At 39.5% G+C, this 60,948-nt stretch overlaps 1 protein-coding gene, 1 long non-coding RNA gene and 1 pseudogene across 2 annotated transcripts; 1 reads left to right on the top strand and 2 right to left on the bottom strand.

Annotated features, from left to right (window-relative positions):
• Positions 1–396: 396 nt before the first annotated feature.
• LOC5573682 (RNA-binding protein 45) lies at positions 397–19,886 on the bottom strand. The gene is made up of 7 exons (XM_001660954.2): positions 19,727–19,886; positions 19,290–19,654; positions 17,345–17,987; positions 17,112–17,279; positions 6,718–7,007; positions 6,500–6,652; positions 397–2,336 (listed from the first exon to the last, which is right to left on the bottom strand). The coding sequence occupies exons 2-6, from the start codon at positions 19,587–19,589 to the stop codon at positions 6,578–6,580; spliced, it is 1,476 nt and encodes a 491-aa protein (XP_001661004.2). The 5' UTR covers positions 19,590–19,654; positions 19,727–19,886; the 3' UTR covers positions 397–2,336; positions 6,500–6,577.
• Positions 19,887–20,867: 981 nt separating this feature from the next.
• LOC110675330 lies at positions 20,868–21,594 on the bottom strand. The gene is made up of 2 exons (XR_002499377.1): positions 21,343–21,594; positions 20,868–21,278 (listed from the first exon to the last, which is right to left on the bottom strand). It is a non-coding gene; the product is annotated as an uncharacterized LOC110675330 (long non-coding RNA).
• Positions 21,595–22,019: 425 nt separating this feature from the next.
• LOC110676046 lies at positions 22,020–43,635 on the top strand (annotated as a pseudogene).
• The last annotated feature ends 17,313 nt before the right edge of the window (positions 43,636–60,948 follow it).

Here is a 60,948-nt window from a genome sequence, read left to right as displayed (position 1 = left end):
ACGTTTCAGAAATCTAATTGTGAAAGAATCAAATAAATCCGTTGACCCGTTCTCAAGCTATGTCGTGACAACAAACACCAAGGAGAATGTGGCGTCGTGACGGACTTTGGTTTCAGGATGGCCGACGGCGCTGCAGAATCGTTACCCGTTCTGTGGCGTAGTTGGTTAACGTGCCCAGTCTAGCGTATTGGAAGTCGTGGGATCGAAGCCGACCAGAACGATTCCATTATTTTTCACAATTTTACATCTCAATTTGACCAAATTAACTTTTGTATCTACGAACTTCAGGTTTTTTTAATTAAGATTTATCTAAACCTCGATTAAAATAGTATTTGCAGTTCTTTCGACGCGGGAAATGTTCTCTATAATTTCTCTGATGACATCAAAACTCGTTGGTTAAAAACTGTTGGTAATTCCTTTATTTAATCTGAAATGTTGCTGTCATCCGATACACTCATGCGCATACTAAGCGGTAAAAGTAATAATAGTATATGTTATGTGTAGTTATACTGAAATACACCTTTTGCATAGTTCAAAATGATATAAAATACCCAGGAAGAAGTTTATATTATACTGCTATTGATTATTATACAGTAGAGTTTGATGTTCAGCACGGTTCGACAGAGCTGTCGCCCGAAGTCCAAACTGCTCTACATACTCTGTCATATGAATGAAAAAAAAACGATGATTGAATTGGCGGCTGTTGGCCAATCTTACTCCTAAATATGAATATTTGTTTGGTTGAACCTCTAGATTTTGTTTCTTTATGTTTGTATTAATCAATTGGACCACATTTTTTTGGGTACGACTGTGTCGTTTGTCGTGGAAGGAAATGTTTAGTTGGGATAAGTTGCAGAACCAAAAATAAGCTTATATATTGCAACTTTTTGACGTTAGATGCCACGTTCGCAGCTAGCGTATCTTACCCAGTTTGCTCTTGCGTGTTAAAGAATAGCAGTATCGATGGTTAAGAGGATTGTTGAATTGATTGTTTGATTGAGAATAGAGATAGTGAGGAGATGGAATAGAATGATAGTGATACTGTAATGCTTAACAGCTAAAGGATTGTTTAAACTCCGGAGGGGGTTTAGTATTTAAAACTTCTATCAATATCTCTAACCATACCGTAAAAATATGATCTTTAGCAATACAAATGTACAAAAATAAAAGAAATCTTTGTTGTTCCAATCTCGGTATATAAAATCAGTTATCTTTCTTAGCTTGCGAATAAATAAAAACATAGTTTGCAAAGTTAAAATGTACTCTCTGTTTGGTTGCTACATTCTATTATCTGCAGTAAAACAAAAGTCACGAATAATGTGTGTTTGTGGTATATGAAGAATGTGAATGTTACTTTTGATAGTGAGAGCGAACGATAGCGTCGAATAGTGTTGCTGGTAATATACCTACTTTTGTGAGTTTATCCATCGTTCCAGTTCATAAGGTCTTAATATGTCTTCGCCAGAATAATTCAAGAGTTAGTGTATAATCTCATTTTTTTGTGATTCAAAAAGCATTAAAATGTGACTACAATTAATTTACAATTTAAAACAAATTAGTGCATCTTATGAGTAATATTCGAATCGCGTAATTTTGTAAATTATTAATTGAAGTTGAGAAAGTGTTAAATGAATTTTATAATGTGATTTACATTAACATGATTTTTAGAATATTCCGGGACGAAACGAACACAATCAAAAATTAATGAATAAAATAACGTAAATTTTCGGCGAAATCGAGTAAACTGCCGTATGGAGAAAACGTAAAGAAGTAACAGAAAATGCGGCACCTTGTTGCTGAGGGTGCGTACGTTGTATAGCGTAATTCTCTGTGAGTGTTCTGAACGTTCTCAGTTGTGCCAGTCCAGTTGGTCGTCTTTTCACTCCCGAACTTTAGTATGATCAGTTATCTCGTTCATTTGTACCATATCTTCCAGTCTCGTCGGGAAAGTGTCTTCTTTCCCTTGGATTTTTTTTTTGTTACTAACTCGTCCCGGAAAGTGGTGTAACTTGAAAGTCTGGAGGTCATCGGGCGATGTTCATTGCTTCTATTCTTTTGTTTCTTCTACAGTTGTTGAGTGCAGTTTTGAATTTGACGTCCAGACAGGTCCATAGCGTTTTCTTACGTTTCGATCGATGCAGTTTGAAGCAAAGTCTTGATTTTTGGGTTGTTCTTGTGGTTGTACGTTCTTTTGCACAGTCCAAACGGTCTTCATTCTGAAAGTTTTTTCAGAATCGATCTGGTGGGGGCTAGGTACTTGTATTTTATGTAGTAGGAGTACTGTTTGTAGTAGGGTTTGTTCGTTCGTCACTAGCGTTTTAAGTGGTAAAATAGTTCTGCAAAAATAAATTCGTTAAATTGGAGGATTGTTAGGGGGGTAACAAAAGCTTAAAATATTTTAATAATTGGAAAATATATGGTGACAATGATGAAGCTAGCAGATTACTATGCAGCAGTAGATAGTAAAAAACATAAACGAACAATGTTATGATATTGAGTTTTCAACTAGTTGCTAGGAAGTAATGTTCTGAAAATATGGTTTGGTGATCTTGAATGCCTCCGGAGGAAAAGATAAAAGATTTCCCTTGCAGAATTTATAGTTATCGAGGTCATCTGCAAACCACTGGGTCCCATTTTCAAGTTCCTCCAACTGCTATGTCGTGTTCTATCGTTGTGTAACACAGGTAAATGGAACCGTGATTTTATTCAACGCAATTCCGTAGTAGAGTGAAATATCTTAAATTGAACAAACTTACGATCTTCTTGATAGCATTTATAGACAAGATAAGAGGAGGGGCGTAACTTGTTGCCTGGTTCATGTCGGATCTGTGGCCAATTTTATTAGACTACTAGTGGTCCCGGCAAACTTCGTTTCGCCATCAAGTAGGCTGTTGGAAAACGTCAAGAAATTCCCCATACAAATAACACATTAATCTTCTCCCGTTTTCCCGATAAACCCGGCGTATTTTCCAATTTTTTTCTTCGCACGAACACGTCGCATCCCTTGAGGGGTGCAACAGTGAAAATCTTGCGGTAATCCGTTGGACCGTTCTCAAGCCATTTCGTGACATACAAACACCACTCCATTTTTATTTATATAGATAGATTTAACTTGCTAGTCAGATCATTGACGAGTATTTTGTGGATTTTTGTATATGGTGGTTGCAAAATGACCAAGTCAAAACTGGACCCCTTTCTGTGTGTTTTAGAGGTAGATACCCAGTGTAATTCTTGCAAGAACCTATGCATTTCTCATAGATATTCATTGAAATTTAGATTGCTCAAAGTGTCCGGAATATGAAGATGAATTCTTGCCAATATTTCTCTGGAAATCCACTCAGGGATTTATTCTTGAATTTCACCATAGATTAGTTAGCATTTGCAAGATCTTCATATAATTAATCCGCGAATTAGTCCATGGATTGAACCGGAAATCAACCTAAAAAATATTCAACGGATTTCTTGTGAAAATACACTCAAAACGATTTCTACTGAAATTTTCGGAAATTTGTTCCAAAGATTTACCAAGTTAGGGATAGGATCGGGCTCCCTACCTTGGTAAATCTTTGGAACAAATTTCCGAAAATTTCACTTTTTATTCACTTTGGCAGTGGGTTTTTTTGAAAGCTACAGTTCTCATATTTTGCCACAACATGCGTTGTACTGATGTGCTTCTTATTGCAAAGTTTCAGACAAAGAAAAACCCCCCATGTCAAAGTGAATCATAGAAGAATTATTTTTTTGCAAATTTCTGGAATTCACTTGGAAATTTATTTGGATGAAACTCAAGGAATTCCTTAGAAAATCTATCTGAGAACTTTTCCAGATGTTGCTTTAAAAATTTCTTCCGATATTCCTCCGAATATTCGTATAGAGATTCCAGGTATACCTTTGGAAATTCCTCCCAAAAAGTTAACAGATAATCTTCCGACGATTCCTCCACAAATAAATACAGTATTTCCAAAGAAATTATTCACGAAGATACTGTTTTTTTTTTCAGACGTTTGTCCGACAATTTCTCTACAATGGTTTTCCAGAATTTCTCGATTATGTAAGTATCTTGAAAAAATAAGTTCCAGATTCTCCCAAAATTCTTCTATATTATAAACATTCCGCCCGAGATAAGACTTGATTGCCATAAATGGTCGAACAGATGGCGCATTGGAAATTTCAGTTTTTTTTTACCAGACGAATATTAGCTAGGTTTAGATTACTTGTAGTTTATCAAATGCAATTTTTAGCGAAATTCATGTTCATGAGGAATTTATTGGGCAAAAACAATTGAAGTAGAAAACTGTAGAGTAGAAAGAGAGTAGAAAGAGAGTAGAAGTAGAAAAAAGTAGAATTGAATCGACAGAAAATTTTCGATTTTAGAAAACATTGTGGCGGATTTCTTAAAAAAAATTTAATGAATTTTGGATATTTTGAAAATAAAAAAAAACTGGCGAAATAAAAAAATCTAAAACAAGCAAAAATACCTCAGGTTAATTTTTCGGCAGAATTCCTGTAAAATTAAACTCTCTCTTCCACAAAAACAGTAACACCAGAACACACTTAATATTTGACGAACTGGAAACAAACCAAATTATATGTTTTGCGTAAGTAGCCAGAAGATGGTTCTTTAGAAAGATTCCTTCTATAGCCGTAGATTACTGCAGAAAGTTCACTTATAACTTATTCAGCAAGTCTGTTAGGTATTGGGCTTGGTTGCTTGAATGTTCTTCAAAACTTCCGCCAGATTTTTTTACATTTCCCGTTGAACTAAATTCACATGAATTCGTTCAGAAAGTTAGCCAGAAATACCTATCTTTCTTTACACTTTGTAATAACAAATTTCTCTATCTTGCTGTTTGTATTTGAAAAGCTGACCCAGCTCTAAATTTCTTTATAAACAAATCACGAAAATAGAGTCTTTGTGACCATTTCTCTTAAAAGTGACTTTTTTGACTTCAGGTAAAAAAAGTGATTCGCTACCAGCCCTGTAAACCATAAATTGCTCCAAGAGTTTTTCAATGAAGAATCGAGTAATTGCCAAAGGTGGAAAATATTTTTTATCGACAATTGGTCGGCGTTAAGTCAGAGTGGACCAAGTGACATTTTTCATATTTTGAGAAAAACGGGCTCAAAGTCTAACGCTTTGTATTTTTTTTATCTCAGTAAAATTTTGGTTCAATATTTCTACCCATCCTTGTGTTACTTTCAAACAATATAATGTGAAGTGATAAACATGAAAAATCACAATCCGAAACTCTGATAGAACGATTTTTTGATGGACTATGTGCACTTGGTCCACTCTGACTGAACAATTTCAAGAAAAAGAACAATCATTTAATGCTTGCGTGGTCAAACTGGGTGCATATCTTTAAGCTGAACATATTATCAAGACCCTTCGACATCAGTATCGTAAATTCTTCAATAATCCATATCTTCAATCTCAAAATCAGTGGCATTACGATACCTTGGAAATTAAGGTTTTGAAGGGTCAGGGCGTTGAAGACCAGAAATATTCAAATATGCGTTCAGTCAGAGTGGACCAAGTGCACATAGTCCATGAAAATCTTGAGTACCGACCAAAATATACTGGTCCAATAAGCGGGTTCTAGGACAGTCCATACATACACCATAGAACTACCATAAACTTCTATCGAACTCTGAAATCGACTCAAAAAATGCAATAATCAATCAGTTTGTTGCTTTTTGACACTTGGTCCACTCTGTCTGCACAGAAATTGTTGCATTTTCTGATCACCTACTCAAATACGGTAAATGGCCAGATATCAAAATAAGATCCATCGAATTATGACATGTTTATGAGTTTCTATTGATGGATGGGAAGAAGAATCATTCCATGTCAAAAAATCTGGAAAATAACTTGAAATGTCTTGCATTTTCTAGACTTTCTCAGCGCATCGATCGTTTTCGTTGTTATGGTATAAAGCACTTGGTCCACTCTGACTGCATTGTTTTATTGATTTTTATTGATCATCCAGAGTAAATTTGTTACATATCTCTCTCAGTTTTCAACATTCATCAAATCGGATCAAAGTGAAATGGAGATTACGTTATTTTGCATCTAATGTCAGAATAATCCAATTTTCCCAAGTTTTGTACTTGGTCCACTCTGACTTAACGCCGACCAATTCATTTTAGCAAGGATAAGTTTCCCTTCATCGAACCCTTTAAGCCTTTCAACTACTTGGCCGATGTTGATAGATGTTCCAGATGGCGATTTCTTATTACTTTGTACGTAAAAATGTTTAAAAAACATTCTTTCAATAATTCAACTAGAGAAGCAATGAAACCAGTTCGAATATTGCAGGTAAGCCCTAAGAAATCGGCCAGTTTATATCTCAGCATGAAATCCCGTTCACAAGCCATCCAAAAAACAACCTTTTTACCTCACTCGGAGTCCCCTCCAACACTTGAACCAAACCTAAAGTAGAGGGACGAAACAGCAAATGCCTACGTTAGCAAACAGCCGCCAGGCTGCGAAATTTACCTTATCCTTCTGGTAGCATTCCGTTCGGCTCACGTAGTTTCATGCAGATTTAAGCCTCTAGAGTTCCAGTGAACTGGTTTACTCATTGTCCATGCGCTCGTCGTGTCGCATTCGCTTTCGTCGGTCGTTGCTTGGCTCCTCAGCTTCCAAAACCTGCAAACACCAAAAATACTAGAGACATTCGACAAGATAGAAGTTTGCGACAAGTTCCACATTACCTTCAACCGCACGTTCAAGATTTCGGCACCATGCAGCGTTTCCATTGCCTTCTTGGCGCTCTTCTCGCTGGCATATTTGACGTAGCCGCAGTTTTTGTTTGGCAACAGATAAAGATCGATGAGGTCTCCGAACCGACAGAAAGTTTGCTTCAGAACACTGATGGGTAGAGCCTTGGGAATGCACACAATGAAGCACCTCTGGGCGACTTCGGCGTTCGGGTTGGCCATCGGCAATGGGGGTGGTAGGGGCACGCTGCAGAACGATGTGTCTCGGTCGGAGATTTTACCACCTGATGAAGAAACATTATGAGGATTAAATTGATTGTTAAAATTATGAAGAGTCGAACATGGTCAATGACTTTGAAACACACTCAAAAAAAATACAAGAAAAGGATGTTTTGCGTACAAAGACAAACATTTTTGTGACATCCATTACTATTATAGATCGAGTATACCTCTGCATGTTCATGATTATCATAGGAAATATAATAAGCTGTTATTCAGCCACAAATTTACCGTCCCAGGCTTCTGTTAGTGAGGAGCGTTTATAAGTTACATCATATATTGTGTATTTCTTTCTCCATTGGACTGCGAAGTGCGGCTTCATAAACGCAAAAGCACGAATGAAAGTGCTAGATTGCATCGAATCATGTTGGTGTCTGTTCAAAATACATAAAATAACCTACCGTTTATATGTTTTATCTTTTTCTCGTGTAAGGTTTGTTTCTGATTATATCCCATAGATTTCTCCAGGAATTTGTTTTATTACGAACTTCTTTAGGAATCCCTTCAAGAGTTTCATTTTAGAGACCGTCAAGAATTCAACCTGGAATTTTGGAAAATTGGACAAACATAGAAGTTGCCTCATAGATTCTATCATGAATTTCTACAAAGATTCTTTCAGAAACTTTTCAAGACAGTGCTAGTTGTCCAGAATTTTATCCGAAGATTCTACTATCGCTTTTTTAAAAACTCCCACAAAGATTACCGGTTAGGCCATCTTCAAGAATTTAACCAGTGTTTTCTCCTAAGATTTTCTAGAATTTCCTCCAAAATTGTTGTTCAGGATTTTTTTTATGTTTGCGATCATAAATTTATCTAAGAACACTTTCAGGAATTGCTCCAGAAATTATTTTGAAGATTCCTTCAGAAATTATTCGATACCTTCGAGAAATGCCATCACTTAAAAAAATCCAGTTTTCTATGGATGTGTCTAGAAAATTGTCAAGGATTGTTTATTTCAGAGACCATTCGTGATTTTTTTTTAAATCGGGAGGTAGTTCAAAATAAAAACCTTATATAACGTCTGATGAAACTTGAATAAGCTCTTAAGTTACCTTTGATGAATTCCCACAAGGTTCTCTGAACAAACTCTTGGACTCATAATAAAGTAACGGAGGATCACGTAGATAAACTGCATAGATGATTAAAAAAATCAATCGATTCAGAGATAACGTCCGGCAGGAATTCCTTGAAATTTATCGGATGGAATCTCTGAAGAAACATTGTGAGGAATATCTGTGGATTTTGTGGGAAATTCCTGGAAGAGTATTAAATATATTTCCTCGGATAATCCCTGTTGGAATTTTTGGAGTAATTTCTGGGATAAATGTGGATGAAGTTTTGAAGGAATCCATATAAAAATGTTTGGAAGAATAACTACTGAAGTTGGCGTGAAATTACTTGTAGACCTTCCAAGAAAATCCCCAAAACATTTTTTTTCAAAATCTGAGGCATGAGTTTTGTTTTCTTTGAGAACTCTCGTAGGAATTTTTGAAAATTCTACTATTAGTAACAACTGGAGAAATCAGTGGAAGAATTAAGCAATACATATCTAGAGGAATCCCGGAGATAGTCTCTGGGAAAAAAAATCACAGCAATTCAGGGCTGGTAGCAGTCAGACAGTAAAATAATAGTGACCAGTGAATCAAAGTGTCATCTGAACAGTTGAAAAACAAACAACAAAGCAAGCTCGCTCACAACCGTGTATCCCAACTTTTGCGGATAGGGATACAATCAAAAGCAAAATTGTCATGACAATCACAGGTCGCAAGATTGTTGCTACCTTTTCAACTCGTGATTAATCAGTTATTTTAAACGTAAAATCAAATTTGTTTTATGAATACTGTTCGATAATGTGTCAATGTTTACCAACACGGAGAAAGGTCTCGAAAATTGCAATGCGAAGCCCAGAAAATGGCTGCGCACGTGGTAATCGATCATTGTCATATTCTGTTCAAATAGTGATAAACTGATGTTGCGGAATAAAGTTGTGGCAAACAAGAATAGGAGATGACAATGTCTTTGTTGCTGCTTGTTGGGTGACAATGGATTCACTGATGGTGACTTTAGTGACCAAAATTATCAAAAGTGACCAAATAGTAACCAAAGAGTGACTTGAAAACTACAACTACAAAATGTCTAGAAATGAAAATACGTATACACATATGTGCTTATTCAGCGCGGCGTGTGAGGTGACACGAGTCGAATGAGGTGACAATTGTCGACTCGCTTCCATTTGATTAACATTAGTCGTCTCACGTCACTCGCGGTGAGAGCGACTCGTCTCGACTCACACGCCGCGCAGAATAAGCACGATAAAGGGCGAACACGAAATTATTGCGACACCGGAAATGCCATGCCAATTTTCTTATAATGTTTAGAATCAAACCAAATTTCTAGGGTAGTTTTATACATATATTTACTTCAAAAATCAAAAGAAAAGTTAATCGATGGAGCCTTGAGTGTAAAATTGAAGACTTTTTCGCTTGATGCCCTCCATCAAAATCTTTACAGTGGGTACCAGTTTCTCAGTTTTTGTCCTTCTCATCTTTGACTGTCTTCTTGCTCTTCCGAAGTTCCCGCTTTATTATTGCTCAGTACTGCTCCACCGGGCGCAGCTCCAGACAGTTTGGCGGATTCATGTCCTTTGAAACAAAATGGACAGAATTGGCTTCGTACCACTCCAGGACACTTTTAGCACAGACAAACAGACGTAACAGCTAAAGCAATTGTCAATTCAAAACATAGTCACGTGAACATTTACGCCCAATGCTAAAAATACTTCATTTGGCCAACCGTGAACTAGGTGGCGGTAGTGAGCAAACGTCAAACTCGAAAAAAAGTCAGGCGTGCGCCACAAGTGGCTCGTCGGCCAAATACCAAATATTAAAATTGGGCGCTATTCTGCTGTAGGGTAACCAATATATTTTGGACTTCTATATATTTTGGGCCCCCTGGGCCATTTTCCTGCAAATTTCCCAGTTTAAATCAAGAGACCAACTTAATTTGCATGCCATTTGGAAAGATAGGACTATTCCGCTCTTGCATCAACCGTTTGTACATAGAAAATGTGTTTATTTTATCTGAAAATAATTTAATTTAATTGGTGCTTTCATGCAACCGTTTCAACACGTTACACACAGAAATTGAAGCCGTCAGAATTTTTTCAAATGTAAACACAAACTTTTTTCAACTTTCTGAACAAAAAGCGTAGAATTTCTTGGGGTTTCCATTGTCAATCAAATGATTAGTCTATGGGCAAGCATATTATACAACCAGTGTCGTGGACTTTGTCGCCAAACGATAATAAATGCCGAGGGCCCAAAATATATACTTTGAGGGTCCAAAATGTATTAGTGTGTCCAAAATTATGAAAAACAGTGCTTCACAATTTAATTATTTTCGACGTTTTTTGGATCCTACACGACCGTATGGGCATTTGTATCTCGTAGATGAAGTTTTTCTCTACATTTTGGCATGTTCTTTGACTTGGCTACGCTGTGCAATTAATTGATTGGGGCAAACCACTAAAATCACTTCCTTAGGGGGTCCAAAATACGACCGTTACCCTACGATGAAAATAATAAGAGTGCTACGTCTGTTTGTCTGTGATTTTAGAATAGTGGCATGATGCCAAATCTGGCCAAAATAGCGGAGCATCGTCGTGCTACTGCAAGAACGGCAAAAGGCACGTCTCGAGGCACTCAGATTTGTAGATCTCGCCATTTACTGTGCCCTTTGTCACGAAAGGCTCACTCCTCAGTCCGCAAGAGCAGATGGCCTGCCAAATGAGATATTTGGAGGCGAACTTCGGCATTTTCTTCTTCTTAAATTTGTCGTCCACATCGAACTTGCTCTTGCTGGTAAAAAACTCCAACCCCGGAATTTGCTTAAAATCGGCTTTTATATATGTTTCGTCGTCCATCACACAGCAGCCATATTTTGTCTTCTCGTAGAGCTGCCGTGCTCGAGTTTTAGCCGTCGATTGTTGCGCTCATCGCGGTTTGGAAAGTTCTGTACCTTGTATGCATGTAGTCCAGCTCTCTTCTTTGCATTCTGGACGTAGCTCTGCGACATGCCGATCAAAACGAATTATTTGAAGTATTTTCTTAACAATTCTGTGGAATAAATCGAGGCAAAATTTTTGGTTGTGACAAAATTGCTTAGCTTAGCTTAACTTAGACACATTTTCATTTAACCCCTCGAAATTGCAGTAGCGCATTAAATGTACATACTATTGTTGAAAAGGGAAGTAACGACCATTTAATTAATGAGAAAACTGATTTCATCGCAGTAACAATCGGCATGCCAGTGAAAAATAATACCTTTACTATTGATACACTGTTCCTTTAGTTGAGGTAAATTTTTAATTAGATTTCCTATAGTTGCGGTATCCGTTGTTTGCTTATGGGATCCTCCACTACAGGAATATTGTACCGCAACTATTGGTAGAAATGAGAAAAGTTTAAGCAGTTTTGATGGTATTTTATCCATTTTGAAGCTATTTGAACGATTTTTTCGGGTATTTCGTGTATCAATAAGCCAATACGTCGATTGGCGGTGTCGGATTTGCAGCTAATTCAATGAAATCAGTGTAGATGACACTATCGCATCTATAGGAACACCCTCAACTAATGGATCAATTACCCTAGTAGTCTTTATAATAACAAATATCATTTTTTTCTGTTTGTGTTTGAAAAGAACTTAGCCTTCTTTTATCATCAGATCACGTAAAAAGTGACTTTGATTTGGCTTTAAGGCTAAGTAGCCCGTCATTCGTTTTGGCAACAATGATGACTTTTCAGCTTGCATTTCAAAGTGATAAAACTCAGTCTTGATAGTTTATATAGACTTGAAAAAGTATCACTGTCAAGCGTTGATACCGAGCGGTTGTGTTTTTTCTGCGTCTGTCAAGATTTTTTCTCGTAAAATATAGAAAAGATGGATTTCCAACAGAATTTTGAATATTTATAGTGACTAAAAGTAGCCAATATGTGCATCATTCCTGTGACCCGGAGTGGTGCGGATGTGTATATGCGAAACTAGATGTTGTAATCTGGGTCGGTACGGAACAGGAAGCAAGTGAATGCCAAGGATGGAAAGCCACTCGGCAGGATCGCAAAGTTTTTCCCGACAAACAAAACCAACAACGACGGGAACAAGTTCAATGCTGTGAAATTGTCTCACCGGTACAGTGTACTGTCAACGTTCTTCAAGGGAAAATACAGGCAGGATTTGATAGCAGCGGGTTGAGCGATCCGAAGCTTGTGGTTTTGATGGGAAACTACAAAATGGCAACGTCGGTAGGTATTTATGGTGTCGATGGTAAACGGATGTGATGTATCTACCCAGGAGATGCAGAGGTGATCACGGTATCTAGTAACAACGGTAGTCACACTAACATTATTTCTATCATTTTACGGTAAGATACTTTATTAACACTATATATGATATATTACTATATATTGGGTGTTGGGGAGGGGTAGCCTAAGGGAGTTAATTGAACTGTTGACTGGATGAAAGTGCGAGGGGTCGCCAGCCTTTTGTCATGAGAAAACAGCCTTAGTGTTGTCTTCCAAAGGTCTTCAAAGATATTAACTAGCCCTGCTACAACAAACCATCAGGTAGATCATACCATCCCGGTATGATTCTGCAGCCATAGGTAATCCTTGCGCTGATGGTGGCTAAATAATCATCATCATCATCATCATCATCATCACTTGAAAAAGTATCACTGTACGCGCTAACATGCATTGAGTATGCTGATACTTTTTCAGACGTGTCAGAGCAAAACCAAATGATTTTGTTTGATTCGAAATCGTGAGGTGAATTACACAGCTTAACAAAAATGACATTTTTGCGTGTTTCAAGTATCAAATTATGCGTCTCTAGTAGATTTGGGGTGAATCTGATGCCGTTCTCAGAAATGTTCCAACACGTCACAATTTTTAGCTACAGGACGCCAAAGTTGTATAAAACATTGGTTTCATTGATGTTTACATAAAATTGCAGGTGAAGGTCCATTGAGCACGTAAACATAATGTTGCCACCCACTCGAGCCAGTAGGCAGTATTACTTGCACACGTTTCATACAAATGTATTATTGTCGATATGAATTCTTCAACAACTTCCTTAAAGCTCAAAATCACAATTTATTTCATTTGGTAGTGGAAACATGTTATTTGACCAAAATTATAAGCATTTTTCACACCATGCGTGTGTTGTTTACTTTTTTTGGCAGTTTTCTCCTCTCTTCTCTCGCTTCTCACGGATGGAGAAAGTTGCCATCAGTATGCATTTGAATTCAACAGTCAATTGTACTGTATAACATTTAATATTCATTTTTGCTGTTAAATTGCGTCGCACATTGTTTTTCTCATGCTTAAAAATGTTTTGCAACACTTGTGACATTGTACACCTTCTGAGTGTTATGAAATTGTAAATTACGTGGCTGTAGCATGTGTATGAATATCCAAACAATTTTAATTCCAAACATAAAAACTGACATCACTTCCAATCAGTGAGAGCTGCTCATCCGATTCATAAACAATGTTGGCCCAGTCAATTCGTATTCCGGTGTTATTTTTCGAGCACAAATCGGTGAACTTAAGTCGAGAGGGATTCGCGATAAGGGCCTATCTGACAAATCAATAACAATGAGAAAATGATCAATGAAATTCTCATGTGCAATTTCAAATCCCAATTGGATAAAATATACTCAAACTTTAACCTTTTCACTTTAATACACATTTCATAAACCTAGTTTTAAAATCCTCATTAATACCACACACATCTCCTACAATTCCCCTAGCTATTTCGTACTCAAAATATCTTTAAAGGTTTCGCCTAAAACGTACTCGAGAATTCCAGTATCGCCCAATGTTATGAGCCTGTAATCGATATTATTTTCAGTGTCGCCCATTACTTTTGCGCCGTGTTTACCTTCTGGTTCCAAGTAAGCCCACCATGTACGCCTTGTTTATTTTTTGTTTGCAGTGTCGCCGTTTACTCTCGCCGTGTTTTGATTTCGATTTCAGATGCGCCCATCACTTTGTTAAACAAAAACACAGGCGTAATCAATAAAGTGTGTGGTTTGGCATGAGGTGAAGTTTCGTCTTCTACAAATTTGCGTTTTTTGAATAGTTAAATTATCGATAGGGGAAAAGTTCAAGTGCAGTGAATAGACAATCGAGCTACAATTTCAACGCTATATTTTCTTAAATTGTGTACATTTTGTCACTTTCGCCTGATTCGCGAATCTTTCTAGAAGTGTTTTATTGCTCCCAGGAGTACGGCGCGAGAAAACATAACGTGTTACAAGCATCGCATCAGATTTTTGAATTGCCACGGTGTGTAGAAATACCATGAAAAGTGAATTTTAGAACGGGCACTGAAAAGCCTTCAAACAACACGGTGCGTGAAGAAAAAGTGATTCGGTAGTGCGTGATGTTTAACAACACAAATCACAGCAATAACTACTTGTTTGCATTCAAAAACAGGTAGTTTGTGAAAAACACATTATGGAATGCTTTCAGTTAAGAAACCACCGCTCTACAATAAGGTTAGTAACTTCAAATAATCATTTTTTTGTGATAGCTCTCCAAAACACTGTGAGAAGCATGGGAGGAGGGAGTGGAAAGTGAAGGGGGAAGTAAGGAGCCATATTAGAGGCCATTTTCACCCGTAACGCGGGTAGATCACCTTTTCGTGGTGCGTTACGGGGTAAGATCTACCAATTTGAACTCTAGTCTCATCTTGTTTGTCGGGCTAGGGTAATATGTTCTGGTAATTCAAGCATTCGCGGTACAAAGTCGTTGTTACTGGCAACAGTTTCTGAAAATTAATCTATTTTACCTAGCAGATGGTTACAGACTCGGAGTTGGTCAGTCCCGAGACTACACTTGAAGCCAGGATAACAATCATGGGTATTAACTCAACAAGGACTGTAATTACTGGTAATTCAAGGACTCACGTGAATTCTGATTACTAAACAAATTTTCTAGCTTGATTCGGTTTTGCTGCTAGCCTAAAGCCCCTTTTTTCTAGTATTTTTTCTGGGACTAAACTAAAAGCAAAACAAGAATGTGACTAGAGTTCCGTTGCATGGTCAAATATCAGTAGTACCGATTTGGTTCCTCAGAAATTTAATCGATTATGTTTGCTAAGGGGCGCGCCTTCGCTGAGATGTAAATTTCTATGAAGGGTGTAAATAGCGGGACCTTTTCATCATAGTCGATTTTTATCAATTTCTGAGGAATCAAAACAAAAACTGTACAGAAATCGATGCTTCATTACCTATCAATGGAAATGGAGTAATGCGACATGCACTACACACTAAGGATACGGGTAATGCCACAATAGATCTAAATACTGGTCGCAGTGGCGCATCCGAACAGAGAAAACAAAAAGAGGCCATTTTGGTACCCAAGGGGATATGTCCTTAAACAATGATTTATCAAAAAATATTATGATCTAATTTCCCAAGCATGCAAAATAGGACTTTAACTTTCGATTTTAGATATAATTTGATTGAAATTGCACGATTCAATTGAGGTTAAGGTGAAGATGAATCGAAGCCAAAGTTCAAATTTTCAAGAGCACGGATCTGGAGAGCGGAACATCCATTCAAACTTAAAACTTAATCGATTGGTCGGTCACTAGCTGGTGGTGACCAATCGATTAGGTTTTCAGCTCAAACTGATGTTTGGTTCTCCAGATCCGTGTTCTTCAAAATTTGTACTTTGGCTTCGATTCATCTTCACCTTAAATCCATTTTTTCAACATGCTTGCAGTCTCCATACGAAATTATTCGTTTCTCTTATATGGCAAAATACAATACTTTTGTAAACCAATAAAAAATAACTTTTGAGCATCGGAAGTATAATGAACTTTGTTGATAGGGTGTTTTATGTATTTTGGACAGAGCGTTACGCGTATATAATTTGGCCACCTCCATTTGATTTTGCCGTAAATGGCCAAATTATATGCGCGTAACGGTCTGTCCAAATTACTTTGATCACCCTAAGTATTGTACATAAGTACATGAAGTTTGAGTTCTGAGGCAAATTAAGCAAATAAATTGCTATACAAGCTGGGAAACTTGCATGCAAGTTGGCTGAAATAGTCAAATTTAGCATTTTCAACAGTCAATTTCTCAAAAACTAGACGTGCTATGATATTTCTGAAAATAGCAATGGATTCAGCAACCCTTAATTAAGTAAATAGCGGTATTTTGGTGCTAGAGACAAAAACGTGTTCCGCAGTGTTAGCAACAATCATCAACGACGCGTACAAATTTCAATGACGGCCTACTTCGCCTTAAAATCATAAACATTTTTTCTGTCGCATAATACTACATATGTTCTGAAAATGTGTTGTCGACCCTACCACAACCGATATTTCGATCAAATCTTGCATAGGTCGTTTTGATGCTGTTGTAAATCGGAATGCAGAATAATGAAATTTGAGCCATTGTACCATACATGCGCATTATGATTCTAAACAGGATATGCATTTGTTCCTTATGGAAATGGTTCCAGGTGCCCTTGTGTCCAGGATGGTCATTCTTACCAAAAATAATCCAGGAAAGGATTTCATATCTTTTTTTTAAACTAAGAGCAGAAATCTTCTTCTTCTTGACGTCCTCACTGGGACAGAGCCTGCTTCTCAGCTTAGTGTTCTTATGAGCACTTCCACAGTTATTAACTGAGAGCTATCTTTGCCTAAGTTGCCATTTTCGCATTCGTATATCGTGTGGCAGGTACGATTATACTCTATATCCAGGGAAGTCAAGGAAATTTCCATTACGAAACGATCCTGGACCGACCAGGATTCGAACCCAGACACCTTCAACATGGCTTTGATTTGTAGCCGCGGACTCTAACAACTCGGTTAAGGAAGGCCTCTGTAGAGCAGAAATATCGGTCAAAAATTGGCAATTTTTAACCCTTGATGCATAATGCGTAATTAATTATTGCCACTCATAGAGGTCATTGAAAGTTTTATTTTCAAATGTTAAGGTTCGGAAATTTCAGATTTCTATCTCTTTTCTCTACAAAGTTACAGCTTTTATACAGTGAGGTTCAACCAAAAATGGTTAATGTATAGCTTACCTCCGCCGTTGAAGGGATCTGCGTTGGCCATCATGTTAGCTGTTTCGTGGCCCAGGCGAATGATTAGCCGTTCACCGGGCGGATATTCCAAACCATGAATCTTATCGCGGGCGTACATCGCAGACTGGGCATTGTTGTAGACCACCGTGGCAGTCACGTTGCGGTTGTCTGTAATGATAAACGAACGTAATTATATAAATTATGCTACAAGGCACCAGATCAAGAATACTTACTAAAATCGTTATTTATCTGACAGTAGTCCAATCCTGGGATAATATCAAATAGTCTCCACAGCTGATCCTGGTTCAGCGAAGGGCTGCACAGTACTGTAAGCGATGTATCACTGGGATTCGCACTCTGACCGGAATAACCGCTGCTGGTGAATCCGAAATTTGCTCCCCGATCGTTGTTCATGCCGGGTCCTCGACGGTCACTTCCCGAAGCACCCATCGCTCCGAATCCCATCATCGGACCAGAACTTCCCATTCCGGAGCCACCTCTGCGTTCGTCCATGAAGCCATTCGGCGCTCCGCTTCCACTACCAAATCCTCCAAAATTGTCACTGGACGACACGGAAGCATTCCGCGATGGTTTGGGTTCGGCAAATACCGCCTTATACTTGGCATCACATTCCTCAAAAGCTCGCGCTGCATGCGTGAAGCGACTGAACTTGACGTACGCAAAACCTTTGCCCTCCTTCGTTACCTTGTCCCGAATGATTGTGATGTTGTCGATGGTACCGTACTGGCCGAATTCTTCGCGCAGCGACTCCTCCGTCATTTCCTTCGGGATGAGGACGAATAGTCGTAGGTATTTTTCTTCTTCGTTATCAGTTTGCTTACGGGAGCCTTGCTGTCGATTGGCCGCAACTAAAACCTGTGGACAAGCAATATTAGGAAGAGCGTTAGTGGTTAATTATTAAATTAATCATGTTTTGTTATCTTTACAGACGAGATTTGGGCTAGTTCATCTCGATACCAACGGCTTTAATTCCCTTCCGAAGGAAGTATTCACTATAATTTTTGTGTCACAAGTGACTATCACTGTGGTGGGGAAATTCAAGGTTTTGGCACCATTCAAATATTATTAGCAACCAAGTTTCAAACGCATTAAATACAGAGTATTCTTCTATCAAAACACATCAATGGAAACTTTGACATCGGCTACGACCGCCGAGAATAGGTATTTTTTAGGAAATCTTGAAGTAACATCTGAAGAAACTTGATCAAGTTCTAATGTAATGATCCTTGATGACCTTCCTTAAGTCGTTTAAAAGAACTTAAATTGTTAAGATAATTGAAAATATATTGAATCTTTGGATAATAGCCTGCAGATTCTCCTTGAAAATTATTCGACAAAATCCTTGAAAAAAATTAGGCTGGAATGATCGGATTACCAGAATAATTACTGTGATATAAACTGGTTTGGAACCTGAAATAAACTTGTAATAAAATAAATAAAATAATAAATAAATAAAATGCCTGGAAAGATAAGTGGAGACATTTTCGAATTCCTGAAAAAAAAACCTCTAGAATGATTGTTTGTCGATTTTCGTGGAAAAATTCCTGTAGAATTCTTAGAAAAATCTCCTATGGTATTAGCAGAGGAAGTCAGTAAAAGAATAATTAAAAAAATATCTTGGGACCTTGAGATAACCCGATATTTTTTTTTCGTGGAAATCCTTTTGGAAGCAACAATAGGTTGAAGCGTTGGAGTTCTCAAGGAGTTCATGGAGCAAATTCTGAAGAAATCCATCAAAGCATCTTTTGAAACAATGCTGGAAGAATTTCTAGGATTCTTGGTGGAGTAATCACTAGAATAATTTCTGAGGGGATCACTGGTAGAAGCCCCTTCAGGTATGCCAGGAGTAATCTCTGTAGTAGGTAATTATTAGAAGAAATCCTGAAGCGAACAACGAAAACTCTTAATAAACCGTGAAATGGTCGCGTAAAAATCTCTAGAGGCTTCTCTGGAACCTCAAGAATATCTCAGTAGCATTCACTACAAGCAGAATAAGGAAAAAAAACTTAAGTGACCATTTTGGTTAAAGGCCTTCCGTTAAATAGTTTTAGAGACTTACCTACATTAAAATAGAGACCACATCCCTGCTACCAGCCCTGCTTTAAAACTCTGATTAGGGTAATAACCCAATCGAATAACCCTAGAGAAACCACTCACCTTAATTGGCCGAGAATTATCACCGATGGTTTTGCCATTCATTTCCTCCAGAGCTCTGGCAGCTTCCGATGTTTTGGAAAACTTAATATAGGCCACCCCTTTCGCATCGCCGGATTGTCTGTCCTTGACGATCCAGATTTCCTCAATCTCACCGAACTTTTCAAATTGCTCCCTCAGGATGTCCTCTGTGACGGTTTTACTACAGATGATGAACAGCCGTGACATGGGCGGAATGTCGGCAGGACTTTTCTCCTCGTTGAAATTGTTACGGCTAGATCCGCCAGATCTTCGGTCCGCCATGTTGTATTATGGTTTGCCTTTCGCTTTCGCCTTCAGAGCTACAAGGAAATGGGGATTCTTCTGTTCTGAAATTCAATCGTCGAAAACCCCAAGTTAATTTATGTTTGGCATTCAAAATAATACCGTAAAACACTCACCTTGTGGAGCTCTACAAGTGAGCAGCAGTTTTCGACACAGAAAACACGGTTTACAAGGATAAAATTACAAAAAATCAACAGGACACGATTCTTGGAACATTCACTTTGTGACACACTATCTAATGGACACCCCACTTTTGCGGGTGTCTCACAACTACTGATAAACGGGAATGCGTTTTGACACTCGGATTTGACAGCTGTTTGTTTTCTTCATTTTACACCGAACTAAAATTTCTCTCTGAAATTAAATGATACGGCATCAAGGGGTGGATCACTTGTTTGTGTTGGAGTATGCAATGATTGTGCCTCGTAAGCAAAGCGGCAACACTGATGTGTAGAGTGACGAATGACGCATGCGCCGGTAGAGCAGACGGCGAGCGCGCCAAATAGCAGAGAGAAAAGGGAGAATGAAAGAATTGCATTCATCCGTAATGTGATGTTCGATCCGTTCAGACGTGTTTATTAAAGCTTTCTCGTTGCGTACAGTAGTCAAGTTGTAGTTGTTTCTTTCCTACCGAAATCCTGGTTCCGCGTTCCGCTTCGGTGACCCTGTTCTGCGTTGTGGTGTGTCCACCTCTGCCCAACAGTTTGATGCACATCAAATGTGCATTGAATGGCATTAAATGCATTTTTTCGTGATTCAAATCAACTTAGCCCTGAGGTTGAAAACTTCATTTTGTTATCATAGTAACGCGTCGTTATTTGTTATGAAAGTATATCAGTACGAAAAGCTGGAAGCTTGGAAAAAAAAGATGTTCTTGATGATCTGCAAAGCAGTTAGGAACGGGAACAATCGGTATTTTTTCCCTGAAAGCATTTAAGCTGTTAAGTGACTCGCTGGTAGTTGACTGGGGCAACGTCGTTCCGCTGACAACGCGATTGAGTTGATAGATATTAGCCTTTCAAATTTATCGGAGTTTCACGGTTCAATTTCAGAATTAGTGTAGACAAATTATATTTGCAGTCTGGGATGACTTATATTTTATGTAGAAGATTGTGAAACTACAACATGGCGATGAATGTGACCTGGTACACTACAACGGCATATGGAGAGCATATTACGTTCAAGCTGCTATGAAACCTTCCGCGGAGAGATTCTCCACTGCTCCAATGTGGACCAAACTTATTTAAAGACTTCATGTGTAATATAAATCGATTGTTTAATAAAGTAGAAATCGTCTAGAAAAGCTGTAAATAAATCAACCTCCTCCCTCTCCCATAAGCTTTACTTCATAAATACATGATTGGCAATCAAAATAAAGATTATAAATTAAGTTTGTTCCTTATCCATGGAGAGAATTCCCCAACAAGGAGCATTTTTCATAATTATTTTCATCTATAACAGCACCCTTCGCCAATGATGATGCCGGTGAACTCGTTCTGGTTCACAATTTGAAATCTTATCATGTCCTCATAACTTTGGACATCTTCCTTACGGAGTCCGCCAACCATTTCCAGCTTTGGTTAAGTGAATCAGAATTATCAGCTTTGCATTTCAAAAGAGGACAATTTAGCCATTCCGAGACAAGGCAATTTTGGTCGATGGAACATCCTGTAACAAATAAATATTCAAATCATTACTCAGTCATTTTTTTCTGATATGCCTTCAGTCTTACTAGCCACATATAGATCCTGAAAGGATAAATTTAGATTGAGAACTCTGGATGGCCAATGCTTTCGATGATTCATATAAAAGTTAGCTGCCAAGATAGTAAATTAAGTATGGACGAAATTGACACTTACACAACAACAATCAAACCCAGAGCCAAAAATCACAGCATACCATGAGTTTAGAAATTTTCAAAGAGAACGATTGCATTGAAATGCATTTTAATTTTCTCGATGCATCAGGAGTGATCCACCCCTTGTACGGCATGTACTAGAATAAGGGCCTCAGTTTTGGGGATTTTGCCCTCCACATCTAAAAAATTTTGTCCCACCAAAATATTCTCCCACCATGTTTGCCATATATTTGATGGCGTCGTACCTAACAAAACCAACACAAAACGCACATGTAACGTACACTGTTGGATTGTGTATTGCATGCAAGGTGCGTGCTTCTGCTAAATTGGCTTGTTTGGGAATATCCTGTTTTTTACATATTCTGATTCTACGTTAAAAACTGAGTCAGAATCCAAAGTTTCATCGTTTTCCGTGCTCTGGAACTATTTTTAAAACACGTTTGAACTTAGGGCAACTTCACCGGTGGTCCATTTTTTGGTCCAAATTGATTCCAAAAATGGAACTGTCAAAATTTATTAGACCAGTAAAAATAGACCAAACTTTACGTGCATGCACCGGTTGTTTTATTTTCCTGCTCCATTTCGGACGTGATAAACAAAACAAATCGAAATTGTAGAAATTCACGTCGGAGCCATTTTTTTTTCGTAGCTGTTCGCGTTAGAGTTATCAATTTAGAGTTTTTTTCGCGAATATATTGGAACACATTTCGAAAAATTAGTGCATTTATATTTCACTCCCAGTGGCATTTACTACGTCAAATCATTACTCCCAAGTTAACGCAACGATGTCGAGAAAGCTAGCCATTCTTGCTCCAAAGGATGACAACGTCACCAAGATGATGGCCGCGACTACTCACTTCGGATGGAGTCGTACGTTTACAAGCGCCGCCCGGACGGAATACACATCATCAACCTGGGTCGCACCTGGGAAAAGCTACTGCTTGCTGCCCGTTGTATGGTCAGCATCGAGTACCCCGGAGAGGTCTTCGTCATCTCGTCCCGTCCCTATGGACAGACGGCTTTCCGTGAACTGCGTCTGCTGATCATGACCAGCCTGTCACCGAATCTTCCTAAGTCAACATTCCGGTCATTGGCTTCTGCAACACCGATTCGCTGCTGAAGTTCGTCGACATTGCCATCCCGTGCAACAACAAGTCGCCGCATTCCATTATTCTGATGTGGTGGCTGTTGGCCCACTGCGACTGCGTGGCCAGATCACCCACGACAAGACTTGTGTCCCACTTAGTGGGATCGACGACTATTCTTCTACCGCGATCCGGAGGAGGCTGAGAAGAAACAGGCTGCCCTGGAGGCCGTACCTGATACCAAGGATCTGTACCTGGAGGAACCGATCGTGGTCGATGAGACCAACTGGGCCAGCGAGGACGCCGCTTTTCCAGTTGCCGCTGCTGCTCCTGCCGTGGCCGCTACTCCAGCTGCCCTGCCACAGTGCAGGCTGATGACAAACGAAGACAAGACCCAGACTGCTGGATTGTGGGGAGGCGGTGGTGGCTTCTAAGTCATAGCGGATTGGGAAGGACACTACGTGTATTTTGTGTAGGTGGTTCAGGTGGAGATTCGAATACAACAAAAGGGATTATGTGGTAAGTATCGGAGACGGCGCAAAAACGATGATCTGAATCAGATAATTGTTTTGAGATATAGGGTGCCGGTGCCATTAGTGGACTACCTAAGCTATAAAAAATCATAACAAAATAACGAAAAGTCTTAACAGAGATCTTTTTACGTCAACAGATACCTTTCAACCTCCACTATATGGGAAAAATATAAAAAGAGTGATAAAACTAATATTTTAACATAAAATCGCTTGAGCCACTATTGGTGCACGTGTTCCAGTAGTTGCGCTAGTGCTCCAGTAGTAGACGTTCGGGAATGATACAAGGAATTTCAAACAAAATGGTAAATTTTTACATAGGTTTAACATTTTTCCCTCGGAACAGCAATTAATATCTTTCGAATGAAGCATAAAGATCATCTCTAGGGCTTTTCTTCATTTTTATACATCCATTTTACAACTGCTTCCATTCTTTGATCTACTACTGGAACACGACGGCTACTACTGGTGCAAGGGAACAAACTTTTTGCATAAACTTAATTATTTATATGTCTTTTTGATATAATAAAAAGCTGAAATTTGGCAAATCGATTAAACTAGAGCCGATCTATCTACCAAAAATAGCACATGTCGTTTTTATCGAAAAATGTTCGTTTTATTCCATAGACCAATCTACTGGTACATTACAACCATTGGTACCGGCACCCTATTCAAAAATTACTACTGAATGTTTGGGACTTATAGGTGAATATTTGAGCTTACTATGAAATTCCCCCTTGATTAGCACGGGGGGACGCCATTTGGCTTAAAATAATTTGGCATAACGGTCGTTTGGCATAATAGTCATTTGGTATAATGGACGTTTGGCATAATCATTGAAAATTGAGTTGCTATGGTTTTGGCATTACCATTGCTAACATTCTCATATGTTATTTTCCCTTCTTTTGGTCATAGGCTGTTGTTTCTCATTACGTTGTTAAACTAGTGGTTTGCATTGTGACTACTAACATTTTCATTGACAATTTTGCTTTCTCTCCTACGTTGGCATTATAACTACTAACATTTTCATCGACGATTTTCCCTTCTTTTGATCACCAGATCTTCTTTTAAGTAGCACTATTGAAATTTCTGATTTCTTTTCTTTTATGCCAAATGACCATTATACCAAACGACTTTATGCCAAATGGCTTTATGCCAAACGACTTTATGCAAAACGGGGTAGCCTCGAAGTCGAGTCTAGTACACTACACTGTAAGGTCAAAGTACCCTTTAAAGGGTAAAAAAGTACCCTCTTTGAAAGAAACTAGTTTAACTCATAAAAAGAGTAAAGGGCCTGTACTCTTTAAAGAGTAAACGGCTTGTACGTCAGTTTAAGGAGTAAATTTTACCCATTATTCGGATTTGATTTAACTTGGATAACGGGTAAATTTTACCCCTTTTTATTGATTAAATCTTCCAATGCGAGATATCGATTGATTGAGAAGGAAGGATGCTGAGAAATGTAAAATAACTTTAATAACACCAGTTAACTTCATTTATTATAAATACATCGAATACAAATTGATGCGCTTTCAATCAGCATATACATAGCTTTGGAAGCGAAATGAGTTCGTATTCCCGGACCTTGATTCATATTATGTGGCGCCGGAACGTCTCGAAGTCAACATGCCTAATTTTCTCAAGCCTATGATGTTTGGCATACCAAGTCCCGATAAGTCTTCCGGTGTATTTCCTGCGTTCAAACCATAATATTTTATTTTGTGAACCCATTCATGCTATTTAAAATATATTTCGCTTCATTTACCTGCATTTCCTTGCATTTTTCGGCCATTTGGTCCTAGATTCCTCACATAAACTTAAACAAATGAAACTTTTAATCCTAATGTTGAGAATCATTTGCTCTGCACGAGCTGAAGACAATTTTCACCCATTAAAGGGTATATCATTGGAACAAGAAAAAGGGCAAAAAATACTCTTTATGTGAAATTAAAAATTACCCGTTATTTTGACAGCTCCATATATCAGGAAAAAGTGGGCATTTTTTATACATTAATGGGTACTGCCGAGTTTACAGTGTACACTGAAGACGGCCTTACAGTTGAGGTCGAAATACGCGTATCTGTCAAAGGATACAAACTCTAGTGGAATCAAATGGTATAGCACTAAATTCGGTTTTTTCATCTACTTATAGGTATTCTACTAAACAGCTCGAAGATTTATTATAACTATAATGTTTGTAAATTAAAAAAAAAACTGAAAATATTTCCTTGTAACTAATGAGAACTTAAAGCTTTTGGAAAAATACTCGCAGACATCAGCAAACGTTGAATGTTTTTTCGGATATTTGAAATTCTGTGAATATTTCTAAACAGTTAGCGAGAAGAAAGAGAGAGAGAGAAAAAGAATCCGTTAATATAAATTTCAAATCAACTTCGTTCAATCTAAAATGTTTGCGAAGCATTTGAATACGTTTACATGTTTGGTGAGTGCTTCTCCGGTAGAATATTTGAGCTAACACAAATATTATATGTTGACTTGTGTGTGAATTAAATGCTGGTTCATTTATGAGTCCGAGGACTATTTGAAAAACATTTTAGCAATATGCGAATGTACAAATATTCAGAATATAAATACATGTTTAAGTTCTCAAAATGGATCTAGGAAGAATATTTGTGCAAAGTAAGACTGATTGTGAACTATTTCAAACTAACAATATTTTTCTAAATCATTTAAAGCATCTACCATGGATGCTTAGGACTTAGGAAGAATATCTGGATTTTCGATTTTGCAACATTCATGTTATGATATACATACATTGCTAGAGAATATTCGAGAAAAATATGGAGTTAATGTATTAAAAAAATAAAGGCATAACAGTCTCTATTTATGTGAACATTGAATCCCAGTAGCGGCTGCAAAGCTTGAATTTTGTTCAAATTTATATTTTTTATCGATCAATTGAAGCAAAATGAATATTCTGTGCGGTTGTGCTAAATAAATATGGTATTTATGCAGCAGTGATCAAAATAAAAAAAAAAAACATATGTGAGCGTTATATTCTCAATGCCTACTATTTCTATATTGGACAGTTTGCCTTTATGGGCAGTGATAATGTTTATGAATAATTTGAAATCCAGACAATATTTTATTATTTCAAAGGGAAGCTTTTTAGAAAATATTTCTAATTTTTAAATATTTTCAAGTTAATGCAGTTGTGTCATCAAATTAAAAAAAGGAAATTACTCTTATAATCTATATGCAGATATATTTGAGGAAAAGTTCTAAAAATATGTATGTTGTTTTTTTCAGAAATTTCTTCATGATTTCTGTCCAAAGAATAAACTAGGAATTCCTCCTGGAATCCATCGATAAATTACTCAAGAAATATCTTCAGTCACATTCCGAGGAAAATGCTCTTATTATCCAAGAAAATTATGTTGAATTGATTACTGATGAAATCCATTCAAGTATTGCTCCAGAAATTCTTCAAGAGTTTATATAAGGTGTATTTTTGGATTCATTCAGATATATCACTTGAGGGGCTCAAACGCAAAAGGGTGTAAGTGACATGTCGGTTCCAATTTGAGTACAGTATGGCCCATAAAAAATGCGAAAATTGTTTGAACGTGGATAAAGCATCCACAAGCGTAATTTTCATAGTTTTTGATAGTGAATGTAATTTCTGATTATTGTAGTATATTTTGGCACAACTTCGCTATCCAGGACAATTTTTGTCATATTTTTTCTCACTGTATATTCAATGTATGTATATATGTAAGTGTCGATTTTAAGTTAAGTATATTCAAAAATTGTACTGTTTCGTTTCCAAGCTTTCCAACAGTATTTGTGGTGATTTTTACTTCCAATAAACAAATAACACAAATCAAAGAAAGCTTGTTTTGCCGAAAAAAAATTCAAAGCAAATTTTCTCAAAACTAGTTTTTTATCACTTACCAGGGTATGGATAGAACTATGTATTACAATTACAATTACTGGGTTTTTCTCACTTACACTTCTTTTCTTCCAACTCACTTCAAATATTTTAATTTTACCAAAGATTTATGCAAGAATTTCTTTAATGATAAAAAATGATTGTGCCAAGAATTTCTTTTATTATTCCTTACAATAATTTGGGAAGTAACATTTTAAGGAATCTATGAAGGAACATTTTGAGGAATACGCTTCTCTGGGTCCTGTTGTATGCTCAATTGAATTATTAATTATTAAAATCTTCGTTGGATTCTATAAACATAACATGCACTTCTTCCATTTCCGATTCCGTTAAATTTATTCCTAGAGTATTTTCTGCATAAAATGTTGGAAGAAATTCATCAAGACAAAATACTTCGAAAAACATGCGAGAAAAAACTTTTACACAAACCACTTATAGTTTCTAAGAGTTGGAAAAAGCTTGCAAAAAACAGAATAAATATCTGAAACCCCTGTTATTACTGAGAACTGAGAACAAAAAATGTCCTTTACCCGTACGTACTTCATCTAGCGGAAATCGAACCCACGACCCTCAGCTTCGTCTTGCCGAGAAATTAATGGAAAATTTTCTTAAAGAATTTTCAAAGGAGTTCTTGAGTAAATACTAAAAGAAGTCAACAAATATTTTCAAAAGAAATTTAAAAAAGTGGGTAAACTGTGGAATATCTAGACTAGAAGAACCTCTTTAAAGATAATATTTGACGAACCAATCGCCTTATAAATGGTTTTGTATTGAGTAACTTAAACTTCTACAGGAAACATTCTGAAAGGTTGCATAATAATTGATATTTGTAGAAGTCCTGTGAAGGTTCGATGTGTATTATTGACGAAATCTTCTAATTAATTCTAGTATGATCTTTACAAAAAGCCGGATTTTAAATTGGATAATTCTCAAGGAGTTTTATAATGACGCATTTTTTTTTTTTAAATGTGAGTGCTGAAGACAGTATCTAAATATTTTAAACAAAATGTTAACTTTTGTATCAAATCAGATTGTATTTTCATTGATCAGGAGAAGAACAAGACTTTATTTTTAATGTAATTTAGCGACTTTTAACTTTTTTTGTTTCTTTTTTTCCTTGTAGTGAATCCTAGATCAATTTTTTGGAAGCTTTTGAGAATCCTAAAAATAATCTTTACGCAATTATTCCACAGGAATTTCTTCTCTTTTTTTAAAGAAAAGTTCCGGAAACTCTTTTCGTGTTTTTTTCCAGAGATTTCTCCTGAAAAACTGCTTTGGACTCCTCCAGGGATCCCTCTTAAAATTCTTCCAGAAATTCATCCATAAATAATTCCAGATTTGTTTTCCAATATTTTCTACAGACAATTTCCAAGAGATTCTTTGAATTCTATAGTGATTACTTTAGCAAATATTACAGAGAATTTAGAAGAGTTCTTCTAAGAAATTCCTCAAAGGTTAAGTCCACAGTTCTTTAAGAAATTCTTGTTGTTTTCCACAAAGAATACCTCTAGAAGTTCCGAAGACGTTTTTCTTAGTTATTATTTCAGTCATTTTCATATTGATTCCTTGCAGAATTTATCCACGGTTTCTCCCAGGAAGTGCTCTGCAAAAATGTCAGGATGAATTCAGACAATTTCCTCGAGACATTTTTTACAGAGTTTGTCGAGGACTTCCTGAAGGAATTTGTTAAAAGGGCTGTTAAAAGTTTTTTTTTATAGATTTGATTAATATTTTGAAGAACATCTCTGGAAAGTTTTTACAGTTTTTACTACTCGATAAGTTCTTTTTAAAAGTTTCTTAAATTCTTTCATCGATGCTTAGAAGAATTTCTCCAGAATTTGCTCATGGAAATCATTGGTGCACAACAAAATTATCACTAGTATTACCCTGATTTTTCCAAAGGCAATTCCAAGATAACCTCCAAATATTTTTACACTTATTCTTCCACCAATTTCTCCAGTTTTTACTCTAGAAGATCCTAAGGTTTTTTTTCTGGTATTTCTTTAAAAGTTTCCAGAAATTTTGCATAGAGTTCCCCTCAAGTTCCTCTTCAGGATCCTATCGAAGGTTTCTACCAAGATTTCTAGAACTTTTTCAGTTAGTTCTCTGAAGAGTTCCTTTAGGAATTTCCCCAGGAATTCTTTCAAGAATTTTCATTGGAGTTCTTTAATAATTCTACAATGAGTTTCTCTAGGAACTTCTGGAGAAAAGAAAAAAAATCAGCATTTTTTCAAGGATGTTTCCAGGATTTGCTCTATGGAATTTCTTCAGGTATTCACCCATAATTTATTCTAGGAATTCTTTCAAGAGTATCTTCAATTTCTCAAAGAGTTCTTCTAGGAATTGATTTAGAAGTTCCTCCAGGAATTTCCATACATTCTTAAAATAATTTGTCCAAGAATTTCCCATTGAGCTTCCACAAATTAACCCAGGATTTCCCCGCATGAAGTTCTTCAAGTATGTTAGCCTGGAATTTTATCAAGATTTCATGGATGATTACTTTCGAGAAGTACTGGAACTCATGGTGAAATTTCTGAAAGAAAATCTGGTAAAATTGGTAGAGGAGATTATGGGGAAATTCCGAAAGAAACTCTTGAGAAAGTCTTGAAATAACTTCTGATAACATCGTTACAAATCAATGGGGGAATTCCTAGGGATATTTCTGGAGGAACTCTTGGTGGAATTTCTAGAGGAGTAATTGGGATTATTCTTGAAAGATTTTTTGAGTGAATTTCAAGAACAATTTAATCTCTTAAGGATCTCTTCAAAGTATTACTGGAGAAATTTCTTGAGAAACTCATGAGGGAAGGAACTCTTAATGAATTCCTGGAGGCACTACCGGATAAATTTCTGGAGGAAATCCTGGAAAAACTCCTTTGAAAGTTTTGACAGGAATTCGTGAGAGAGAGTCTTGCATGCAGTCTGGGTAGTATTCCTCGAAAAGATCTTGAAGGGATTCTTTAGAGGGAACTTCTGGAATAATTTCTGAAAACTCTTCCAACAATTTCTGGAAGACGAACTGGAGAAACTACTATGGAAATTACTGAGGGGAAATCTTGGAGACATTACTCAAGGAACTTTTCGAAAAATGCTGAAGGAACTCTTGGAAGTATTTCTTTCAAATTGTTGCAATTGCAACGAAAACAGAGACTTGTTTTCCGGTTCCTTGAACGTTTATTTTTGCCCAACGTTAAAAAATCCCTATCGGTGAAAATCATAGGGAAATTAATGTAATTTATGTTGTACATAATGTAATTTGTGTTATACATAACAATTTTCCGTTTTTGTGTGTTTCATGTTACAATATTAGTTTTCAGTGTTTTCTTGAGGAATGAGATTCCAATTCATAGGGAATAACATCTCAAAAAATATATATACCTATATATAATTCTATAAAGAAGCATTCTAATTAGAAAACTGATAGACTTACGTTTAGTGTCTCATTTGTGTTTATGCGTTTATCTCCTGGATCGGTACTGGGAATGCTAAAAAGGTTTAGATTTAGGTTAGGTATAAGTTCACAATATTTCAATGTACATTTTACCTGTTCACAATGTCTTGTCTTAGATATAATTCAGTTTTTGCATGTTCCCGTAGTTTCTTAGGATAGTAGCTGTTGTTGTATAATTTTATATTAGGAATTCCATTAGATTAAGGCATGATTTTAATACTACATGTGCATGAAACTAACCTACTTTTAAGACCGTACTAACTTTTCTGTTTTAGCACGTTTTAACTATTGTTTTTCAATCAATGTTTTGACTCACGCACGTAGCTAACATTTAAAGGCTAAGGCATAAACTCAATTTTAATATTAATCGAAAATTTTAATAATTTAATAAATAAATTTGTTCAATTTACCGAAGCACACTTTACCACAGCTTTTCTGTTTTGCACCTTCTATCTTTATCTGACGTCTTCCCTACCTACTGTCATTCTTATTTTGACGTTGACGCACAGCGGCGTTTCGGTATGAAAACGATGATACCCTATAACGCAAGTCTGGATAACGGCGATTGGATGTGTAGGTGCGACGCAATGAATGTTGCGACACTCCCCCCCAGTGCTCGGACTTACTGGTCCGACGTACTTACAGTTGCACCGACGTCCAATACTGCCAGCTTCACGGCTGGTCTCTCAAGGAGCGCTGTTGCTGTTTTTACGACAGCTCGACGAACCTGACCATCCTTCGATCGGATAGTGCGAACGACACGGCCTTTCGGCCAACAGTTCCTCGGTAATGTCTCGTCTACGATGACCACGATGTCTCCTTCCGCTATGGGCTTGACGCGGGTGAACCACTTCGTCCTTCTGGTTAGGGTTGGCAGGTACTCGGATACCCAGCGTCGCCAGAATCGGTTGGCGTAGACCTGAGACGTTTTCCAGGTATGCTTGAGGGCGTAGCTACTGTCATCAAACGCGATCGGGGGCTTTGAACCGTCTGACGACCCGAGCAAAAAATGGTTCGGTGTGAGTGACTGTGCGTGCTCGTCGTCCAAGGGCAGTTCTGTCAAAGGACGTGAGTTGACAATCAGTTCTATCTCGGTCAACATGTTTCGCAGTATTTCGTCTGTGGGTGTGCGTGTGAGTTGGGTTTGCTTTAGGGCCTTCTTCACCGTCTGGACTAAGCGTTCCCACGATCCGCCAAAGTGCGGGGATGCAGGTGGGTTGAAGGACCACTTAGTGTCTGCGGTGACGAAATGCTGCATCAGCTTGTCTTGATTAACTTGCTGCAGTGCTTCCTTCAGCTCCCGGCTGGCTCCGACAAAGTTAGTACCTCGATCGCTGATTATTTCCAGTGGGGTACCTCTTCTGGCGATAAAGTTACGCAGGGCGAGGATACACGAGTCCGTAGTGAGGCTACTGGCGACCTCGATGTGCACGGCTCGCACGGTGAGGCAGGTGATCAAAACTCCCCAACGTTTCTCGATCCTCCGGCCGACAACCACGTTCATCGGCCCAAAGTAGTCGATACCAATGTAGGAGAACGGCCGGCAGAAGGCTTTCAACCGTGCAGGTGGGAGGGCAGACATTTCCGGCGCAGCTGGCTTCGCGAGGCGGTTTTTACAGTGTTGACATCGATTTCGTACACGATTGTACGTGGAGCGGAGTTGAGGCACGTAGAATCTTCGTCGGATGTCGTTTAGGGCAGTCTGGTGGTTCATATGACAATACCGTTGGTGAACTCCGGCAATGATCAAATCTGTTACCGCGTGGCGCTTGGGCAGCAGTATCGTCTACGACTTCACAGGCGTCTATACGGCCTTTCATACGCAGTAATCCATCTCCGTCCAGATATGGACTCAGCTTGTACAGCGAGCTATTTGTCGGCAACGGCTTACTTCTCGGTGAAAGTTTCGACTTCTCTAATAGACCGATCTCGGGGGCGAACTCAGCATCCTGCACCATCTTGAAAATCAACAATTCTGCTGCCCTCAACTCCTCCTGCGTTAGCGGACCGGTGACGATTGAGTTTTTCGCCAGCTTCTTACGCAAATTCGCCGGATATCGTCGCACGTATGCCATACGACGTAGCAGATCACTCCAATTTGAAAAATCTTCCCAACGAAGAAGCGCAGGCTGCGCAAAGTGATAGAGCGCCCGCGGCCGCATTTCTTCTGCGGTCTCTTCGAACTTTGACGGTGGGGAAGGCCACTGCTCTCTCGGCTTCCACAGGAAATCTGGAGCGTGAAACCACCGACTTGTAGGCGATAGATCTGGTGATTTTTGCCACTTTGTAGCATCATCGGCGACGTTCAATTTAGTCGAAATCCAGTTCCACTCATTCGTCTCCGTCAGCTCCAGCAATTCACTTACACGCATTCCTACAAACTGGCTGTATTTTCGGTGGTCTGAATTGAGCCAGCAAAGTACGTCACGAGAATCTGACCAGAAAAACCTTTTTACTGGCTTCAGCTTGTGGGTTTCCATGACATCGTTCGCCAAACGAGCTCCGGTTATTGCAGCCTGAAGTTCTAGCTTAGGGATCGACACGAATCGCAATGGAGCTACTCGTGCCTTCGCGCCGACAAGCGCGCATTCCATCACGTCGTTTTCTTCGAATCGCAAATACGCTACCGCCGCATACCCGTTTTCCGACGCATCTACAAACGTATGAAGTTGTATTGTGTTCTGCTGTCCGATGCTGGTCTTCAGTCGGTAACACCTAGGCACGCTAACGTTCTCCACCTGAGGCAGAACTCGCAGCCACCTCCCCCATTTCTGGAACTGTTCGTCTTCGATCTGGTCGTCCCAGTCGACGCGACTTCGCCAAATCTCGTGCAGCAGCATTTTCAGAAACATGAGGAAGTTTGCAAGAAGTCCCAGTGGATCGTAGATCATCATCAGCGTGCTTAAGATCTGACGTTTAGTCGGCACTATGCGACCCTGGAGTAAATCCGCACTAATCCTTGGCGATACTTTGAAGGTGAACGTATCGGTGGCGGTACACCACCACATGCCGAGAACTTTCTCTGTTCCCAACTCGTTGGAAAGGTTCAAGCTTTTCTCGCCAGGTTTCGCTTCCAGTTCTAGCAGCACGCGTTTCGAGTTCGACAGCCAGTTGCGAATTTCGAATCCAGCCTCCCCGTGAACGAAACGAACATCCTTCGCCAGCTTCACAGCATCTTCTTCGGTCTCCTCGCTAGAAAGCATGTCGTCGACGTAATGTTCGTCGACTATGGCCTCTGCCGCCCTCGGAAACTGCTCCATGAATCTTCGCGCGTTGTGGTTTTTTACGTACTGCGCGCAGCTTGGCGAACACGTAGCCCCGAACGTCATGACTTTCATCGCGTAGACATCTGGACCTCGGTCATTTTCGCCGTCACGCCATAGGAATCGCTGGCATTGCTGGTCGTCTTTATTCACCATCACTTGGTGGAACATTTCCCGAATATCGCCGGTGACGGCAATCCGGTACTCTCGGAAGCGACGTAATACTGATGGAAGGGAAGTGAGTTGATCTGGACCGGTCAGTAGGAAAGAGTTCAATGACGTTCCCGCCACTTTTGCTGCGGCATCCCACACGATACGTAATTTTCCCGGCTTGTTAGGATTCACCACTGGGAAGATGGGAAGGTACCACACGCGTGAGAAATGCTCTGACAGTTGGCTCTCCGTTAGCTTCACGATATACCCGTTCCGCTCGTAGTCCCGGATTTTCTCCTTCAGCGCTTCAGCCAGTTGCGGTTCACGTTGCATCCGCTTCTCCAAGCATACCAGTCGCCGCATCGCCATTGACTTGCTGTCCGGAAGTCGCACATCATCGTACCGCCACAGCAAACCTGTTTCGTACCGCTTCTCTTTCAAGTGCGTCAGCGATACCAGTAGTCGTTCAGCTCGCTCGTCGTCTTTCGATAACAGCGGTTTGATAGGGCTCGTTATACCTTGGCTCTCCAGCGTAAAATAGGCTTTTACGGCGTTATGCAGTTCGATATCCTTCTGCTCACTGCACTGACACAAGTGGAAGCTGTGGTGCCCAGTGAAATCCGTCACCGCTTGGACTGCTGTAGAGCAAGGACCGAACACTATCCAGCCTAGACGAGTTCTGGTGGCGATCGGTTCGTTGATTCCTCCTTCTCTGCTATCAAGCGCATGACCCAGGCGAATATTGTCCATTCCTATGAGTATTCGTGGCCGGACGTTTCGGTAAGAATCAGCCGACAAATCTTTCAGGTGGTGATACTGCCGCACTAATTCTTCCATCGCGAGAGTTTGTCGTGGTAGAGAGAGACTTTTCACGGTGTGTACCTTGGGGATCCAGTAGGTATTCGATTCGTGCACCCCGGAAATCGCCAGTGCCAGCATCATGGAATTCATTTCTTGACGCTGATGGTCCGCGGTCCATTCTAAACACAAGGGGTACGATTCGCCTTCAAGTTCCAGCTCTTTCAGTAAACTGTTTTCCATCATCGTTGCTGATGAGCCGTCGTCCAAAAAGGCGAAGGTACGTACGGACTTTCCTCTTCCGTGAAGCAGCACCGGAACGTAACGGAAAAGAACTTGGCTAACTTTGCTTACGTGGGTGTTACACGTCTCGGTATGCGATTCCGCAGTGGATTGGGTAGTCGACGCTTGAGAGCTCTCTTGTCGCTGGTATCTGGAGTCATCATGTAGCAGCTCATGATGCATGTACGTGCAACCGTTCCTTCCGCAAGCTTGCTTCACTGTACAAGCTCCAAAATGTTTCACTAGACACTTCCGGCACAGCTTGTTGTGCTTGAGCGCAGTCCACCTCCCACTAACACTCATATCTCGAAACGCTTTGCACGATTCTACGCTACTGCAGCCTCCTTGGCAAATAACGCACTGCTTACTGGTCGGCTTCTGCGCAATCTTCGCAATACTTGCTGGAGCTGACGTCTGGCAAGAGCTGGCCTCGTGATGAAAGTGCAATTCCTCCTTCCGACCACGCTTTTCCTGCTTGCCCACGTTTGCAATGATGGACGATGGGACTGTTACTACGCATGCTGCCTCCACAAGCGTACCCAACCAGGTACTAAAGTCCGATAGTGTAACCGCTTGCAGCGTTTGCCGATGCTTCGCCCAATCAAGCTTTATAGTAGGCGGCAACCTGTCCACTAGCTCTTGAAGAAGCGCCACGTTGCACAGATGCTCGTTCAAACCGCAGGCTACGATTGTCGCACACTTGTTCTGGACCGCTACACCAAAATCGATCAGAGTTCCAAGTTTCTCCGTCTTCGGCGCAGGCATCTCCCGAATCTTGCTAACTAGCGAGTGGACGATCACTTCTGGACGACCGAACAGGGTACGTAGTGTACCAATCACTCCTCCAAGCCCAGCTGGGTACAACAGTCTACTCCGAACCACCTCGAGAGCCTTTCCTTTCAGACTCCGCTGAAGCCGAAGAAGGTTCTCCTCGTCGCTGAAACCGCACATTCTTGTAGTGCTGTCATAGGTGGCAATAAACAGCGGCCACTCCTCGGGATTGCCGGTGAAGATGGGAAGCTCTTTCGCCACTGCTTGTCGCGCAGCAAGCTGACTTCTGCTAAGCTCGTGTGTACCACTCATCGATGAAAGGCCAGAATGATGATTCGAAACAAATGCATGCGCGTTAACGTTCAGGTCGCTGGAATTTGCCTCCGCTCGATCGCTGGAATGTGTTCCCGCTTGGTCGCTGTTGCCAATCTCCATCGCTCTCAATCGTCCTTCAAGACGCTTCGTCTCCAGTTCCTGCTTATTCGCCATCTCTTGAAGCTGCTGTTCAATCCGCTCGATCACCTTGCTCACATCTGTCGCTGAACGGTTTCCTCCTAACGTTGTAGAATTTGCACTAGGAGGAGCCACAGTTATTGGAGCAAACAGTTCGGATCGGATTTCTGCCTCTCTCATCTCTAGACGGCGTTGAAACTGGTGCTGCAAATCATTCACCGCGTTCTTCATCTCCTGGTCCTTCTGCGCGAGCAGTTTCTCATATGACTGCTGTTGCTCCTGGAAACTATGCTGCATCTGCTCCAACCGCTTTTGGAACGCTGCGAGTTGTTTGTTCTGCAGTTCCTGGTCGCTGATCGATGTCTTGGTTGTTCCACCATGTGAAGGAACCGTCAGATGGGTCGGAGTGCCCTGAGCTGCCCGCCTTGCTTCGCACGATGTACAGCTCCAGTCAACTTCCTCGATCCCTTCATCGACGCCCACGCACTTAAAGTGGAACCATCCACCACAGTCATCACAGCACACCATCCGGCTATCATCCGGTTCTTTGCACACACCACAACTCACATCGACCCTTGGCACATTATCTCGACGATTTGACATTTTTGCAGCCTTCCCGATCGCGAAATAAACGGATTTTTTAAAATGTTGCAATTGCAACGAAAACAGAGACTTGTTTTCCGGTTCCTTGAACGTTTATTTTTGCCCAACGTTAAAAAATCCCTATCGGTGAAAATCATAGGGAAATTAATGTAATTTATGTTGTACATAATGTAATTTGTGTTATACATAACAATTTTCCGTTTTTGTGTGTTTCATGTTACAATATTAGTTTTCAGTGTTTTCTTGAGGAATGAGATTCCAATTCATAGGGAATAACATCTCAAAAATATATATACCTATATATAATTCTATAAAGAAGCATTCTAATTAGAAAACTGATAGACTTACGTTTAGTGTCTCATTTGTGTTTGTGCGTTTATCTCCTGGATCGGTACTGGGAATGCTAAAAAGGTTTAGATTTAGGTTAGGTATAAGTTCACAATATTTCAATGTACATTTTACCTGTTCACAATGTCTTGTCTTAGATATAATTCAGTTTTTGCATGTTCCCGTAGTTTCTTAGGATAGTAGCTGTTGTATAATTTTATATTAGGAATTCCATTAGATTAAGGCATGATTTTAATACTACATGTGCATGAAACTAACCTACTTTTAAGACCGTACTAACTTTTCTGTTTTAGCACGTTTTAACTATTGTTTTTCAATCAATGTTTTGACTCACGCACGTAGCTAACATTTAAAGGCTAAGGCATAAACTCAATTTTAATATTAATCGAAAATTTTAATAATTTAATAAATAAATTTGTTCAATTTACCGAAGCACACTTTACCACAGCTTTTCTGTTTTGCACCTTCTATCTTTATCTGACGTCTTCCCTACCTACTGTCATTCTTATTTTGACGTTGACGCACAGCGGCGTTTCGGTATGAAAACGATGATACCCTATAACGCAAGTCTGGATAACGGCGATTGGATGTGTAGGTGCGACGCAATGAATGTTGCGACACAAATCTTGTTGTAGAAATCCTGGAAGAACTCCTTGAAAACTCTCTAAGGAACTTAAAGAATTCATAAAGAATGCAAGATCTTTCAGAGGAATCCCTAGGAACTCCTGTAGAAATTCCTGTAGAAACTCTTAGAGAAATTTTATCTTGCTATTGGGGTAATATCTGGAGGAACTCCTGGAGCAATTCCTAGAGGAGCTATTAGGAAAATTCTTGAAGGGACTCCTGGGAGAATCCTTTCAAGGGGAACTCGCCGTATACATACACGTATCTGTTAAAGGATACAAACGAAGAACTCTTGGAGGATAGATTTTCTGGAAGCTCTGAGAGAATTCCTGGAACAACATCTGGGGAAACTGCTGGGAAAATACTGGAGCATTTCCTTATGAAACTCCAGGTAGAATCCCTGATAAAATTATAGGGAAAACCCTTGAGATAATTTTTTAAAGTTTTCCTGTGAAAATTCCTAGAATAAATCATTGCATTCCTCCAAAACCTTTCCATCGATAAATTCCCTCAGGTACTTCTGAAGGGATTTACTCAGGAAATATGAGAAGAAATTCGCCCAGGGATTTCTTCTGAAATTCCTCGTGATATTCCTAAATAGACAAAAAATCTTCACTATTACTTTTGACCAAAGTCAGATGGTTATTTTGGAGAATTATTGTTAACAATGTATTTCTGAAAGAGCGTTACGTCCAAATTACTTTGAACACCCTACCTGGGAAAATTTCCAGATTGGAGGCAGACATGTCGGCATTATCTTAAAAAATCCATGTAAGCTTCCAAACTAAACCGCTGGAAATTGCTCCAATTTAAAAAATAAACATATATTATTTTATACAATCTTAACAATCTCACTCAAAGTTTTGAATCAGAGTTTCAAAACATCTTACAGAAAGTTTAAGTACTCAAACATATTGGATTCATAATTTTCTTTAGTTGATCAATAATAATTCAATAAATCCGAATACTCTTGCCAACAATGCTTCAATTTAGAACCTCTAATGTATCATTACTTATCAATTCGACTAAAACAATAATAAGTAAGGTGATAAACACGCTTCAACATGTGCGGCTTTGATTCATACTTACGTTAAACTTATTTGCTTTAATGAACTATTCATTTTCATGAAGAAAAAAAATCGAAAGATTAGCAATTGAAATACTTTTAAATAGGGTAGTATGATGCACAAAAGGGGTATATCTATATAAATGAAAATGCAATAGTGTTTGTATGTCACGAGTTGGCTTGAGAACGGGACGATCGATTTGTACAATTCTTTCACTTTTGTTTATCTGAAGAGCTCTGACGTGTTGTGTGTATTAACAGTGTATGACCCAACCGATTCCCCTTCATTCTATTTACCTTGACATAACAGCCCTTCTGGCAACCCTGTAACTGTTATTGATGATGAATAAATATCACTACTAGTTGAACTTCCAAAGCAGAAAGGGGTTTCTCTTGTTCGCTGCTGAGAAAGCCCTCGGGTGTGTTTTTTTTCCTCTGAGTGTTCTTCCTCGTGCCGCTCTTCAGGTTATGGGCTCCAGCATGGAAGACAAATCGAAAGTGTTCGCGTTCGACGGGAATAATTTCCATAACTGGAAATTTAGAATGGAGACGGTGCTAGATATGCACGATCTTCTGGATTGTTTAGTGCGCGACGCGGAAGAGGTCCCGGAGCTGCAAGTGGAAGCGGAGGATACGGCCGCTGTGAAAAGTGACAAAGAGAAAAAGTTCTCCGAGCGAAAAACGTGTCAAGGTTGAAGATTTTCGGAAGTGTCGCGTATCTGCATGTTCCGAAACAGCTCAGGTCGAAGTTGGACCCCAAGTGCAAGAAAATGTACCACATCGGGTACACAGTGAATGGGTATCGACTATGGGATGACGATCGGAAGAAGATAGTGATGGGCAGAGATGTGGTGTTCGATGAATCCACCATGTTCGGTGGAAAGCTTGAAGTAGAACCTAGCGTTCAGAAGAAAATGGAAGTAGTGCTTGAAGAAAAGATCGAACGAAGTAGTGGAGCTCCAGATGAGCGAGAAAATGACTTGTTAAGTGAACATGAAGAAGAGTCAGGAGCGGAACAGTCTGATGAGGAGCAGCAACCGTCAGTGCGTCGTAGTGGTCGAGAAAGGCGTGCGCCAGTATGGCATGATTGTTACGAATTGTGTGAAACTGCAATGTGTGCTAAAAGCTTCGTTGAAGATCTGCCAACTACAGTGAACGGTCTTAAGCAGCGGTCGGATTGGCCGCAATGGCAAGCGGCAATTTCCGATGAAAAGGAGTCTCTCATCAAGAACAAAACTTGGATTCTTGCTACGCCACCTCCAGGTAAGAATATCATTGACAGTAAATGGATATTCAAAATTAAGCGCAATGATGCAAGCGGAGCCGAACGGTTCAAGGCAAGACTTGTTGCCAGAGGTTTCTCTCAACGCAAAGGTTTTGATTACGAGAGTACCTATGCGCCAGTGGCCAAGCACACGACGTTGCGTGTATTGCTGGCCATCGCTAACCAGAAAGGAATGCATCTTCACCAGCTCGACGTGAAGACTGCATTTCTCAATGGTGTGCTAGAGCAAGAAATATACATGCGCCTACCGGAGGAATTCGGTGCTGGAAACCTGGTTGCCAAGCTGCAGAAGTCAATTTACGGCTTGAAACAGGCATCCCGTGCCTGGAATTCCAGATTTCATGATTTCATAACAAGCATTGGCTTCAAGCGCAGTACACTGAGATGAAATCTCCATTATATTTTATGTGCAGCAAACATAATTTTTTGCAATCAAGCTTTGCACATAAATTTTAACAATGATGCAGATAGAACCCGAAATTATGTAACCTTTATTTTTTATGTGCGACGCACATCCAAAACAAGGTTGGATCCAATTCAAATTATATTAGTCTACTTTTAAATTTTATGTTTGGCAACAAATGGTAAATAAATAGCGCGCTTTTAGATAATTTTTTGTTTTGTTTACTCTTCTCATCATCAAAAAAAGAAAAAAATAGCCAAAACGTAAGTTTGACGTCTAAACTGTTTGTATAATGTTGAATAATATTTATGTATCATATACATAATTAGTTGATTAAGTGCGATTAATTTTTCTGATGCTGATGGGAGTAACGAGCTGAGGGATCAGTGGCATTTTCAGCCTCGTCTCCAGGTTTGCTGTTGCTTTCTGACTTCGCTGCTATGTTCACCGGTGTGCTCAATCCCTCGTTATATTCACGTCCTGCTGAGGAACAGATATTTTTGATTAAACTACATGAAGTACGTTTTATTGTATTACGTTATTTACCATACGTTTAGATTAAGAGTCCATCAGCAAATTCTTCTAGACACTTCCAAACATGTTTTTTTCTGTTTTATATTGCGTTTGACCCGCAATCAAAAACATATTTCACGTAATTGAATCATGAATGCATTTCATTGTATTGTATTGCGTAGCATGTGGGAAACATATGTCATTACATTTAATTTTATTGTAATCTAATGAAAATTAAATGTTGCACATAAACTAAAATTTTAGGCCCTCGAACCCATCTTATCTGTTTTCCGCACATAAAAAATAATGGAGATTTCATCTCAGTGTAGAGTCGATAACTGTTTGTATACCACAACTGTTTCCGGAGAGGAAGTATATTTGATCATATATGTAGACGACATTGTGATCGCTAGTCGCTCTGTGGATACGATTCGAGATTTAAAGGCAAAATTGAAGGACGAGTTTGATATGAGTGACATGAATGAGATCAGCACGTTTTTGGGCTTAACGATAGAGAGGCGTAAAAATGAAGGCGTTCTGCTAATCAGTCAGCGGAAATATTTGGAAAATCTCCTAGCTCGTTTCGGCATGGCTGACTGCAAGCCGAAGCAAACACCGCTGGCATCGGGCGTCAAACTTGAGAAGTGTAACGATCCGTCCAAGTACACTAAGCAACCCTACAGAGAATTAATCGGTTGCCTTACTTACGTTACCGTGATGTCCAGGCCGGATTTGTGCGCCGCTGTTAATTATTTCAGTGCATTCCAAACTTGTGCTAGCGACGATCATTGGAATCACGCCAAACGTATCCTGCGATACATTAAAGGAACTTTGGACCTAAAGCTGGTGTACAGACGAAATGATAAGTGCGATACAATCGATGGATTTGCCGATTCGGATTGGGCGAGCAACATTTGTGACAGGAAATCAACATCGGGGTACGTGTTTCGTGTTTACCAAGCAAACGTATCCTGGTCAACGCAGAAGCAGAAGACTGTGGCGTTATCGTCTGCCGAGGCAGAGTACGTCTCCTTGGGCGTAGCTGTGAAAGAAGCGCTGTGGCTGCGAATGCTGCTGAAGGACTTCAACGTCGATGTTTCTGAGCCAGTCACAATTCGTGAAGATAATCAAGCGTGCATCAGTATTGCTGAAGAAGACAAGCCTACAAAGCGGCTGAAGCACGTTGACGTACGATTCCATTTCGTACGTGAAGAGATCCAGAGAAGAACCATCCAGTTAGAGTACGTGGCATCGGAAGACCAATTGGCCGACATAATGACTAAGGGACTACCGAGACCACAATATGAAAAGCTGCGAAGCCTACTAGGGTTATCGGCTTGAAGGGGGGTATTAACAATGTATGACCCAACCGATTCCCCTTCATTCTATTTACCTTGACATAACAGCCCTTCTGGCAACCCTGTAACTGTTATTGATGATGAATAAATATCACTACTAGTTGAACTTCCAAAGCAGAAAGGTGTTTCTCTTGTTCGCTGCTGAGAAAGCCCTCGGGTGTGTTTTTTTTCCTCTGAGTGTTCTTCCTCGTGCCGCTCTTCAGTGTGGAATAATATTTTTGAGAATGTTGTGAAAACGGAAAATGCAAATTTGACATAAATCCGGATTTTTTTTTCAAAGCCTTTGCGGCTGGACAACAAAACGTATGCCAGGACAGCTAGTTGTTGATAAATATGGGCTTTGTAACTTTTAAAACAAACATCCGTCGAAGTGAATCAAAACTGTCATTATTACGAATGAATACAAACCGTCCTATAGACATAACTGAGGGGGTGTAAGTGACAGAAACCCTCTCAGAAACCTAGTTTTTTTTTTTCATTCCATGCTTATTGTATGCAAGCCATTCCTATAGGACGGAGAATGACCTATATATAGGTACTGTTAAAAAGAGAAGAAATATAAATACCGAGCTCGCCCAACTCTACGGTGAACCCAGTATCCAGAAGGTGGTCAAAGCTGGAAGGATACGATGGGCAGGGCATGTTGCAAGAATGCCGGACAGCAACCCTACTTCGGATCCGGTTGGTACAAGAAGGCGTGGAACGCAGCGAGCTAGGTGGGCGGATCAAGTACGTATCGATTTGGCGAGCGTGGAGCAGAACCGAGGATAGAGAGATGCGGTCACGAACCGAGTATTGTGGCGTGAAATTGTTGAATCAGTGTTATCTGTTTAGATGTTAACTAAATAAATAAACAAATAATATATTTTTATCACATTCAATAAGAACGGCCAAAGGGTCACTTTTTTGTTTTAAAAGGCGGGAAAATTTTGAAAATTATACCAGAAAAACCGGGAAAAACGCGGGAATTTCAAAATGGATATTTTCTGGCCACCCTGTCATTTTATTCGTAATGTCACGAATATCGTATACGGTATATAATCTTTATTATGAAATTCCTCCAAAAATAAAAAAAGGTTCTACTGTACTACTACTAATATTTTTTCATATTCTTTTCATTTTCCAGATGAGGCAAACGGCTTTGGCTTTGAATCGATGCATCATCACGGGTACACTTTTGCGACTACGTTGTATGTGTTCTGATAGTCATTGCTTCATTATATAAAAGACTGGAAAAATTAATAAAAAAATTGTATTTTTGTTGAAAACTCCCTTTATTTTTTCAAGTGAATTCTATTATATGGCTTATTAAAATGCATTTCAATTTTATCTTCATTATCAAGTCTGGAAGAATTCCTGGAGGAACTTTTAAAGGAACACCAAAGGAATTCCTGGAAAAACTCAAAAATTATTCCTGGAGAAACTCCGAAAGAAGTCCTGAAGAAATTCCGAAGTAAATCTTGAAGGAATTCCGAATAAATTCTTGGGGGTATGCTCGGAGTAACTCTGGAGGAACTCCCGGCAAAACTCTTGAGGATTTTCCAGAGGAAGTCTGGAAGAATTCCTGGAGGAACTTTTAAAGGAATTCCTGGAAAAACTCCGAAGGAAGTCCTGAAGAAACTCCGAAGTAAATCTTGTAGGAATTCCGAAGAAATCCTTGGGGGTATGCTCGAAGTAACTCTGGAGAAACTCTCGGCAGAACTATTGAGGATTTTCCAGAGGAAGTCTGGAAGAATTCCTGGAGGAACTTTTAACTCGTATAGGCCTGAGTGAAAGCAACAATACTAAAACCCTCACCACTCAGCGAATACTTAACGGATTCAAATAATTTTTTGTCCGTATACTGGCCCACATATCTAGTTTATAGAAATGGCCAGAGGAACTCGGAAATACTCCTGTAGCTGGAGTTATTGCGGTGGGTCACTGGGTCAAGTCGGGTACAAAAAGGCGATTTTTTGGGACATGCCAAGTTATCTTTATTTATTTCCAATGCCATTAATTTTATTTTGCATAAATCAATAAGATCTGATATTCAACATTATAATAGAATAGTTTTGCACCATTTAGAGTGTACCAGATGTGGCCATTCGAACTTAATACCCTGAAGAACCGGCTCTAGATTTGTTAGGTACTAAACTGTTTCAAATCTCTAAAAGTATGGATCTAACATAATAGTTCACTAAAATGCGTTCCAATAAGCTTGACACAGATGTGAATATACAAACTGTGCACTTTATCATAAGTTTGAGGCATCCCGGGGACCCGAAAATGGTCATTTGTAGGATCAATCAAATGCAGTTGACATAATTATTCAATTTAATCGACTGCCAGAAGGTTTACGCTGATGCGTTTTCCTCCGTTATCTGTGACTTGAAATTTTCCTACCTCCAGGGGCACAAAAGCACAGAACCCTTGTTACCCGACCTGACCCAGTGACCCACCGCAATAACTCCGGCCACAGGAACATTTCCGAGATTTCTTGACCGTTTTTAGAAACAAGATATGTGTACGAGTATACAGACAAAAAATAATTGAAATCCGTTAAGTGTTCACTGAGCGATGAGAGTTTTAGTAATTTTTCTTTCACTCAGGCCTATACGGGTTAAAGGAACACCAAAGGAATTCCTGGAAAAACTCAAAAATTATTCCTGGAGAAACTCCGAAAGAAGTCCTGAAGAAACTCCGAAGTAAATCTTGAAGGAATTCCGAATAAATTCTTGGGGGTATGCTCGGAGTAACTCTGGAGGAACTCCCGGCAGAACTCTTGAGGATTTTCCAGAGGAAGTCTGGAAGAATTCCTGGAGGAACTTTTGAAGGAACACCAAAGGAATCTCTGGAAAAACTCAAAAAATATTCCTGGAGAAACTCCGAAAGAAGTCCTGAAGAAACTCCGAAGTAAATCTTGAAGGAATTCCGAATAAATTCTTGGGGGTATGCTCGGAGTAACTCTGGAGGAACTCCCGGCAAAACTCTTGAGGATTTTCCAGAGGAAGTCTGGAAGAATTCCTGGAGGAACTTTTAAAGGAACACCAAAGGAATCCTTGGAAACACTCAAAAATATTCCTGGAGAAACTTCGAAAGAAGTCCTGAAGAAACTCCGAAGTAAATATTGAAGGAATTCCGAATAAATTCTTGGGGGTATGCTCGGAGTAACTCTGGAGGAACTCCCGGCAGAACTCTTGAGGATTTTCCAGAGGAAGTCTGGGAGAATTCCTGGAGGAACTTTTAAAGGAACACCAAAGGAATTCCTGGAAAAACTCTGAAGGAAGTCCTGAAGAAACTCCGAAGTAAATCTTGTAGGAATTCCGAAGAAATTCTTGGGGGTATGCTCGAAGTAACTCTGGAGAAACTCTCGGCAGAACTATTGAGGATTTTCCAGAGGAAGTCTGGAAGAATTCCTGGAGGAAAGTTTAAAGGAATACCGAAGGAATTCCTGGAAAAACTCAAAAATTATTCCTGGAGAAACTCCGAATTCCGAAGAAATTCTTGGGGGTATGCTCGGAGTAACTCTGGAGGAATTCCCGGCAGAACTCTTGAGGATTTTTCAGAAGAAGTCTGGAAAAATTCCTGCAGGAACTCCGTAGGGATTGCTTCGAACTGCAGGAACTCTGAAATATTTTTGGAGAAATTCCCAGAGGAACTCTTAAGGTATTCGTGGAAGAACGTTTAAAGGAACACCGGAGGAATTCCTGGAAAAACTCAAAAATTATTCCTGGAGAAACTCCGAAGGAATTCCTGGAGAAACTCCGAAGTAAATCTTGAAGGAATTCCGAAGAAATTCTTGGGGATATGCTCGGAGTGACTCTGGAGGAATTCCCGGCAGATCTCTTGAGGATTTTTCAGAGGAAGTCTGGAAAAATTCCTGCAGGAACTCTGAAAATATCCTTGGAGAAATTCCCAGAGGAACTCTTGATGAATTCCTGGAGGAACGTTTAAAGGAATACCGAAGGAATTCCTGGAAAAACTCAAAAATTATTCCTGGAGAAACTCCGAAGGAAGTCCTGGAGAAACTCCGAAGTTAATCTTGAAGGAATTCCGAAGAAATTCTTGGGGATATGCTCGGAGTGACTCTGGAGGAATTCCCGGCAGATCTCTTGAGGATTTTTCAGAGGAAGTCTGGAAAAATTCCTGCAGGAACTCTGAAAATATTCTTGGAGAAATTCCCAGAGGAACTCTAAAGGAATTCCTGTAGGAACGTTTAAAGGAACACCGAAGGAATTCCTGGAAAAACTCAAAAATTATTCCTGAAGAATTCCCGGCAGAACTCTTGAGGATTTTTCAGAGGAAGTCTGGAAGAATTCCGGCAGGAACTCTGAAAATATTCTTGGAGAAATTCCCAGAGGAACTCTTGATGAATTCCTGGAGGAACTTTTAAAGGAACACCGAAGGAATTCTTCGAAAATCTCAAAAATTATTCCTGGAGAAACTCCGAAGGAAGTCCTGAAGAAACTCCGAAGTAAATCTTGAAAGAATTCTGAAGAAATTCTTAGGGGTATGCTCGGAGTAACTCTGGAGGAATTCCCGGCAGAACTCTTGAGGATTTTCCAGAGGAAGTCTGGAAGAATCCCTGGAGGAGCTTTTAAAGAAACACCGAAGGAATTCCTGGAAAAACTCAACAATTATTCCTGGAGAAAATTCGAAGGAAATCCTGGAGAAACTCCGAAGTAAATCTTGAAGGAATTCCGAAGAAATTCTTGGGGGTATGTTCGGAGTAACTCTGGAGGAATATCCTGCAGAACTCTTGAGGATTTTTCAGAGGAAGTCCGGAAAAATTCCTGCAGGAACTCCGTAGGAACTGCTGCAGGAACTCTGAAAATATTTTTGGAGAAATTCCCAGAGGAACTCTTAAGGAATTCGTGAAAGAACGTTTAAAGGAACACCGGAGGAATTCCTGGAAAAACTCAAAAATTATTCCTGGAGAAACTCCGAACAAAGTCCTGGAGAAACTCCGAAATATATCTTGAAGGAATTCCGAAGAAATTCTTGGGGGTATGCTCGGAGTAACTCTGGAGGAACTCCCGGCAGAACTCTTGAGGATTTTTCAGAAAAAGTCCGGAAAAATTCCTGCAGGAACTCCGTAGGGATTGTTGCAGGAACTCTGAAAATATTATTGGAGAAATTTCCAGAGGAACTCTTAAATAATTCCTGTAGGAACGTTTAAAGGAACACCGGAGGAATTCCTGGAAAAACTCAAAAATTATTCCTGAAGAATTCCCGGCAGAACTTTTGAGGATTTTTCAGAGGAAGTCTGGAAGAATTCCTGCAGGAACTCTGAAAATATTTTTGGAGAAATTCCCAGAGGAACTCTTAAGGAATTCGTGGAAGAACGTTTAAAGGAACACCGAAGGAATTCCAGGAAAAACTCAAAAGTTATTCCTGGAGAAACTGCGAAGGAAGTCCTGGAGAAACTCTGAAGTAAATCTTGAAGGAATTCCGAAGAAATTCTTAGAGGTATGCTCGGCAGAACTCTTGAGGATTTTCCAGAGGAAGTCTGGAAGAATTCCTGGAGGAGCTATTAAAGGAACACCGAAGGAATTCCTGGAAAAACTCAAAAATTATTCCTGGAGCAACTCCGAAGGAAGTCCTGGAGAAACTTCGAAGTAAATCTTGAAGGAATTCCTAAGAAATTCTTGGAGGTATGTTCGGAGTAACTCTGGAGGAATTTCCGGCAGAACTCTTGAGGATTTTTCAGAGGAAGTCCGGAAAAAATTCCTGCAGGAACTCCGTAGGAATTGCTGCAGGAACTCTGAATATATTTTTGGAGAAATTCCCAGAGGACTCTTAAGGAATTCCTAAAGGAACGTTTAAAGGAACACCGAAGGAATTCCTGGAAAAACTCAAAAATTATTCCTGGAGAAACTCCGAAGGAAGTCCTGGAGAAACTCCGAAGTTAATCTTGAAGGAATTCCGAAGAAATTCTTGGGGATATGCTCAAAGTGACTCTGGAGGAATTCCCGGCAGATCTTTTGAGGATTTTTCAGAGAAAGTCTGGAAAAATTCCTGCAGGAACTCTGAAAATATTCTTGGAGAAATTCCCAGAGGAACTCTTGAGGAATTCCTGGAAGAACGTTCAAAGGAATACCGAAGGAATTCCTGGAAAAACTCAAAAATTATTCCTGGAGAAACTCCGAACGAAGTCCTGGAGAAACTCCGAAGTATATCTTGAAGGAATTCCTAAGAAATTCTTGGGGGTATGCTCGGAGTAACTCTGGAGGAACTCCCGGCAGAACTCTTGAGGATTTTCCAGAAGAAGTCCGGAAAAATTCCTGCAGGAACTCCGTAGGGATTGTTGCAGGAACTCTGAAAATATTATTGGAGAAATTTCCAGAGGAACTCTTAAGGAATTCCTGTAGGAACGTTTAAAGGAACACCGGAGGAATTCCTGGAAAAACTGAAAAATTATTCCTGAAGAATTCCCGGCAGAACTTTTGAGGATTTTTCAGAGGAAGTCTGGAAGAATTCCTGCAGGAATTCTGAACATATTTTTGGAGAAATTCCCAGAGGAACTCCTAAGGAATTCGTGGAAGAACGTTTAAAGGAACACAGAAGGAATTCCTGGAAAAACTCAAAAGTTATTCCTGGAGAAACTGCGAAGGAAGTCCTGGAGAAACTCCGAAGTAAATCTTGAAGGAATTCCGAAGAAATTCTTAGAGGTATGCTCGGCAGAACTCTTGAGGATTTTCCAGAGGAAGTCTGGAAGAATTCCTGGAGGAGCTATTAAAGGAACACCGAAGGAATTCCTGGAAAAACTCAAAAATTATTCCTGGAGCAACTCCGAAGGAAGTCCTGGAGAAACTTCGAAGTAAATCTTGAAGGAATTCCTAAGAAATTCTTGGAGGTATGTTCGGAGTAACTCTGGAGGAATTTCCGGCAGAACTCTTGAGGATTTTTCAGAGGAAGTCCGGAAAAAATTCCTGCAGGAACTCCGTAGGAATTGCTGCAGGAACTCTGAATATATTTTTGGAGAAATTCCCAGAGGACTCTTAAGGAATTCCTAAAGGAACGTTTAAAGGAACACCGAAGGAATTCCTGGAAAAACTCAAAAATTATTCCTGGAGAAACTCCGAAGGAAGTCCTGGAGAAACTCCGAAGTTAATCTTGAAGGAATTCCGAAGAAATTCTTGGGGATATGCTCAAAGTGACTCTGGAGGAATTCCCGGCAGATCTTTTGAGGATTTTTCAGAGAAAGTCTGGAAAAATTCCTGCAGGAACTCTGAAAATATTCTTGGAGAAATTCCCAGAGGAACTCTTGAGGAATTCCTGGAAGAACGTTCAAAGGAATACCGAAGGAATTCCTGGAAAAACTCAAAAATTATTCCTGGAGAAACTCCGAACGAAGTCCTGGAGAAACTCCGAAGTATATCTTGAAGGAATTCCTAAGAAATTCTTGGGGGTATGCTCGGAGTAACTCTGGAGGAACTCCCGGCAGAACTCTTGAGGATTTTCCAGAAGAAGTCCGGAAAAATTCCTGCAGGAACTCCGTAGGGATTGTTGCAGGAACTCTGAAAATATTATTGGAGAAATTTCCAGAGGAACTCTTAAGGAATTCCTGTAGGAACGTTTAAAGGAACACCGGAGGAATTCCTGGAAAAACTCAAAAATTATTCCTGAAGAATTCCCGGCAGAACTTTTGAGGATTTTTCAGAGGAAGTCTGGAAGAATTCCTGCAGGAATTCTGAACATATTTTTGGAGAAATTCCCAGAGGAACTCCTAAGGAATTCGTGGAAGAACGTTTAAAGGAACACAGAAGGAATTCCTGGAAAAACTCAAAAGTTATTCCTGGAGAAACTGCGAAGGAAGTCCTGGAGAAACTCCGAAGTAAATCTTGAAGGAATTCCGAAGAAATTCTTAGAGGTATGCTCGGCAGAACTCTTGAGGATTTTCCAGAGGAAGTCTGGAAGAATTCCTGGAGGACCTATTAAAGGAACACCGAAGGAATTCCTGGAAAAACTCAAAAATTATTCCTGGTGCAACTCCGAAGGAAGTCCTGGAGAAACTTCGAAGTAAATCTTGAAGGAATTCCTAAGAAATTCTTGGGGGTATGTTCGGAGTAACTCTGGAGGAATTTCCGGCAGAACTCTTGAGGATTTTTCAGAGGAAGTCCGGAAAAATTCCTGCAGGAACTCCGTAGGAATTGCTGCAGGAACTCTGAATATATTTTTGGAGAAATTCCCAGAGGACTCTTAAGGAATTCCTGAAGGAACGTTTAAAGGAACACCGAAGGAATTCCTGGCAAAACTCAAAAATTATTCCTGGAGAAACTCCGAAGGAAGTTCTGGAGAAACTCCGAAGTTAATCTTGAAGGAATTCCGAAGAAATTCTTGGAGGTATGCTCGGAGTGACTCTGGAGGAATTCCCGGCAGATCTCTTGAGGATTTTTCAGAAGAAGTCTGGAAAAATTCCTGGAGGAACACCGTAAGAATTGCTGCAGGAACTCTGAAAATATTCTTGGAGAAATTCCCAGAGGAACTCTTAAGGAATTCCTGGAGGAACGTTTAAAGGATCAGGAAGGAATTCCGAATAAATTCTTGGGGGTATGCTCGGAGTGACTCTGGAGGAATTCTCGGCAGATCTCTTGAGGATTTTTCAGAGGAAGTCCGGAAAAATTCCTACAGGAACTCCGTAGGAATTGCTGCAGGAACTCTGAAAATATTTTTGGAGAAATTCGCAGAGGAACTCTTAAGGAATTCCTGGATGAACGTTTAAAGGATCACCGAAGGAATTCCTGGCAAAACTCAAAAAATATTCCTGGAAAAACTCCAAAGGAAGTCCTGGAGAAACTCCGAAGTAAATCTTGAAGTAATTCCGAAGAAATTCTTGGGGGTATGCTCGAAGTAACTCTGGAGGAATTTCCGGCAGAACTCTTGAGGATTTTGAAGAGGAAGTCTGGAATAATTCCTGGAGGAGCTTTTAAAGGAACACCGAAGGAATTCCTGGAAAAACTCAAAAATTATTCCTGGAGAAACTCCGAAGGAAGTCCTGGAGAAACTCCGAAGTAAATCTTGAAGGCATTCCGAAGAAATTCTTGGGGGTATGCTCCGAGTAACTCTGGAGGAATTTCCAGAGCAAGTCTGGAAGAATTCCTGCAGGAACTCCGTAGGAATTGAGAAGAAAATCCGGGAGGATCTTCAAAGAAATTCCTGAAGGAGCTTGGAGGAATTCCTGGAAAATCTTGAAGGAATTGCTGCAATAAACCCCTGCGAAAATAGCTGGAGGTAATCCGTGGTGGAAATCCCATGAGAAAATGCTGGAGAAATATCTGTAAAAATTCCTGGTGGAAATCTTTAGAGGAATTCCTAAAGAATATCCCCGGATGAATTCATGGAGCAATTCTTCGGTGGAATTCCTGGAGGGAATCCCGGAGATATTTTGTAAGAAAACCTCGCAGGAATTCCTGGTTGAAATCCTATGTAAAATTCCAGGAGGAAATCCCCGGAAGATTTTCTGGAGAAATTCCTGGTGAAAATTTCAAGAGGAAATTCTGCGTGAAATCGCCGGTAGAATTTTTGGGGCAAATCCCCAGATGAACTCTTAGAGGGAATCCCGAAGGAATTCATGTAAGAAAACCCCGCATAAATTTCTGGAGGAAATCCACGAAGTAAATTCTAGTCAAAATCTCATTAGGAATTCCTGGATGAATTTTGGAGAAAATTCTAATGCAAATCTTAATCTTAACCAGGAGGGAATCCCCGGAGGAACTCTTGGAAAATATCTTCGGAAGAATTTCTGAAGAAAATCCGCGGAGAAATTCAGAGATTTCATCCACGAAAAAATCCCCGAAGAATTTCCTGGAGAAAATGGCTGCAGGAATTGCATAATGAAATCCCCGAAATAATTCAGAGACATTTCTGCAAAAAATCTCCAGATAAATTCTTTGAAAAAGTCCCTGGACTAATTTCTGTACAAAATCCTCGGAGGAATTCCCTAATGAATTTACAGACGAAATCCCCAGAAGAATTCTTGGACGAAATCCTCCGAGGAAATGCTATTGGAAATCCACATGGAGAAAATAACCAGAAGAGTTCTTGGAAGAATCTCCGGAAGAATTTCTGGAGAAAATCCCCAGAGCAAATTTCCGGAGGAATTCCTGGACGACATTCCGTGGAGAAATACCTGGTGGAAATCTCCAAATAAAATCTCTGAATAAATCCCCGAAGGAATTTCAGGATAAAATGTCTGGAGTAATTTCATAATGAAATCGCCGAAGGAATTTCTAGACAAAATCCCCGAAAACATTTATGCTGCAAATCCCTAGAAACATTCTCGGATGAATTCTCTGAAAAAAGCCCCGAAGCAATTTCCGGAAAAATGCCTGAAATTTCCGAAAGAATTCCTGTATAAATCCCCAGAGGAATTCTTGGAAAAAAATCCCCGGAGAAATTCCTGAATGAAATGAATGAACCAAAGCGGTTACCACCACCATTATCCAAACGAGGGAACTTATTCGCGTTCGATCGAGCCTGGTCCAAAGGTGTCAAACCGGTTTCTCGCTGAATTCCCTCATCGCCTGCACTGAACACGCACACTGAACACGTTTAGGTTTTGATAGCATTCTTCCAGCGCGTTGGCTTCTTCGGGATTTTCGGACACCCGGATCAAAAGATCCTGCAGCACTGCACGCAGGGTGACAATCAGCGCAGCCTGGTGGGGATCCATTTCAAAGTTCATCCAATCATCGATGCGAACCATGTTGTCGACCCATTCCACCTTCTTGCTACCGAACAGCAGGATATGGATCGGGGAAACCATGGGCATCTGCTTACAGGACACGGCTCTGGTACGAATCTTTTCCCGGAACACGTACATCGGATACGGGAAAGTCTGCAGTTGACCGAAGTCTTGTGGATCAGGGCGGCCTTCGATTCCGTGGTCAGCACCTTACGTTTCTCCTTGTGAACGCACACGTTCGGATACAGACCAACGCAAAGCAGCGATAGGGCCATATCTAGGCGGGGATCGTCATCGTTTTGATCGAAGCCCATCTCAACCATGGTCTCTCCGGGGAACCCAGCCTGCGAAAGCAGTTCCAACAGTTGGCGCTTGGCTTCCGATATGACTCGGAGCGTCGATAGCTGCAGTCCCTTCCATTCGCAGTATTGGATTTCCGCTTCCTCGCCCCACATCCGGTAAGCAGTCAACATGGCAACGTAGTCGGAATTCCTCTTTCCGCTTAGCGCCTTCTGGTGGATCATCAAACGGCATTGTCCAACGTCCAGTTGGACGTTCCCGACGGAATCCTTGAAGGAAATCCACGGAAGGATTCCTGGTGAAAATCCTAAAAGGAATTTTTTGGGGGAAATCCTGAGAATTCGTGGTGCAAATCGACGGAGGAATTTGGAAGAAATTCACGGATAAATTTCTGAATAAAGTACATACCCGAAGGGATTCCTGGAGCAAATCCCTGGCGTAATTCTTGCAGCAAATCCCGGGCGAATGTTTGGAAGAAAACCCCAGAGGAATTCCTTCTTTAATCACTTTTTTTTACTTCGTATACTATTCGCGACGATGAAGGAACAAAAGATTTCACATGTGCTTTGCAAAGTACACGCACCAACGGAAAACTTCGTAAGGAACTGTCGTCGAGTGTGTGAAAAAAAGCAAAAATATCTCTCTCCTTGTTTTTCTGTGTCAAATCAGATTTGGACCAGCTCAAATCTTGTTCCAAATCCGACCAAAAATGGACCAGGCAGTTAGCGTGTTCCAAAAAAATAGACCAGAAAACTGGTATATAATAAAATTGGAACATAATTTGCAACACCGGTGCAAGCTCCATTTTTGAAAATGGTCCAAAAATTTGGAACCAACCGGTGATTTGGACCACCGGTGAAGTTGCCCTTAGTATAGAAATCGTGATTAAATCACCCCTCGGCAAATTTTACACCGGGACGAGCTGTCATTATGTAAATCGAAATGTCATTGAATCGACGGAATGAAATCTTTTTCAATAATTTACTATATATTGTACTGTAGTTGTACACTGATAGGCAAAATAAAGTGCCCATCTTACCAGTTTTCGAATTTCTCTCATTGATTTGGTTCAAATTAAAATTAACACACTTAAACCTTTTTTGATATTTTATTTTTGATATTCTTTCAAAGTTGCACTTACGAAAATTTGATAAAAAAAGAGTTTTACTCAAAGAAAAAGAAAATCAATTTGTATTAAAAAAAAAATAGTGACAAAAATATGCCCACTTCCTTCTTGGCCCCAGAAAAGACGATTTAAGAAAAATAAAAAGCAATTTAATAGTTAATGTGTCCTCCTTTGGCCTTAAGGACATGCTGGAGGTGCTTCGGCATGCTTTTCACCAGGTTTTATAGGTGTTGTGGATCTAGTTCTTCCCAGGCGCGCTCCAAGGCTTCAAAATAATTATATTTGTTGGTAACACCATGGTGCAGTTACTTATGGGCGCGACTGAGCTACACTGAAATGAATTTTATTGTAGAAACTACTGAAATCATTCTCTCCAAGCTAGTCGACCAGTTCAGACGATCCTTGACGAGTGTTGTGAATTTTAATTTTCCGCGAACGTTTCAGAAAAGTGTATTATTAATAAAATAAACTGACTAACCTCTAGTGTTACTGTATATATTAGTGATAAGATTACATCTAAGTTGTTGTAAGTATTCTCCATTAAGTTGATTTTATAGGGTGTTTATTATTTGGTGTGCTTTTCGGGGATATTTTGTACAAAAGAGGGAAGGGAAGGGAAACCGATTATGGGAACATGATGGCGGAGGGAATTAGTGACAAGATGGAGGACAATGATTGGACACACGTGCTGGCACGGAAGTCGAAGGCTAAGCACAAATAGTAATCCTTTATAAGAGAGATTCGCGGAAACTGACATTTCTGTCAAAGTGTGAGCCAATCGAGCAGCGAGAGCTGTCAAAGTGTGAGCCAAACGAACATGCGTTATGTTTGTTTTGAACTTTTCTTGAAGAGTAATGTAATCCGCTTGAAATTATTTCGGTAAAAGTAATTTTGCATGAAGCAAAAATATGAAATATTTTTCTTTTTAAAATTGTTGTCAATGCGATTATTAATAGACCATTTCCGCCAGACCTTACCCCCTATTTTTATATTTTTCTTCGAAAGACGATTATTTTTAATGATTATTGACGCTTTCAGATGTAATTTATATGCACTCCTGATTTTATTGTAAATTTTTGAAAATTCGAGAATTTACCACATTTTGAGTAGTGCGGCACAGTTGTTTCAACCCTGTGGGTAAACAAAGTGGAGATTTTCCCACAACTTTCAAAACCCCTGCGCTGAGTGTTTGTAGATATGACGAAATGTCAATGTCAAATCAAGCACACGAGACGACACGACAAAATGGAGAAATCTGAGTTCCGATGGGCAAGCTTCGTTGTAAATGAAGCCCATCCTTTACTATTGTACTTATAACAAAAACTTTTACCGGAAGACGACTGCTAATAGACCGTTTTAAGCTTAGCAAGTGATGGAATTCTCCTTGGAAGCATTTCTGCAACGCTGCGGAACGTTTTCTACAAGAGGGGCATATTGGCCGGTTTGTTTTGAAACGTCAAGAATTGGACCGTTTGCAGATAACGTCTTGTACTCGCTTTAGAAGCTACCTGGCAAGAGAAAGTTGCATGCAAAGCATGATTAACTAAGTAAATAACACTGACACCAAAAACTGTATAAGTAATGGATTTGCCACTGCGATAGAGCAGTTTTTCCTTAGGGGGGCCTATACCTGTTTACCCTACCGTTTGATATCTGCTGCTTATGTCGTCAAGCTGTTCCGGAACCATATGACCAATGGATTATACATACTTCCCCATTTTACCACTCTCGTAGGTCTCCCCGAAAAACCTGCAAACGGTCCAATTCTTGACGTTTCAAAACAAACCGGCCAATATGCCCCTCTTGTAGAAAACGTTCCGCAGCGTTGCAGAAATGCTTCCAAGGAGAATTCCATCACTTGCTAAGCTTAAAACGGTCTATTAGCAGTCGTCTTCCGGTAAAAGTTTTTGTTATAAGTACAATAGTAAAGGATGGGCTTCATTTACAACGAAGCTTGCCCATCGGACCTCAGATTTCTCCATTTTGTCGTGTCGTCTCGTGTGCTTGATTTGACATTGACATTTCGTCATATCTACAAACACTCAGCGCAGGGGTTCTGAAAGTTGTGGGAAAATCTCCACTTTGTTTACCCACAGGGTTGAAACAACTGTGCCGCACTACTCAAAATGTGGTAAATTCTCGAATTTTCAAAAATTTACAATAAAATCAGGAGTGCATATAAATTAGATCTGAAAGCGTCAATAATCATTAAAAATAATCGTCTTTCGAAGAAAAATATAAAAATAGGGGGTAAGGTCTGACGGAAATGGTCTATTAATAATCGCATTGACAACAATTTAAAAAAGAAAAATATTTCATATTTTTGCTTCATGCAAAATTACTTTTACCGAAATAATTTCAAGCGGATTACATTACTCTTCAAGAAAAGTTCAAAACAAACATAACGCATGTTCGTTTGGCTCACACTTTGACAGCTCTCGCTGCTCGATTGGCTCACACTTTGACAGAAATGTCAGTTTCCGCGAATCTCTCTTATAAAGGATTACTATGTCTTACCATTGAATATAGATATCTTTTTCATCAGCAAAAAATATAAGTGGATAACAGATGATCGCGGTAATCTATCTGCTACGATAGAATTTCCAACCGGATCAGAAATCAGAGCTTCATTTGCTGGAAAGAAAAATCGACAAAATGGACTATAATTTCCAACAAATCGAATCGTTTTATTTCATGATATATTCACGATATGTTTACTTACCAATAATTAATTTCTATACTTCTTGGCCAGCCCTACTCATGGAAGCAGTTTCCAATGTTTTAAAACATTATTTAAAGCAGAAAATTTAAGATCTGTACCAGCGTTTCAACATTTGCACAACTAGATTGAAAGAAAAATGGAGGCCAGTGTGTTGATAAATACGGTTGGAAAATTTAACTTCCATGTTGTTGATTTGAACATTGTAAATGCTGTCAAATTGAGAATAGCATTATATTGTACACAATCGTGCCTATTCTGCGCGGCGTGTGAGGTGACACGAGTCGAATGAGGTGACAATTGTCGACTCGCTCCCATTTGATTAACATTACTCGTCTCACGTAACTCGCGGTGAGAGCAACTCGTCTCGACTCACACGCCGCGCAGAATAAGCACAAATGGAAATAGTTGAATGAGCCATAAATTGTAGAAAATTGTATAAGCTTTTCAAACACTTTGTGTTGTTAAATTTACTATGGAAAATTCACCACTAAAATTGTAAAAATAATAAAATGTGGATAATTTTAACTGATTTTATAGTAATTTTGCAAACATTTGACCATTGTGCATTTGACTATTTGGTGGTCGTTGATTTTAGTATGCAATTAATTTCAGTGTAGATTCAAGGAGAGCATAGGGGTGGTAGGGGATGTACCTCCATCAATAACAGATGATGAAATAATAGAAAACAGCAGTTGTGAAAACAATCTAAAAAATTACAAAGTGGAAAGGATTGAGAAGAGAGTAGGAGAAAATAAGTTTCAGCCCACATATTCGATCAAAATTTTTTTCAAAGGCGAGACTCTGCCAAAGTCCATTGAGATCTACGGTACTCATCGATTTGTCGAACCATACGTTTTCCATTGAAAATTTGTTTTTGCAATTCCGTTGCAAATCAATCAACTTTTCATTGAGAAGTTGATCAACATAACGGCCTACTTTTCCTATCGAAAGAAACAGTGCTGAAAAGTGCTACTTTTCAGCACTCTTTTCGGTGCTGAAAAGTAGCACTTTTCAGTACTGTTTTGATGGGCGTCAACCGAATAACCCAGTCTCTTCATGCCATTTGTGTTTATTCCTTGGGGGGTATACGCAACGAGGTGCGCCTACCGTTCATGTTTTGTGGGTGTATTCGTTTGGCTCACAACGCTGCTAGACATTCCGCTGTTTGAGTGTTGAAATGCATCAGCATCTGCTGCCTGGCATGGCCCGCGTTTCGACCTGTGCTGTTTGGGTCGGCCCGCGTGAGAGATGATGCTGTTTGGACCGGCCCGCCCGAGAGATGATTGTTAGGCGAGCTTTGTTTGTAGTTGACAGCCGTACACCCACCCTGCTTTATTCTGCGCGGTGTGTGAGTCGAGATGAGTTGTTCTCACCTCGGGTGGCATGAGACGACTAATGTTAACTCTCTAATACCCAAATTTTTATTTTCGGTTTAAGTATTATTTTTCGTTATCTAAAATCGTTCTAAACACGTTTTGGGCATTTATTTATTTTTATTCGCACATTTTTAATTTTTGGTTTTTGAATTTTATAATTTTTATTTTTGAACATCCCTAGTTTTTTTCATGTTTTCATGAAGCCTTTTCTAGTTGTTGATTTTTGGCAATAATAAAAAATTTAATTGTTGAGGTATTTCGAAAAATATTAAATTTTTAATTTTTTTTCGGAGCGTATTTTATTTTCCGTGTAACTAACGGAAAAACAGGTTTGAAATGATTTTAATACCACCAGGCTCTTCGTTTGTGATAGGTTAATCGTAGAAAAATATAACAGGTACGATTTTTTTATTACACGTTAAATGAAGCCCATGCATTTGTAGGTTATATAAGAATGCAATTTTTCAAACAATTTCTAATAATACAAAAAAGTTTCAAAAGTCATAAAACACTTTTCTTATATGCGTGTTATGAGTCAAGGTTAAGCCAAAAATAAAATCATTTTGATTTCTGAGCTACGTTTTTTTTTTTTTTTTTTTTAATCTTTATTAGAGTGTATTTTAACGCACGAGGGCTAGTTCTACACTTATATTCTGAGCTACGAAAAAATACACAAAATTCCAAAGTGTACCCCGTCTAAAGGCGGGGTTGGGTATTAGAGGGTTAATCAAATGGGAGCGAGTCGACAATTGTCACTTCATTTGATTCGTCTCGCCTTATAAGCACAATTGCATCTTATTTTTGAGTTTTTTTTACGTCTGGCATCAAATGCTGGACGATCCGATCCCACATAAAAATCGCCAGCCTGTGTCGGAACCAGATCGCACAACGGATATAGATGGGTTTATTCTATGAACGGCTTGTGGTCAGAATTGTCAGTCTCGTACAGCTAGGTGACAATTCTCGACTCGAGTGACTTTCCATTTGGTTTACACGGCGAGCCACTTCGCTCGAGTCGAGAATTATCAATTCGCTATACAAGACCGACAATTCTGACCATATGTCGTTCATAGAATAAACCCATCTATATCCGTTGTGCGATCTGGTTCCGACACAGGCTGGCGTTTCTGATGTGGAATCCGAACGTTCAGCATTTGTAGTCCGCTACTGATGAGAACGCGAAAATTTGTGACATTCATAGGTACTACTGTATCACAGCCTACGTGATTGAAAAATACTGAATTGAAACTACGGATGACTGTATGGCCATGTGGGTTCTCTTGAAATGTTTGTTTGTGCTTTTAAAGTTCATCCAGTTGAAACGGCATTTTTCGAAAAGGCAAAAAATGTTGTATGCAACTCGTAGCAAAACTCGATTTTTTCAGCACTCGTTGTATTTATCCAACTCGGCGAGCCTCGTTGGATAAATGTACAACACGTGCTGAAAAAATCATCATTTTGCAACTTGTTGCATAAATAACTATTTAAGTGTTGGCGATTTGGTCATCGAGAAAAATTTTGTAAATCGAAGGAAACCAGATGTTGTAATTGTGGACAATTCCATAACGAACAGAATTGCGATACACCCGAACCTAAATGTGTAAATTGCTCAGGAAATCACAAAGCTTCGAATAAGGAATGCCCGGAAAGATTGCGACAGGACTTAATCAGACAAGACATGGCAGTAAATAAATCATCATATTTTGAAGCATCTGACAAATACCCAAAACAGACCAAAAGTAACCTACAAACTAGACTGGATTCATTACGCGATTTTCCACGACTGGAAGACAACAGTCAAAACAGTACGACGAACGTGAGACAAAAAACCAAACGACCGATTAACCAAACACCATATTTCACAACACCCCAAAATGAATTTAACAGACAAGACACAAAACACGAATTTCTAACAAATCCATACAAAACCTCTGAAATAGAAAAAATCACACAAATGATCAAAGAAGATCTAATTCGCCAGTTCAACCTTAACAATATGTTCGAAAAAATCAAAGCTATACAAAAAACCATAATCCAAAGCACAAATAAAACAGATACAATAGAACAAGATTTGTTACTTATTAATATCAGCGAAGAATTGAATAAAATAGTTAACCCGGAAGTTACTACTACAGAATTAAAATAAAATCGAAAAACTCTTGAAATGCAGGACAACTTCAGGAAACTGACCATAGTACAAAACAATGTCACAAGCTTGCGACCAATAGATACAAGAGAGTCCATTCAAAACTTCCTCTTAAGGCACAACACTGATATATTAATGCTAAGCGAAATTTGGCTAAAACCGGAAGAAACTTACAACTTTACAGGATATAAATTGTTGACAGAAACCAGATCCGCTGGTTATGGAGGAGTAGGGTGTCTGAT

This window comes from Aedes aegypti, chromosome 2 (genome assembly GCF_002204515.2).
Source record: "Aedes aegypti strain LVP_AGWG chromosome 2, AaegL5.0 Primary Assembly, whole genome shotgun sequence".
NCBI lineage: Eukaryota > Metazoa > Arthropoda > Insecta > Diptera > Culicidae > Aedes > Aedes aegypti.
Note: the sequence above shows the minus strand (reverse complement) of the source record. Positions and strands in the feature narration are given on the sequence as shown.

What these genes read in the sequence shown, in the direction of transcription:
- LOC5573682 (XM_001660954.2), bottom strand. Translation starts at nt 19,589, where the DNA reads ATGGCGGACCGAAGATCTGGCGGATCTAGCCGTAACAATTTCAACGAG. An exon ending in AGATCCCTTCAACGGCGGAG is followed by an intron (nt 7,008 to 17,111) that starts GTAAGCTATACA and finishes TTTCTTCATCAG; the next exon opens with GTGGTAAAATCTCCGACCGA. An exon ending in TCTTGAACGTGCGGTTGAAG is followed by an intron (nt 6,653 to 6,717) that starts GTAATGTGGAAC and finishes TGGTGTTTGCAG; the next exon opens with GTTTTGGAAGCTGAGGAGCC.